The sequence below is a fragment of the Vipera berus genome (assembly GCF_964194415.1).
Source record: "Vipera berus genome assembly, chromosome: 2".
In the NCBI taxonomy this organism is placed as follows: Eukaryota; Metazoa; Chordata; class Lepidosauria; order Squamata; family Viperidae; genus Vipera; species Vipera berus.
In genome coordinates, this window is record NC_138203.1 from 9265570 (window position 1) to 9336732 (window position 71163).

A 71163-nucleotide genomic window follows, 5' to 3' on the forward strand; every position below is an offset into this window, starting at 1 on the left:
GTAGCACCTGCTCTTTCTGACTTCCTCAGGTCAGGCTGGATGGAGGCCATCAAGGTCAGGGGTCTTTAAACTTGGCCCTTTTATGACTTGTTGACTTCAACTCCCAGAATTCCTGAGCCAGCCTGGCTGAGGAATTCTGGGAGTTGAAGTCCACAAGTCATAAAAAGGCTAAGTTTGAAGACCCCTGATCTGGGTGGTGGGGAAGCTTCTGAAACTAAACCTACTGGCCTTCTCCAACCTATTTGGTGAGTCTGGGGGGAGATGGCCGCCACGTCCCCTTGGTGTTTCACAAGACTTCACAAGCAGCCATGCTTTTTCCCGATTTTGCAGACATGATACAGACACCTGAACACGTGTGCTGCATCAGCCAGACAACCGCAACAGGGCACATGCATCCTTCCTCATCCTACCTCTGGGCTGCTTCCTCTTAAGCTGCACCATTTTTGTCTTTAGTGGAAATCACACCCAATAGCAATATTCCTACAATGAGTTTGCCAAAATCCAACCAGGTGGCACTTCCAGCGACGATGGAGAAATCTCTAAAGCGCGCCAAGTGAGTGTCACGGTCCTCTTCCCCCGTGCAGAATAGCAGCTCCAGATCTTGGGGAGGAACGCAACGTTTTCAAGCGACTTCGCAATCGACCATGTGGCATTAATTAGTCACGAGACCCATGTGCAGGACACATAAATAGCTCAGAGGCATCCATGGCTGCTGCGTTGCTCCTGACCAATTTGCCAATCAGAGCTTTGGGTTCCTGAAAGGATTCCTCAGAGGAATATTTCCTCTGAGGTCCAGGAAATAGAAGCCAAGCGTCCCTAATTTATTTCAGCCTGCTATACGGATAAATCAGCCAGCCAGCCCAGTCAATTAATTGCACCCATTTTACTCAATAATTGAGTCAATCTGTTTTCGTTTGCCTGCCCGTCACGCAAAACGACAAGACGACGTGCTCAGATGATGCCCTAGTGGGTTGCAGATAGTCCTGAGTAGACAATAATTAATTGGCGGCTTTTTCGTTTTGCCACGTTCCTCCTGGGAGGTTATTGGACCTCGGCAGTTTTTTTGATAAATGGCTGAACACAAAACACTTTCCTAAAATTGCAGGCTAATTAAAACGGGAGCATCTCAGCCAAGCAGAATGTTCTGGAATCCACTTAACAAATTATTCCGCAGCTGGATGCAGTTTGATGGCAGTCAGTCTCCATGGTTCTCCTTCGGAGGGTTTTTTTGGGGTGGGGGGGATGTCTATCCCCCAAATCTCACTGATATGTTTTTTCTTCTGGGTCCAGTTTGGAAAATCCCAAGTTACGGTTGCAGAGTCAGATCTGCCGGCTGAGATGCGTTTTGCAAACAGGAACTCCCAAAGCCTCAGAAACGGATAAAAGTTTAGCCATAATTTATCTCTTTCCTAACATTCTTCCTACAGATGCTTTTAACCTCTTAACAATTCACATGGCCGTAACTGAGTCCGTCCTTCTTGATGCTGGTTGTCTTCTTTCTTCTTTTTTCCAGTCCAAAAACCTTTTCCAAAAAATGGATCTTCGCCACCTGTGTCTGAAGTAAAGGTGGTCCTCAACTTAGGACCACAACCGAGCCCCAAATTTCTGTTGCTAAGCCAGACAGATGTTAAGTGAATTTTGAACCCATTTTGCGAGCTTTCTTGCCACCGTCGTTAAGTGAATCGCTGCAGTTGTTAAGTGAGCTACACCATTATTAGGTGAATCTGGCTTTCCCCACCCCCCACCCCCCAACCCCGGACTTTGCTTGTCAGGTCACAAAAGGAGGATCACGGAACCCGCCATAAATATGAACCAGTTGCCAAAAGCATCTGAATTTTGATCTCATGACCATGGAGATGCTGTAACGTTCGTGTGAAAAACACTTTTCCAATTTTTCCCAATTCAAACGGTCATTAAACGAACAGTTTTAAATCAAGGGTTTACCTGTAGGCTCATTTCAGCTCTGACGTTCGTGCTTCGAGGGAGAACGCTGGTTTGATTTGTTCAATAGTCCATCGGTTTGTTTTCGTGGCTGTCTGAAGTCTCGGGTGTTTTTTCCCAACGTCAAAGTTCAAGGACATCAATACTCTTTCCTATCCTATCCCAAAGGTGCTTTTTCTCCCCAAAAGACAACTGGACTTTGCTTTTTTTTATTCCCCCCCCCCCCTCCTCTAAAACACTCTGCTCATCCAAGAAGCTTCTTCGGTCGGTTCAGCTTCTCGGATGAGTGAAGTGAAACATTTTCAAGGGGAAAAAAAGCCAAGGTGCCTTTTTTTGGGGGGGGAGGAGCGGAAACACACCTTTGGGACAACCGGGACCTGGACCAATTGAGAATCTCCATAGACTCTCTCTCTTTTTCTTTTTTTTTTAAATCCCATTTATATCCCGCCCTTCTCCGAAGACTCAGGGCGGCTTACAATCCAAGAAGCACAAATCAAATGTGCTTAGCAATAGCCTTCATTCTATGTATATGCCTGCTTATTAGGGCTTCCCCCCCCCCCAAGCGGCATTTTTACAAAGTCAGCTTATTGCCCCCAACAATCTGGGTCCTCATTTTACCTACCTGGGAAGGATGGAAGGCTGAGTCAACCTTGAGCCTGGTGGGACTCGAACCTGCACTAATTGCAGGCAGCTGGTGTTACTTAGGGAGGCATTAGCCCCCTGCTCCACCAAGGCTCTCTTCCTCTCCTACATCTTCAGAATCTGACTTCGGCTTCCGTAGAGGGTCACAGGGAATGTCACGGCTTTCGAGGTCCCCTGGTTGACCCAGACTCCATCACTGTTGGGTGAGCTTCCCTGGCGGCCGATCTGCTTCCGGGTTCATCTCCAAAGTGTTGGTCCCTACCTTTAAAGCCTACGGCGATTCTCCGTCATCCAGGTCATGGTTGTCCCAAAGGTGCTTTTTTTTCAGGAGGCAGCTGGACTGTCTCGTTTTTCTCCGAAGACGTTTCGCTTCTCATCCGAGAAGCTTCTTCAGCTCTTGAGTGGATGGTGGGGAACGGAAGGATTGATACTCCTGGCAGACAGCTGGTCATTTGCAATCGTTTAGAGCAGTGGTGGCGAACCTTTTAGAGACCGAGTGCCCAAACTGCAACCCCAAACCCACTTATTTATCACGGGGTGCCAGGTGGGCGTGGCCCACTGGGTGGGTGCGGCTGTGGTGGTCATGGAAGATTGGGTGGGTGTGGCCAAGGTGTGTGTGGCCACCTCAATGTTGCTCGTGGGGAGGGACACCTGTGGGGGGTGGGCAGGGTTGGGGGAGCTCCAGGAGGTTTCTGGCAGGTGGGGCGGTAGGCAGGAGACTCATCCTGTGGGATGAGGCGAGGCAGGGTGGGGATGCCATTGCCACGGGGCAAGGCAAGGGCTGGGGCAGCTGCTGCCTGACACCATCGGCCCCCGCACGCAGGCCAGCGAGCGCATGGGGGCCAACGGTGTCCGTCAGTAGCCACAGCCTGCCGACCCCTCGACAGGCGCACTGTTGCTCCGCAGCCCGTCGTCAGCAGTTCAAAGAAGCCGCCTCCGAGATGGATGGTCAGCCGACAGCTGAGGAAGTGATGCAGTGGGTCGTGCCTGGGAAAAGGAAGGACGGGATGGGGGGCAGGAGGGAAACCAGCCGTGCCGGGATGCATCCAGCCACGTGGGACCTCGACGAATTAGCAGGCGGCTGGTTGAAGAGGGACAGTTGCCACTTCCGGGGCTTGGCGCGGGTGCCCCCAGAGAGGGCTCCGAGTGCCCCCTCTAGCGCCCGTGCCATAGGTTCGCCACCACTGGTTTAGAGAATCCAAATGGCCTCAATGACTCTCTAGATCAGGGGTATCAAACTCAATTTCATTGAGGGCCGTATCAGCATTGCGGTTGCCCTCAGGGGGCTGGGTGGGTGTGGCCAGGGTGGGTGTGGCCTACTGGGTGGGCGTGGCTAGAGTGCGTATGGCCTACTGGGTGGGCATGGCCAGCTCTACATCGTTGGCATCAAGGGTGCCTATGGGGGCCTGGGCAGGAGTGGGACAGATCTGAGGGTCTCTGGCAGGAGGAGGGTCTCTGGGCCAGGGCCAAGGCAGTGGGGGCCGTTCCCTCACTCTTTCCAGGATGGCTTCGTGGGCCGCATGAAACCACTTTACGGGCCGCATCCGGCCCCCGGGCCTTGTGTTTGACATGTCTGCTCTAAAAGAAGGCAAAGGATCAGCTGTCTGCCAGGAGTATAAATCCTGCCATTCTCCCATTATCCAGTCAAGAGCTGAAGAAGCTTCCTGGATGAGAAGCGAAACGTCTTCGGAGAAAAACGAGAAAGTCCAGCTGCTTTGTGAAAAAGCATTTTGGGATTATCTTCCAAGCCCTTCATGCCATGGGGCCCAGCTACCCAAGGAACCGTCTTGGCCAGTGGGATCGGCCTGCCCCACTTGCAAAGGGAACATGTTCCAAATCCTGCCAGGGGAGGAATTGCTGCTGGTGGGGTCCAAAAAGAGCCTTTTCCGCCATGGCCCCCGCCCTTGGGAATATCTTTCCCCCCTCCCCCCAAGGTGGGATCCACACCCACCCGTCTGGCCTTCAGGAAATGTCTGAAAACATGGGCTAAATTTCTTCCATGCAAGACACCCAAAGTGCCTCTGTTTGCTTTGCCTGAATCTGGGCTGAGAACCCGGGCACATCAGTCTATTTATGAAGACCTCTGTTTCATTCATTCAGGTCGTCCCAAGTTTCCTCTAACCTTCAAAATCTGCCTTTGGGGGACAGGGTGAAAGTGCAATTCTCAGCTCTGCTGACTGCTGGGCAACTCAAGGGGGGAGCCGAACGGTCCCAGACCGAGCAATGCTTGCGTCAACATGCGCGTGCGGGAAAATGTAGGCCAGTGTCACATCGAATTATTGACAGGGGGACTTGCTGGCATTTTATCCCATGGTTTTTCCCCTCTAGTCAGAGATGTCTTCCAGACGCCTTGGCCATCAAAGTTTTTCCTGTGGCCTGGAAAGCCAAGGACATTTTTTTCAGGAAAACCCTCTATTTTGCAATTTCTTAATGGAATGCCTCGTTTTTATACAGCTCCTGGAGGGTGAGCGAAGAAGGCAGACAGTTAAGTTAGGGTAATCCTTGCCCAATCTTGTTATCCAAAGCTTTTATAGGAAGTGGGAGGGAGGGAGATGGCCAGTTTAAAAATGGGATAAATAAAATAAGCAAAGAAGACCAAAGCCTCCTTCTCATGGTTTTCCTTTGTTTTTCTAACATTTCCTGGTTAGAGTCTTCCATTTGAGGACGATGTTTGGGAAAGAGAAGGGACGCGGTGGCTCAGTGGGCTAGGACGCTGAGCTTGTCGATCAGAAGGTCGGCAGTTTGGGGGATCGAATCCCGAGTGCTGCGTAACAGAGTGATCACCTGTTACTTGTCCCAGCTTCTGCCAACCTAGCAGTTCGAAAGCACGTAAAAATGGAAGTAGAAAAATAGGGACCACTACGGTGGGAAGGTAACAGCGCTCCGTGCGCCTTTGGCATCTAGTCATGCCAGCCACAGGACCACGGAGACGTCCTCGGACAAGCGCTGGCTCTTCGGCTTTGAAACGGAGATGAGCACCGGCCCCTAGAGTTGGAAACGACTAGCATGCATGTGCGGGGGAACCTTTACCTTTACCTTGGGAAAGAGGACAAATGCCATTTTATTTAATGATGTATTCACATCAGGAAAACAGAATAACAGTTGGAAGGGACCTTGGAGGTCCTCTAGTCCAGCCCCCTGCTTGAGGAGGAGACTCTGTGCCATTTCAGACAAAGGGTTATCTAATTTCTTCTTTAAAACCTCCAGCGGTGGAGCACCCACGAAATCTGAAGGCAAGTCGTTTCACTGATAATTTGTTCTCACTGCCAGGAAATTTCTCCTTAGTTCCAGGTTGGTTCCTCCTTGACCATCTTGACTTTCTGACTCCCTTCCTGCAGACAGACGACACCACCTGTCCCGAAGGCTGCTTGTCTGACACCAACACCCTTCTGAGAGACTGAGAATCAGACACTTCCAACATTTTCAGAATCTTGCTATAAAGAATAGTGGGAGTCAGAGAGAGTCGCTCTCCTTGCTGGCTCTGTGGTCTGGGACCCTCATCTGCTAGGAAGGAAGGAAGGAAGGAAGGAAGGAAGGAAGGAAGGAAGGAAGGAAGGAAGGAAGGAAGGAAGGAAGGGAGGGAGGGAGGGAGGAAAAGAAAGAAAGAAGGGAGGAAGGAAAAGAAAGAGAAAGAAAGAAAGGGAGGGAGGGAGGGAAAAGAGAAAGAAAGAAAGAAAGAAACGAAGGAAGGAAGGAAGGAAGGGAGGAAAAGAAAGAAAGAAAGGAGGAAGGGAGGGAGGAAGGAAGGAAAAGAAAGGAAGGGAGGGAGGGAGGGAAAAGAGAAAGAAAGAAAGAAAGAAAGAAAGAAAGAAAGAGAAAGGAAAGAGGGAGGGAGGAAAGAAAGAAAGAAAGAAAGAAAGAAAGAAAGAAAGAAAGAAAGAAAAAGAAAGAAAGAAAGAAAAAGAAAGAAGGGAAAGGAGATAGGAAGGAAGGAAGGAAATGGAATGGAATCTGGAAGGGACCTTGGAGGTCTTCTAGTCCAGCCCCCTGCTCAAGTAGGAGAACGTATATCATTTCAGCCAACTGGCTGTCCACTCTCTTCTTAAAATCCTCCAGTGATGGAGCACCCACAATTTCTGAAGGGCGGCTGTTCCACTGGGAAAGGGAAGATCCTTAGCACCGAGCTTGGCTGTTTCCTTGCAGACATTTCATATCCCATTGAGATAACACCAGTGCTAGGAAGGAGGGAGGGGGGGCAGTATCTTTTCTGGCACCCACTTTTATCAGGCACTACCTGGCACCTCCCAGCAGAGGTCCTTCCATGCTGCTCCTCCTGGGATGACCCCAGCCCTGGCACTCAACCGGGCAAACAGCTCCTGGCTGCCATCTTCAGCTGGACCCCGCAGGGAACACCTGGCATCGCTCCGCCCCCCCCCCCCCCCCCGGCTTCTTCACCCAGCAGCCCTCCTACCCACGTCAGGGCTTAGCCTGAGTGCCGGGTGAAGGCTACAGCCATCCGCAGTCCGGGGTTCAAGGTCCGGCCCAGACCCAGACAAGGGGTCAGTTCTGTAACCGGATGAGCCTCTTTCAGAACTGGCTTGCTCGACCCAACCGGGCCTTCCTGCTCCAGCCAACTTTGTCCCTTGTCCCAAGGCACGCCCTTCCCCTCCCTCCTGTGGTCAAAGAAGTCAAGATGGCCGCTCGGCCTTACAGGGGATCCCCAGAGGGCTGAGCGGGTTCCGCGGGCGGGGCTTCGCTCAAGGGGGACCTCTAGGGCCAAGTGGCCTCTTTGCAGGGCTAGGCAAAGGCAACCCATGTTCCACAGCTGGGCCCCTTCGCAGGCAAATGGGCCAAGAGTCCTGGATGCTCCATCTCTCCTCCTCCTCTTCTTCTTCTCCTCCTCCTCCTCTTCTCCTTCTTCTCCTCCTCCTCCCCCTCTCTTCCTCTTCCTCCTCCTCCTCAGCAAACCCCACTCCCTTCTGACCTTGATGATGTTACCTAGTTGGGCCATGAAACGTCTGCAACCCAGCTCAGAGAGCACCCATAGTTCTCCTCCTCCACCACCCCCCTCCCTCCTCCTCCGGGCCCGCCAGAGCTCTGCACATGCTCAAAAACACCCTGCCCTGCAAAGCCAGCTCCCGGGGGACACGAGCAGCGAAGCGGACACCGCTACGCTACGCATCCTCCGGCTCGGGCCGGCCTGGGTCGGAAGGCTCGCCTGCGATCGCATCCCCGGCGCGGGGCGGCTTCCCAGGCGCGTTCACACGACCAGCGGCGGCTCACGTGCAGAGAGGGGGAGCCGGCGCGGGCGGCCAATCAGCGCTCCCCGGGCCCGCCCGCAGCCAATGGCACGCAGGGGCGGGGATCAGCGGCGGCGCCCCCGACCCGGCCCAGCCTGGCCAGGCGAGCCGAGGCGGCGGCGGCGGCGGCGGCTTCCCGAGGCGGCGGCCGGTGGCTCCCGTAAGTAGGCGGGGCGGGGACGCGGAGAGTGGCGAGCGTGCCTCTGAGCCAGTGCAGAGGGCGCGGGGCGGAGGATCGAGCCCTTTCTCGGCCGGAACCCGCACCTGCCGAGCACCGGAGCGGCGGTCTTTCCCGGGGGGGGAGCCTCGCAGATAGACTATCCCTGCTGCTGGAGGCTCGCTCGGCCCCTTCCCGGGGGCGGGGGAGGGGGGAAAGGTGCTGGCTGGGAAGCCTCGGCGTGGAGTGGGGCTCGCATTGCAGTCGCGACTGCGGGAGGGTCCCGGTGCCCTGGCGGGGCACGACTTCTGGACCTCGGGGTGGCCCTCCTGCAAGGTCGAGCCGGGCCGGGACGCTTCGCTTCGGGCCGGAAAGCGAATCGGGGCTCAAAGTTGTGCCAAGTTTCTCAGCTGTTAAAAAAAAGGAAGGAAGGAAGGAAGGAAGGAAGAAAAGGGGGGTTGGTTCCTCTTTGCGCCTAGATCCACTCTGGGATTTCGGGACACCCCCCCCCCAACCCGGGTTGTTTCCTCGGGACCCTTTGGAGAGGGGAGGGGGTCAGCGGCTTCTTCCACAATGCTTCCAGCTGGGATTTCCTCGTGGTCTCCCATCCCTCGCTGGCCTGAGGCTGGGAGAAGGAAGCGAGGTAGGGGTGGCACAGCCCTTCTGATCCCGGCGCCAAGGGGCTCCGCCTGCCCCGGGAACATTTCGGAAATTCTGCCCCAAATCGCATCCTAGAAGGAGTCCCCTGGCAGTACTTCACACATGTGGAAGACTTGCAGGTATCACAGAGATGGCAAAGGGGCCTTTTGAGGCTTTAGGCTTTTCTAGAACTCCTCTTGAAGTTACTAGTCCACAAGCAATCCTCCTACATCTCTCTCTCTCTCTCTCTCTCTCTCTCTCTCTGACACACACACACACACACACACACACAAACACACAAACACACACACACCTCTCTTTTGTTTCCTTAAAGTTACAGGTTGCATTCTGGGTGAGGCGGGCAAAGCAAGAGTCCCGGCTCCCGTCATTTCCTACCCTGATAGCTCTCAAATGTACCCCATATGGTTGTCGTGCGATGGGGGAGGGGATGAACTATCCTTGGTGGATGCCACAAGTGCCACTCTGTGTGTGTGTGTGTCTTTCTGTATGTGTCTTTTGTGAGATCTGCTGGAGCAGCTTAGTAGAAAGTCTGTGCAGTTGTACTGGAAATATAGCTAGTCCCTGACGTAACAATCATTCGTTTAGTGACCATTCAGTCACAACAGCACTGAAGAAAGTGACTTATGACCAGTTTCACGCTTATGACCGTTGCAGCATCCCCGCGCTCACGGGATCAAAATACAGACGCTTGGCGACTGACTCGTACTTATGACGGTTGCAGTGTCCCGGGGGTCATGTGATCCCCATCTGACCAGCAAAGAATGGGGAAGCCAGATTCACTTAAGAATTGTGTTACTAGCTTAACAGCTGCAGTGATTCGCTTAACAACCGTGGCAATAGAGGTCGTAAAAAGGGGCAAAACTCACTTAACGACTGTTATCAGAAATGTTGGGCTCAATTGTGGTCGTAGGTTGAAGACTAGAATTTATTTGCGGGGTTTTCTGGGTTGAGGTGGACCAGAAAACTGGAAGCTCAAGATTAGGACAGCCTTTCCCCTGGAAATAAGCTTCAGAGTTGTTTTCCCAGGTCGTGGGAGGTAGTGAGTTCGAGTTGATCCCGCTTGCAGTGGTACATGCAATTGAAAAATAGCAAATCCTAACTCCAAGAGCCAACCACGTAAAAAAGCATTTTTAAAATTGGTTTCCCATCCTATGCAATCTGGGATCTCTCGATGCCTTACACCTGCAATAAAGTCGAGCATCAAAAGGCCACCACGGTAAGCTAACAAATTTAAAAAATAGATTTATTTCTGAGCCAGCATGGGCCAATGTTTCTCAAACTTGGCAACCTGAAGATGTTTGAACTTCAACTCCCAGAATTCCCTAGCCAACACTGCTTCCCCATTAACTTCGCAAAAGGGGATCACATGACCCCGGGACACCATCATAACCCTGGGGCTGCTACAGTGGTCATGTGAAAAATGGTCATGAACCACTTTTTTCAGTGCCGTTGTAAATTCGAACAGTCGCTAAACAAATGGTCGTAAGTTGATTACTAGCTGTGTTTTTCCGAGATTGGACTTACAAGTCTCTTTTAAACAAACCAACTACCCAGATTATCTGACCTGGTTTTCCCTTTGCCCACCCCCTGTCGAAACAATTTGGACCTTAGCTTAGAAAGTACAGGTAGTCCTCGACTTACAGCCAACTGAGTCCAACACCTCTGTTGTTAAGTGAGACATTTGTCAAGTGAGTTTTGCCCCATTTTACAACCCTCCTTGCCACAGTTGTTAAAATGAATTATTTTGGTTGTTAAGTTAGTGACGCAGTTGTCAGAAAGTCACAAAAGGGGATCACCTGACCCTGGGACAGTACTTATGAATCAGCTGCCAAGCATCTGAATTTTGATCACATGACCATGGGGATGCTGCAATGGTTGTGAAAGTGTGGGAAATGGTCATAAGTCACGGTTCCCAGTGCCGTTATAATTTCAATGGTCACTAAATGAACTGTTGTAAAATTTATTTATTTATTTTTTATTTTAATTCCATTTATATCCCGCCCTTCTCCGAAGACTCAGGGCGGCTTACAAGCTTAGCAGTAGCCTTCATTCTATGTATATGCCTGCTTATTAGGGCTTTCACACACCCCACAAGCGGCATTATTACAAAGTCAGCTTATTGCCCCCAACAATCTGGGTCCTCAGGGGAACCTCTTTTATTTCTGCCACTGAACTACAAATGCTTTCTTTTGATGTGTTTCTTTAGATCGCAAGAAGAAATATAAGAGGCACATCCAACAGGTTTTTCAAAATCTTCCTCAACTGGGCCCACACCCCAATCCAAGAGTGACCCTGCAAGAGACCTATGTAGATCTTCTTCTGAAGAGGAGACCAGATCTGCCCAAAACAGGTCGTGAGATTATGGCTGTGCAGAGAAAGTACTGGGAGATGAAGACCCATCTAGAAGGTGGCCCGAACGTTGATCTGGAGAATTTATTTCATCCAGATCCTGAAGGAGAAAACTCCAAAACTCTTTTGTTGCTTGGACCTTCTGGGGTAGGAAAAACCACAGCCACGTGGAAGTTCATGTTGGACTGGGCATCAGATAAACTATGGCAGACCAAGTTTGATTACGCCTTTTATATCTCTTGCGATGCTCTCCGCTGTGGCACCAAGTTTATGAGTGCAACGGAGATGATCCTCAACAATTGTCCTTCAGGAATGGTATCCATGGAGGATGTTTTGGCCAACCAAGACAACCTCCTCCTCATTGTTGATGGTTTGGAGGACCTGAAGCTCTCTCATGTCCCAATTGATGGGCTGGACAAGGATCCCCATCAAAAGCAAGAGGTGGTGAAGCTGTTGATGGGTCTGCTCAAGAAAAAGATCTTTCCGAAGTGTCACCTCCTGGTGACCACAAGGCCCATGGGTGTACGCTCAATGTTGAAGTATCTGAGATCACCACTCTTGGTGGAGGTTTTTTCAACAAAACCCACAGACCTGTGCTGTCTAGCAAAAGATGGGATGATCCGCGGAACAATGGTCTTCCGTGAAGAAGAGCTAAAGGAACGTGGCTTGGATTACTTGACTTCAGACTCTCCTTCTGCAAATAAGAAAGTTTTCCTCCAAGATGTTCAGGTGGGAACCTTGTACAGGTTCACCCACTTGAGTTTTCAGGAGTTCCTTGCTGCCTTGTTCTACTTGCTGGACACTGAAGAGACCACCAGAACACCTTACCAAGACTTGAGTGAGATATTTGGTGATAAGAAGGAGAACAGCAACAGATACCTCATGTTGATCCATTTTCTCTACGGCTTGTCCAATGTGGAAAGGATGAGTGTCCTTCAAGAATCGTGGTCCTTCAAGATATCCACCACTAAGGTTTGTCCAGAATTGCTAAGGTGGGTGGATCAAGAAGCCAAGGCTCACTCCTTTAGAAGACAGGAGGATCTGCTGGAATTGTGTCATTGTATTTATGAAATGAAGGACACCGTCTTTGCCCAGAGAACAATGAAACATATCCACAATATGGATCTCAGAACATAACTTTTGACCAAGCTGGACTTTGAAGCTTTATAATTTGCCTGTCAGCTGCTGAAACTTTGAATTCAGTTCAGCTCTCTGGCTATGAGTTTAGACCTCAAAGATTCCAACAACTTTTACCAGGATTCTTGAAATCTTCAGAGATCCAGTAAGTAGAAAGAGACCCAAGGAATAGTTGAGTTGGCAATGGGTTCAAAACTTAACATTTGATTGTCCAGGATCCCAATCAATACAGATAGTTCTTCACTTACAACTCGGTTGTTAAGTGAATCTGGTTTCCCCACTGCTTGTCAGAAGGTCGCAAAAGGGATCACACAACATAGCACTGGTCATAGGTATGAACCAACTGCCAAGCATCTGAATTTTGATCACGTGATCATCGAGGATGCAACAAAGGTTGCAACTATGAAGAATGGTCATAAGTCACGTTTTTCAGCGCTGTTGTAACTTTGAATGGTCACTAAATGAACTGTTGTATGTTGAGAACTCTCTGTATTATACCACAAAAACCCTGTAAAAATATGTGGTGTAGTGTTGTTCAACTTTGTGCACTTGAAGATGGGTGGACTTCCAACTCCCAGAATTCTCCAGCCAGCATTCCTCAGCCAGCCAACTCCCAGAATTTCTTATGGCTGGCTGGGGAATTCTGGGAATCGAAGTTTACCCATCTTCAAATTAAGAAATATTGATCCGGTGGGTGATAGAGTATGATGTATGAGAGAATAAAAGAATGACTGAGTTGGAAGGGACCTTGAAGGTCTTCTAGTCCAACCCCCTGCTCAAACAGGAGACCCCGTACCATTTCAGACAAATGGCTGTCCACTCTCTCCTTAAAATCCTCCAGTGTTGGAGCACCCACAACTTCTGAAGGCAAGCTGCTCCACTGGTTGATTGTTCTCTCAGGAAATTTCTTCTTAATTCTGGGTTGCTTCTCTCCTTGATTAGTTTCCATCTGTTGCTTCTTGTCTTTTGGTGCTTTGGAGAATAGGGTGACCCCTCCTCTTCTTTGAAGGCAAGGCTACACTCAGAATCACAGGGCTGGAAGGGAACTTGGAGATCTTCTAGTCCAACCCCCTGCTCAGGCAGGAGACCCTACCATTTCAGATAAATGGTTGACCAATTTCTTTTTTAAAACCTCCATTGATTGAGCATGCACAACTTCTAGTGCTGTGGTGGCGAACCTATGGCACGCGTGCCACAGCTGGCACGCAGAGCCCTCTCTGTGGGCACGCATGCCATCGCCCTAGTCCTAGGCCTTCAGCTGGGTTTTATAAAACCTTTTCGCTTTAGACCTCTGCTGCCGTGTGCAAAAAAAAAAGGTTCAGTCAATCAATCAATCAATTTCAACTTCTTGCGGGGAAAAAAAGATCTCGCAAAGTTGGAATTGATTGAACTTTTTAGTCCCACCCAGTCTGCCATTACCACCACAGCCATGCCCATCCAATTGGCCACGCCTATCCAATGGGCCATGCCCATCCAATGGGCCACGCCCATCCAATGGGCCACGCCCATCCAATGGGCCACGCCCACCCGGCACCCGACAATAACATAAATGGGCTTTGGGTTGCAGTTTGGGCACTCAGTCTCTAAAAGGTTCGCCATCACTGTTCTAGTGGTAAGTCATTCCGCTGGTTAACTGTTCTCACTGTTAGGAAGTTCATCCTTAGTTCTAACTATCTTCTCTCCTTGATTAGTTTCCATCTGTTGCTTCTAGTTCTGCCTGCAGATTGTGTGTCTACCAATTTCCTCCATAATTATGTTTATGTGCCTCCTGATTTCCACAGGTTGAACCACTGTGGCCTCTCCCCCACTGCCTGCAAAGACTTGACACCCATCGCAATGACCAACACAAGGCTGACCAGTCTGGACTTGGGTGAGAATCCCCTGGAGGAGGCAGGGGTCTCCTACTTGTGTGAATGGCTTCTTCAGCCCACCTGCCAACTTCAAAGTCTCAGGTGAGCAGCCTGGGATGGTATAAAGCGGGGGTCTTCAAACTTGGCCCTTTTGTGACTTGTGGACTTCAACTCCCAGAATTCCTCAGCCAGGCATGCTGGCTCAGGAATTCTGGGAGTTGAAGTCCACAAGTCATAAAAGGGCCAAGTTTGAAGACCCCTGGTACAAGGACTTGGGCAAAGGGTGGAGTAGACCTCCAGGATCCCTTCAAGCACTAGGATTATATGATTCTATAACCCCGGTACAAATCCCCCCCCCATTCTCTGTCTCCTACAGGCTGTACTCCTGCAACCTCACGGCCGCCATCTGCCAGCTCCTTTCACAGGTCCTGGAATCCAGACATTCTCTTCTGGAGCTCAATCTGGGGGCGAACCCCCTGGGTGATGGGGGAGCAAAGCTGCTGTGCCAAGGGCTGAAGCACCCCTCTTCTGGGCTGCAGAGACTCATCTAAGTGGGGTGAGGGATTTCCTGATCTGAGCCCCTGGTTTTCCCCACAGCGTTTGGAGCCGGTTGGCAGCTGGGCACGGGGAGGCCAGTTTACACCCCACCTCCAAATTTCTCCTTCAGCCACCACCAAGAGCAGCAGAGGGAGTAGGGAAGTGACCAGGACATTCTTCTCCCAGGAAATTTCTCAAGCTTGTTTCAGAAGGAAAAGGTTCATTCCAGAGCAGAAACGGAAATGAAAAGAAAAAAAAAGCATCCTGAATTTTAATTCTGAAAATGAAAAGAAATTTATTAGAAGATTAAAAGGTTGGGGGAAGATTTGCCTCCTGGTTGGATCCCCTGAGCAAATGGCAAAGTCACTGGGTGACTTTGGGCCAATCGCCAGGAGACAGTGAGTTCTAGTCCCACCTTACCCATGTTGAAGGAAAAGTCTTCAATGTGGTTCAGTCCAAGCCGGGAATAAACAACATGGCGACTGCTTTAGAAAGAAGGTTGCAGTTTATTGAAGAGGAGAGCCAGACAGGAAGATGGCTCTGGCAGAAAAGAGAAAAAAGGGGTGAGCACATGTAGGGAGTGGGTTTTTATACCCTGTGGAGCCTTTTGTTTGGAGTTGTTTCCTGTTCCTGTTTTGAGGCTTTGCATTTCCTGTGTCATGTATTTTGACCTGTGTCCCTTTGGCCTCTGTGAGTTAATCCTATTATGTCCTGTCTTAGAGTTTGGGTGGGGTATGTAGATTTTAGGTGTCTTTGTCTTCCTAATCTTCTAGCTCCAACCTTCCTGAATGGCTTACACCTGCATTTCTACAGAGCTGGTTTCTGCTTGGGGGAGGGAGACTTGAGGCTATTAAGAAAAAAACTGGGCATTCTTTTCTGCCTCTTTAAGATCCTTTGAGGAAATATATTTTTTCTGCCCTTTTAATATTTCCTTCTCTGGGGGGCTTACTTCCCACACCCATGAAAGCCGGTTGGGTGATTTTGGGCCAATCAGCAGGAGATTGAGACTTCTAGCCCACCTTAAGCATGACAGGCAGCTGGGTAACTTTAGACCAGTCACCAGGAGATGGCGAGTTCTAGTCCTGCCTTGGGCACAAGAGCCAGCTGGATGACTTTGGGAAAATAGGAGGAGGAAGGTATGTTGCATATGCTCACTGCCTTATTTGTAAAATTAATAAAGGTGAGAAGCAAAACTAAATAACTATTTTTAATCAAATTTATATGCTGCCCATCGCACTGTCCAAGATGACTCTGGGCAGCTTACAATATTTGCATCCTGCACACGCCCTCTGGCAATGCCTTCATCCTTGGTCCTTCGCTGCTGTCTCAACTAGACTTATAATAACCATCCTACAGAGCATGTAGCTGGTTGTGTGAATGTCACAGTTGTGCTTCTTGGAGACCTTTGCATGAGTCGGAAGTAGGAAAACACCCAAACAGGCACCCTTGCCCTCAGATATCACCAGCAATTCCCTTCTTTCTGTTTGCAGTGGGGAAAGTGGCAAAAAAAAAAACGATCATGCGATCACGGTGTGTTTGGTAACCAGCCATAAATACAAGCTGATTGCCAGAGCACTCAGCAGAATAACAGAGTTGGAAGGGACCTTAGAGGTCTTCTACTCCAACCCACTGCTCAAGCAGGAGATCTTATACCATTCCAGACAAATGACTGTCCAGTCTTTTCTTGAAAGCTTCGAGTGATGGAGCACCCACAACTTCTGAAGGCAAGCCCTTCCACTGATTAATTCATAACAGACTTGGAAGGGACCTTGGAGGTCTTCTAGTCCAACCCCTGTTGAGGCAGGAAACTCTATACCAGGGGTGTCTAACTGCCAGCCCGCGGGCTGGTTTCATCATACAGAAACCGCGCCCACCCCACTGTCAGCAATGGAAAAAAGATCACGATACGTCGCGACACATTGTGTGATGTGGCGAGTCTGACACCCCTGCTCTATACCATTTCAGACAAGTGGCTTGTCAAGGGAATTATAATTTAGCAGCTGACCAGCAGAAGTGTTATATAGAGTGAGGCAGCAGAGTATTTGGGGGTAGTATCCCTTTAAGAGACTGTGTCTGAGGAGAATTGCAGTTGGAATCTTGAGTGGTTTGTATATAACAGGAGTTAGGCCACCTTGGCTCTTTTATGACTCGTGAACTTCAACTCCCAGAATTCCTGAGCCAGCATGGCTCAGCTTGGAAACCTTTCCCTTTCCCCTCAGCATAGCTGGCTCAGGAATTCTGGGAGTTGAAGTCCATGAGTCATAAAAAAGCCAAGGTTGTCCACCCCTGGATAACTATCTTGTATTCTGTTTGCTCCCTGAATGTTGTTGTTTCATGTTATATATCACACCACAATTCTTTGAACAAACCACTGTCAGATATTTGTGCTCCCGTGTTATCACAAGAAGAAAATGAGAAAAAGGCTGTGATAATTTACATTTTAAACAACATGGTTATCCAATCTCTTCTTGAAAACCTCCAGTGATGGAGCACCCACAACTTCTGGTGGCAAGCCATTCCACTGGTTAATTGTTCTGTCAGGATATTTCTCTTTAGTTCCAGGCTGCTTCTCTCCTTGATAAGTTTCCATCCGTTGCTCCTTGTCCTGCCTTCAGGTGCTTTGGAAAATAGCTTGACTAAGATCACAATCTGGGTTTCTGGAATGGCTGGAACTCTGAGGGCCACTCCTAACCACCATCCATTCAGCACCATCCTAACTTGGGACCGTCGCTGAACAAATGTTTGTAGGTTGAGAACCAGAACAGGCAGTCCACAACTTATGACAACAAAATTTCTGTTGCTAAGTGAGACATTTGTCAAGTGAATTTTGCCTGATTTTACGACTTCTCGTGCATTATTTGTTAAGCAGTTGTTAAGTTAGGAACATGGTGGTTAAGCGAATCTGGGGTCACAGGTGTCCTTGTCTTTCTTCTCTTGCAGTTTACACTCCTGTGGCATGACAGCCCTTGCCTGTGAAAACCTGGCCTCTATTTTGGAGACTAGCCAGACCCTCTTGGAGCTGAACCTGGGCGATAACAGCCTGGGAGATAAAGGAATCAGGCAGCTGTGCCAGAAGTTGATACAAAGGCGCTGCAAGCTTCAAAAGTTGACGTAAGTGTACAGTTTGTCCAGGGACCTGGGAAAATAGTTTGACACACACACACACCCCTCGTCTTTGTAGCGGCCCCTCAAATATTGGAATATTGCTATCCATATGATAAATAATAAACAATTATAAAAAATAATAGAGCTGGAAGGGGCTCCCAAGGTCCCTTCCAACTCTGTTATCATTGGGAATGGTACATTTAGCTTGTCTTTCTTTTATTTTCTTTTTTTGAGTGGATCTTGGTCAACGACCAAAATAAAGTCCTTTGAGCTTTGAGTGGGAACAGAGGCGACATCCTTGCCATCTTAAGTTGACTCTCATCTTCCAGCCCAGATTCGTTGAATTTTCCAGTCTGCCAAAAGATGCTATGAAAAATAAAGATGATTTAATCTCTGCATAATGTTTTGTCAGGAGGTCTCCCAACCACCTGGCCGGTGGGCAACACCCATATCAGCTTCCAAAACAAGGCCCTGTGGCTCATGAATTTACGCCAGAATTTGCTCAAAAGGCTGACCTCTTTCGACATATCTCTCAGCAGAATAGATAAGATAACCTTTATTGTCATTTTTGTTACTGTGGGCATAATGGCACACATCAAAAATGAAAATTAGTTGCCCGCTCTCAAAGTCAAACACATACATGACACACACCTAAACCATACTATACACAACATATGTATAGACCCACACCCCTACATATACAGAACAATAAAATATTAAATACTGCCCATCTTGAATATATAACGGAAGGAGGAAGCTTGAGAGTTCACAAGGTTAATGCTGTACGGAATGAAACTATGGCTGAATCTGGATGTTCTACTGCGGATACCACAAAGTCTCCTCCTAGAAGGTAACAAGGAAAACAGGTCGCGAAGAGGATGAGTACTATCCCAGATAATCTTACGGGCCGTGCTCAAACAACGCTTCTGTGCTATGTCCTGGATGGGAGGGAGGGAACTGCCAATGATCTTTTCGGCCATCCTCACCACTCTCTGCACCGCCTTCCTGTCTGAAGCAGGGATGCTTCCAAACCAGACTGTGATGCTGCATGAAAGGATGCTCTCGATCGTTCCCCCTGTAGAAAGTGGTCAGAACAGGGGAAGGAAGATGAGCAACAGAGTGACAGAATAACAGAACAGAAACAGACTAACAGAGTTGGAAGGGACCTTGGAGCTCTTCTAGTCTAACCCTCTCCTCAGAAATAAACCCTATGCCATTTCCAGACAAATGGCTGTCCAATCTCTTTTTGAAAACCTCGAGTGATGGAGCACTCATAACTTTTGGAGGCAAGTTGTTCCACTGATTAATTGTTCTAACTGTCAAGAAATTCCTCCTTAGTTCTATGTTGCTTCTCTCCTTGATTAGTTTCCTTCCATTGCTTCTGCCTTCAGGTGCTTTGGAGAATAGCTTGACCCCCAACTCCCTGAAGAGCTGCTGATGAGCAGAGATTTGCAAGCCAATTGGTGTTCTTGAGAGTGTCCCAATTCTGATGCTTTGCTTTGTTTCTCCTCCTTCCAGACTTACCATGAAATCGTTAAACCAAAACACGAAGTGGAAATTGCAGGCAGTTTGTGCGAAGAATCCTGGCTTAGTTCTGACTTCCTACTATCCTCCGGATTTCCCCCGCTTCCCAGGTGATGAAGAGTAAAGGTGGAGTTCACACCTGCTTTCCTTGGGCCCCTCAAGGATTGGAAGGTTGGTGCGATGGATAATAGATCTGGAAACCTTCAAAGGCCAGCTCAGCTCAGCTCAGCTTTTGCATTACCTGTTGCATCGCAGTCATACATCTGATTCACATGCCTGGCTATGAGGCTTATGGTAGCCCTCTGGACTTAGAGCAAGTGGGACTTGGCCATGTGGAAGATCTTTTCAACTGGGATCCCCATAATCCCCAACTAGCATGTCAGAAGAATATCCTGCTCCGGTTTGAGCCAGTATTTGCATAAGAATGACACCGGAGTCACTGCTTGAAGAAGAAGTAGTATATTCAACAAAGATGACTGGAGGCCTGAAGTTAAAACATATGAAGAAAAAGTTGTGGGAATTGGGTATGCCTAGATTAATGAAAAGAAGGACCTGGAGCAACATGATAGTAGTATTCCAGTGTTTGAGAGGTTGCCACAAAGATGAGGGGTTCAACCTATTCCCCAACGCACCAGAAGGCAACACAAAACCAATGGATGGAAACCAATCAAGGAGAGATTCAACCTAGAACTAAAGAGGAATTTCTTGACAGTGAGAACAATTAATCAGTGGAACGACTTGCCTCCAGAAGTTCTGGTTACTCCACCACTGGAGGTTTTCAAGAAAAGATTGGGCAGCCATTTGTCCTGAATAGTATAGGGCAGTGATGGCGAACCTTTTAGAGACCAAGTGCCCAAACTGCAACCCAAAACCCACTTATTTATCGCAAAGTGCCAACACGGCAATTTAATCGGAATACTGAGGTTTTCGTTTATAAAAAAAACAACTCATACATTAATATCTTTCGTCTTAAAAGAAAAAACACAATAACAAAGCTTTCAATTCAAACAACTTCTTACTGGAAGGTAAAGGTTTGCCTTTGGCATGCTTTTGTACAATTAATGTGATTTTTGCTGTTGTATGCATGCTGATAATTTGTCTAACCTTGGCTTATACTTTGTAAGTTTGAGAGCAACACGTGCAGCACTCAGGTCATTTGTTAATCTGTTTCTAGTGTCAGATTTGATATAATTCAAAGCTAAAAACAGTGTGCTTTCTCCAGAGGCTTGTTTTGGCTAGGAAGGGGCTTGAGAAATGGCTTTTTCCTGCAAAAACTTAGCCAAAGAGTGAGGTGCGCATGCTCACAGAGAGGGCTCCGAGTGCCGCCTCTGGCAACCGTGCCATAGGTTCGCCACCACTGGTATAGGGTTTCCTGCTTGAGTAGGGGATTGGACTAGAAGACCCCCAAGGTCCTTTCCAATTCTATTGTTCTGTTTTTCAAGAGCATAGAAACAGCCCTTGGAGTAGCTACAATTTTGGATATACAGGCTGGTAATACTTATAAGAAAGATGGTCCATTGTGAGGTGTGCGCGAATATGCCCTTTGTAATGTTTAATTTGGTGGACATGCAGTTCCAGTAGGGATGGCCTTATCTTATTTTGCTGAGTGTGTAGATCTTTTCTTTGGCAGGTGTCTATGTGCTGATTCTGGAATGCCACATCTATATGCTCAGGGAAGTTTGTATTATAAGGGATTTTCCCTGTTTGCTATTATTTGCTTGATTTAATCAATTTCAGCCTGGCTGTCAATTATCGCCTAAACTAGTTGAAGAGTATTTGCAACCTTATATTGTTTTTGCAATATAGTTTCTGAGGAGACAGTATTCTCTGAGCTTGATTGTTTTCTTGCAGATGTTTCACAACCCAGACTAGGACTACTAGGACTGATGATGTTAACTAGTTGGGTCATGAAACATCTGCAAGAAAACAACCCACTTCAGAGAGCATCAAAGACTCCTCCTCCTCCTCCTCCTCCTCCTCCCTCTCCCTTCTAGCACTGATAATGTTACCTAGTTGGGTCCTGAAATGTCTGCAAGAAAACAACCCATTTCAGAGAGTACCAAAGACCCCACATTCCTCCTCCTCTTCCTCCTCCTCCCTTCTAGCACTGATTATGTTACCTAGTTGGGTCCTGAAATGTCTGCAAGAAAACAACCAAGCTTGGAGAGCACCAAGGACCCTACACTTCAACTCTGAGCTACAATATTCTCCTTTATTAATATTTATTAACATACTGTCTTCTGGCTACAGGCACGTATATGATTAACGAAGTTCACAGGGAGTGCATGAATAAAATTACTTAAATTGTAAAATTATTTCAACAAGCATAAAGAGCTTCAGGGGGGGATGACCAGAATTTTGAACTGGACTGGGATGCTGACCAGCAACCAAATTGGTCCTACTCATGACTTGCAGGATTGTTGTATAGGTAGTCCTCGACTTACAACCACAACTGAGCATCCCAGGGTCAGGTGAGCCCCATTTGCAACCTTCCCAGCTGGCTTCGAACAAGCAAAGTCAAGGGGGAGAAGCCGATTCGTTTAACGATCACATGATTCCCTTAACAACCGCAATGGTTTACTTGACCATTGGGTGCAGCTTCCTTAACCACTAACTTGCTTAGCAACTAAATTCTGGACCCAGTTGTGGTCATAAATCGAGGACTTAGCCAGCAGTAAAAAAATGACCCCTCCTCTTTGAGGAGCACATGAGTGACCAGTCTGTGGTGCTTCATCCCTCCAGGCTTTCAAGAAGAGAGTGGACAGCCAGTTGCCCAGAATGGTATAAGGTCTTCTGCTTGAGCAGGGGATTGGACTACAGCAGTAGTGTCAAGACTGATTCGCCCTTTTACCCTCCCTTATAGCTTTACAGTGGGATGGGATGCAGAACTGGGAGGAGTGGTTTCTAGGCAACCGAGGCTTCTGAGAACCAAGGTCACTAATGCAGGTGCTCAGCAGGGAAGTGGACTGTTTCCATAATAAGAACAAATGAAGGTTTATTGGTGAAAAGGTACTGCAGAATAGAGCCAATTTACTTAACAGTCCCCAATTTTTGTCCCTGCACCCCACCATATTTCCCAGTTCTCCCGGTTTTGGAAAGTTCCTGGCTTTTCTTCCAGAAGCAGAGCTTTCCTTTTAGGATGTTCCTGCAGAGATGGAGCTTCCCCTGCAGGATGCTGGTGAGGGTGGAGCTCTGCTTGTCCACAGAAGTGGATGATGCTGATCTCCCTCCCTGTCCTCCTGTGCCTTCCCTTTTGTCTCTCTTTGGGCCTCTTCCTTCCTCTTCCTTCTGTCTGGGGCTCTGCCTCGAAATGAACAGCCCCTGTTGCAAGTTCAATTTCTTCTCCAGGATGTTACCCAACATGGTCATCTTTTCGCTATCCGAAGACTTCTGTTCTTGAGGTCTCTTGTTGGCTCCTTGCCTAGGAACCTCCAAAGTCTGGCTGAGCTTCGGGTCAAAGGCCAGCCTTCTGATGACAAGATGTTCTTGGTGTGTTTCCTTGGAAGACCAGCTTACCTTCACCTGTTTCTTCTTCCCAGCTTTTGGGGGCCTTCCAGGTGAACAGCTGATAGGCCTCATCCCTCTAGGGAGAGGACGTTGGACCCCACTCGCCTGCCCCACAGCTCCTGCTTGCATGAAGTCTACTGGAATCTGCCTTTTCTGCCAGATGACCACATCCTTACCCTCTGAGATTTCACCTGGTTTTAGGACACCATGATCTTTAGGTGATCCCACAACTACTTCTGCTACTCCGCTGCAAAGCTGATGACTCTTGCTTCTTCTGAGAGGGCCACCAAGGAAGGGGCAGAGTCCTCAGCTAAAGGGGGTTGTCTCACTACTGAGGAATTAGCCCATGTCCAGCTGCCCATCTCTTCTCTGAAGGACTCTTCTGCTCCCTTGTTCTGATCTTCCCACTTCACTTCCAGCCTTCTTCCTTGATCCCAGTCATCTATCCTCATGTCTTTACATTCTGTGCTGCCTTGGGACAGGGTCTTTAGGGACAAAAGGCTCTGCTCCTTAGCGATGGAAAAGGTGACTCTCTCCATCCTCCCCTCTTCCTCACTATCTGCCTTCAGGGTCAAGCTACAACTTTCATGATGGACCTGAAGTTCAACATCTGTCCTTACAAAGTCTTGATTTTGATGGGGGCCCTTTCTACTCTCCTTGGGAGGTTGAACATCTTGGTCTTCTGTGGTCTTCTTCTTTCCTCTAGAGGATGAAGGATGTTGCAGGTAGAGGAATCTCTCGCAGTCGGAGAACCAATGGTCCAGCAGTTGGGTTCTAAAAAATGTTTGGCACCTGGCTGCTTCTTCCAGAGAATGGTCAAGGAACTCTCTCCATGTAAGCCTACTTCCTCTCCTTTGTAGCCTACTGCTCTGTGTTGCATGATGCCCCCTCCTGATTTGCCTGTAACATCTGGCTACAACATCCTCGTAGCAGGAATTGGGAACATGAATATGGTGTGGGGAAAAATATGAGACTTGTTGAGAAATAGGAGCATGATATGGTTGAACATGTGCCTCCCACGGCCTGTAATACATTTTGACAGCTTCTGGCTCTTGGAGAGAAGAATGACTCATGTTGTCTCCTGAGGACCCTTCCAACTCTTCCATGTTATCTCCTAAGGACTCTTCCAACTCTTCCATGTTGTCTCCTGAGGACCAAGGAGAATCCTGGGCTTCGTTGTCTTCTGCTAGTAGAGAGGAATCACCTACTACAGCTTCCCCTCCCTTCCATAAGACTTCCTTCTTTTTCTTCTTTTTCTCTGGCCATTTTGGTTGTCTATCAGACTTTGATGAGGAGATTGAGGCTGATGAATGACAGGAAAGACACCTCTTACGAGACTTTTTCAGTTCCCTTCTAGGAACTGAAGGTTTCAGAGGAGGAGTCAGCCCTTCTAGAGTGCCTCTCTCTTTGGCTGTCCTCTGAAAACCAACTTTGTTTTGCCGGGCAACCATCTTTGCCTTAAAGCCTGGAAGAGGCATCTTGTTCTTCACCCTTGGTGTGGTCCTTCCACTCCCAAACTTCACTTTTCGGAAGCTGGCTATATTTTCAACACTGGGCATGTAATCCCTGGTGGTGTATGCAGAAGGAGAGGAAGGTGGCAGGATTTGAGGTTCTTCTGTCCCCTTAGAAATCCTTGAAGGCTGCACAGAGGTGGATATGGGTGGATATGGCAAGAGAGGCTGGGATCCAGTCATCTCAAAGCAAGAAGGAGATCTGGGTGGCAAGAACAACCTCAGAGATCGCCGAACCCTTTCTGGAAGTCCCCATCGGTGCTCTGATGTAAGATGTCTCAGATGGGCCTCCAAGAGTTCTTTTTCCTCAACGCTGAGAAAATCGAGGTCTTGCCTGAGGATTTGCACTTCTCCTCTATCCCGTGGGGGAATCTTGGTCACAGTGTCTCTGGTGATCTTCTCTGCTTTAAAGAGAGGTGGGGCAAAAGCTTGCAACGATTTTAGCACTGTTGATGGCAAGCCCCATGCATGCTGGATTCTCTTCCACTGGATGTGGAATTCCAGAAGGTTCCGGCTGCTCTCTGGGAGGAAAGAGAGCCCTGTCTTGGTACCGGAGCAAATCTGGACTTTAGTTTGCCTAGACTTGCCTGTTGCTCTCTGTCTCTTATTGCCAACTTTGCTCTTGGGCTTTTCTAAAGTCTTCTGCTCTGGCTTAAACAATACCGGTTCATAGATGTCTGTGGTTTGCAAATCAGGTCCACTTTTCTGTAAGGATTTGGGTGGTAAAGGCAAGAGAGGCTGGAATCCAGTCATCCCAGGATGAGAAGGAGATCTGGGTGGTAGGAAGGCCCTCAGAGATTGCCGAACTCTTTCTGGAAGACCCCATCTGTGCTCTGATGTACGATGTCTCAGATGGGCCTCCAAGCGTTCTTTCACCTCAATGCTGAGGAAAACAAGGTCTTGACTAAGGATCTGCACATCTATTTTTTCCCTTCTTGGTTTCCTAGATGTGATTTTCCCAGTAGTCCTCTCTGATTGAAGAAGATATGGGGCAAAGACATGGAGAGATCTAACCACCATCGATGGTAAGCCCCATGCATGCTGGATTTTCTTTCGTTGGATATGGAATTCCAGGAGGTCCCTCTCCTCAATGGGGAGGAAAGAGAGCACTATTTTGGGACATAAGAACCTTGTTGCTTCAGTAGTCCCCCCTGTCTTAACCTGTAATGCTTTGGGAGGTATCTTCATCGCCCCCAAATGGTGCTTTGCCTTTTGCAATGGCACTGAAATTCGGGGAGCAGATGATGTGTCTTGAAATGGTCTATACCTGCAAGGCCAGTGAGGCTGTGCTGGAACCTGGGAAGAGGGGAGAGAAGGCAGGAATGGATGAAATGAATGTTGAATCCGTTTTGGAATCTCCCACTTATGCTTTATGACCATGGTCCTCACACTGGTCTCCAGATGTTCCTGTGTATTTGTGTTGAGGAACCAAAGCTGCTGGGCCTTCGTTTCCAAATCTGCCTTGTCTCTTGGACTCCTCTGAGTTCTCTTTCTGGTGTGTTTCTGTAGGCCAAGTGGAAAAGGAGCAAAGATGCGCAGAGATTTCAAGATAGCAGATGGCAGTCCCCAAGCGTGCTGGATCTTCTTGTGGGTGACATGAAACTCCAAAAGATCCCAGGACGTATGGATGTAGAAAAGCACCGTCACCTCCGGGAATCTGATGGCAGCCACTGGAAAGCTGGAACTAGTTCTTGCATCTGGTTTCCTCTGGTGGATGTTCTTCATAGGCTTCATGGTGGCTTCTTTCCAGGATGAAGTCCACCATGGTGATCCTTTTCTTCTGGAATGGGAAGCATGAGCTCCCTCTTGCAGTGGGAATCTCAAATGACGTTCACAGTGGGGTTTTTCATCAGTGACCTGTGGAGGAGGAACCATTGCTCTCAACGAATCTTGGATCAGTTGAGGAAGGCCCCATTTATGTTCCCTGATCCAACTCCTCACATGGGACTCCAGGTGATCTTTTGCATCTTGACTAAAAAAATGCAAACAATGGGGAGGGACCAGTACTTTACTCAGAGACGATGGCACTTGTAGCCCCCTGTGTGTTTTTCTTCCATCTCCCAATCTCTGTAGACCTGGACCTCTGAAGGACCTCTTCTGAGGCTCAGGTGGGACTGGTGCAAAAGCCTGTAGAGATTTGTGTACAAGAGCAGGTAATCCCCACTCGTGCTGGATCCTCTTGTATTGTACATGTAATCCCATAAATTCCAGGTCTTCCTGTTTAAGGGACATCGGGGTGGTCTCTTCATCAAGTGCCATCTTTTCTCTCCCAGACCTTGAGATTTTTCCTGGGGATCTTTCTCCTAGAAGATCACCTTTGGGGAGAGCCCTCTTGAGTGTGGTTACATGATGTATGTCTTCTGCTTTGTGCCATGGCTTTGAGGCAGTCTGGAAGAGTCGGTTGTAGGCATGTCGTGGGGTTTCGGCTTGACCCTGGTTGCCCTCAACCTGGGAACGAGAAGCAGGGGGCAAAAACATTTTCAGTGACTCCTGGACACGCTTGGGAAGACCCCATCGATGGACTGCAGTTCGGTTCTTCATGTGAGCCTCCAGTAGTTTCTGCATCACAAGACCCAAGAAGAACAAGCTGTTGGTTATTTTAATTGTCACTTTTAATACACCCCACGAAGCGGTGATGGCAATGCCAAGTCCCTCCAGGAGCCGTTCTGGTTCTAAAGGGAGTGCAGCAAAGGCCTGAAGAGATTTTTGAACCATGGATGGTAATCCCCATTCATGCTGTAACTTCTTGCGCCGAACGTGCATCTCCAGAAGGTCCAAAATCTCTGTTTGGACAAAACATGGACCTGTCCTTGAGAATCTCAGTTCTTTTGTTCTGGAATCCATTGCATTGGCTGTTTGACTCTCCTGGCCAACATTCTTCTCCAGAGTCCACCTCCTGAGCTTGGACATCTCTAGTGGTGGGCTTCCTACAATAACATTGCCAAACATCTTGTTAAAGGATTTAGTGTAGATACTGGGAAGACCCCAAAGATGCATTAATTGTTTGCATTTAATGTTCAAGTTCATCTTTTCCACAATGTCCTGTCCCAGAAAATACAAGCAAGATGGCCTGGGTTTGATTTCTGAGGACACAAGGGAACATTTAGGAAGAAAAGCATGTTCGATGGGGCCAGAAAACTTCTTATATCTTATTAACTGGAACTTAATCTCCAGAGATTTTTTCTTGAGGTGAGTCTCCAGAGTATATCTAAGCAGATCTTCTAGACATCCCGTGTTATTTGGGAGGAGAATGTGGGTTTCTTCCCACCTTCCACTCTCCACCTGAGTTTCTCCAAATGTGGCTTGAGGTTTCTCCTCTGGAAGTAGTGAGTGAAAAAACTTTACAAACTGATGGACTTTCTGAGGGATGCCCCACTTTTGCTGTAACTTTAGCCGTTGAATGTGGAGCTCCAGGTTTTGTTTGACTTTCTCAGAAAGGAAATGCAACTCTAGATGAAGCAAGGAAATCTGAGTCACCGCCTTTGGAAGATCGCGATGCCACTTGGGTGGTTCTCCAATTAAGCTTCTAAGGGATCTCTGGACCAGGGTAGAATATCCCCACTCATGTTGTAGTCTCTTCTTCTTAACATGCATTTCTAAGTTTTCTCTGACCGCATTTTTGAAAAACAGAGACTTTACTTCTGAAAACTCAACGGGAATCTCTTTGAACCTGACTGAAGACAAAGGTCCTCCAGGACACATAGCTGCCGATGTCTCCACGTACTTTAGCCCCAGGCCCCAGAGGGACACCAAGCGACCCCGTTGCAAAGTTACTTCGATCTGACCCATGGCTGACAAGTCAAAGGAGAGGCAGGGGCTACGAGTTTGGGGGGTCCTGAGACCAGGAAGGATAAGCTTGGGGAGAGGTTGTCTTTGAGACCACCAACAAGATTTCCAGGAGATTTGTGGGGCAGCAGGAAAGCTTTCCAAGCGCACCTCCAAATGTTTCTTCGTCAGGTGGACCTGCAGTTTCTTCAAGACTTTCATTTTTAACACGAGGAGTGGCTGAGCTGGACATAACGGAAGACCCTGATTTTTCCTAATTTTCTCCTCTTTCTTCTTGGGCCTTACAAGGTGCCCTGGTGGTGTTCCTATCCCCAATCTGGGCTGCTGAGAAAAGGGCTTTACTGCCACTCTCTTCTCTTTATAAAGAACATCCGGCAACAGCCGTCGACAGATTTCGAGGACTCTTCTAGGCAAGCCCCACCTCAGCTGGAGCTTCATCCTCTGAAGATGGAACTCCAGGACGATGCAAGTGTCCTCGGGAAGAAAGGTAAGTTTCCGTGGCAGAGTTTTGACGCGGCTCCTGGTCTTGTAGAGGACGGAAGAACGTGGGGCCGTGCTCGGCAGGAAAGCCTTCAGAGATCTCCTGATCACACTCGGGAGACCCCACTCATGCTGCAGTCTCTTTTTTCTCACGTGGGCTTCCAAGGTTTCTCGCCCCCGCTGCGGGAAAAAGGGGGTCTGCGCCCCCGAGAATTCAGAAGCTTCCCTTCTGCATGGGAAGGGCTTGGAGGAAAATGGAGGAGGGGCCATGGCAACCAGGGACTCTACGTAGCACTTTCCCAGATCCCAACAGGAACTCAGGCGCCATCTCTGCACAACCATCTCCATCTTCTTAGCCTCCTGGGGGAGCTCAAAGGGGAGGAAGACCAGGCGAGTTTGCAAGGGTTTGTCCGCATGAGATACCAGCTTGGGCAGAGGTTGGGCGGTCAAACGCGCCAAGAGTCTCCAGGAGCGAAGGGCCACATCTGGAAACACCTCTGCTTGTATTTCGACACACTTCTTAGCCAGGTGGAGTTTCATCTTCATCTGAACTACAGCCAATGATCTCTGAGGCAATGGTGGACCTGTGACCACTGATCTTTTGGCCTTCTTGCCCTGTTTTTGTACTAGAGACGTTTCCCTCTTGGGCAGAGGAAGTGGCCTCATTTGCCTGAGACCCTCTTGGACTCTCCTGGGCAGCTGCCAAAGCTTCAGCTGGACTCTCTTCTTAAGGGACCTGCAGCTCCTCAGTCTGCTGAAGATGATGGTAGAGGGGCCAGAAGAATCTGTCCAGCTACTGATGGAGGAGGTCTCATAAGTGCTGGAGGACAAGCTCGAGAGGTCCTCCGTGTAAACGTCCAGCTCCCCAAGGAAACTGCCCTGGGTCTTTCGATCCTGGAGGCTACATTTCGAGGCCTTCTTCCCTGCTGCAACACTGTCTTCTGTGGTCCCTGCAGAGAAGAATTGTCCCAACATTGGACCTCTTTGGGGAACATCTTTGCCTGTCCCATCTAAAGGTAAAACGGCTAAGGGGCCCAGGTGGTGCTACATGACACAACCTAGGTCAGGGGTAGGCAACCTCGGCTCTTTTATGACTCATGGACTTCAACTTCAACTATGCTGACTCAGGAATTCTGGGAGTTGAAGTCCATGAGTCATAAAAGAGCCGAGGTTGCCTACCCCTGACCTAGAACTAAGGAGGGATTTCCTGACAGTTAGAACAATTAATCAGTGGAACAGCTGGCCTTCAGAAGTTGTGGATGCTCCATCACTGGAGGCTTTTAAGGACACAGCCAATTGTTCAGAATGGGATATGGTCTCCTGCGTGAGCAGGAGGTTGGACTAGAAGACCTCCAAGTTTCCTTCCAGCTCTATTAATTAATCAGTAGAATGGCTTGCCTCCAGAACCTGTGGGTGCTCCATTACTGGAAGTTTTTAAGAAGAGATTGGACAACTATTTGTCCAGGATGAAGTAGGGTCTACTACTCGAGCAGGAGGTTGGACTAGAAGACCTCCAGGATGTCTTCCAACTCTGTTATTCTGTTCCATGCTCGGTTGAAGAGGGCGGCTTGCAAGCTATTTCTCTAAGAGGACAGGGGGTGAATGTTTCAGCTGAATCAAGGAATCTTAGGACTCGGAGGGACCTTTGAGGTCATCTAGTCCAACCCCCTGCTCAAGGCAGGAGACCTTATGCCATCCTGAACAAATGGTTGTCCCATCTTTTCTCGAAAACCTCCGGCATCCATGACTCTGGGAGCCAAACTCTTATGCTGATTACAGGTAGTCCTCAAGTTACGACTACGGTTGTGTCCAAAATTTCTGTTGCTAAGAAAGACATTGGTTGGGTGATTTTTGCCCCATTTTGACAAGCTTTCTTGCTACAGTTGTTAAATGAAGCACTGCAATTGTAAAGTTGGTCACACGGTTGTCAAGTGAATCTGACTTCCACATTGAGGAAAACTAATTCACTTAAAATTGCGGACGCTGCTTAACAAACACAGCAGTCCCTTAACAACCGCCGCATAAAATGTTAAAAAAGCGTATCCAGTTGTGATGCCTTGACTTACAAGCACAATGACTTACGGCCATAATCGCAGTTTTGATTATGGTTATAACTTGAGGAGTCGTTGTATGCCCAGTTCTACTGCCTTTGTTTTAAGTTAAATAGTGCCATTCGTTCATTTTAAATGGTTAGTCCTGGAGTAAGGTGCTGTTGATTACTTTTGATGGATATGCCTTGATTAATACAAGGTAAGCTGTCCTGGGTAGCATTTTTAGAGAAGCAGGGAATAGCAAACCACTTATGAAAAACCTTGGCAAGAAAACTACAGGGCCTTGCCCAGAAGGGGACACAAGGGAACAGAAGAAAGAGACAGAGAAAGGGAGAAGATGATAGCTAGCTAGGGAGATAGAGAGATAAAGAAATAGGGAGATGATAAAGATAGATAGATAGATAGATAGATAGATAGATAGATAGATAGATAGATAGATAGATAGATAGATAGATAGATAGATGATAGATAGACAGACAGAGATGGAGAGATAGAGGGATGGACAGAAAGATGATGGATAGATAGATAGATAGATAGATAGATAGATAGATAGATAGATAGATAGATAGATAGATGATAGATAGATAGATAGACAGACAGAGATGGAGAGAGAGGGATAGATAGATAGATAGATAGATAGATAGAGATGGAGAGATAGAGGGATGGAGAGAAAGATGATGGATAGATAGACAGAGATGGAGAGATAGAGGGAGAGAAAGATGATGGAGATAGATAGATAGATAGATAGATAGATAGATAGATAGATAGATACATACATACATAGAGATGGAGAGATAGAGGGATGGAGAGAAAGATGATGGATAGATAGACAGAGAGAGATGGAGAGATAAAGGGATGGAAAGATGATAGATAGATAGATAGATAGATAGATAGATAGATAGATAGATAGATAGATAGATAGATAGATAGACAGACAGACAGAGATAGAGGGATGGAGAGAAAGATGATGAATAGACAGACAGACAGACAGACAGACAGACAGACAGACAGAAAAAGTACTGCAACAAACTGGTGGGTTAAATGCTTGGAAAAACTTAAAACCTTTTCCGATGGTTTTAGTTTCCTGCAGGCTGGCCTCACTTTTCTGCTGAACCTGCAAAGAGACAGAAAAAAGAAAAAAGAAAATCTTTTCTCCAAGTGATGACCAGGACTTAGGGGACAGTGAATGTGTCCAGATGCCCACTCTCTCTCTGGTCACTTGCAGGCCTCTGAATGCTGGGTCATGAAAGGACAGCAAAGGAAACACCCAATGTTCTAACTCAGGGCTTTTCGACCTTTTCACCCATTGTACCACTTTTAGGATATGGTAACATCCGAGTACCACCAATCGCCTAGCAAGGTGTCAAAAACTTGATGACAAAAAAGGAAAAAAGTGATGAAGTACAGGTAGGCCTTGACTTACAACAGTTCACTTAGTGACTGTTTGAAGTTACAACGGCACTGAAAAAGTGCCCCCCAAGCCACAACCAAGCAAGACACCTGCCTGCCCACCCGGTGGCGCTCTTCCTCCTGTCCGAGGTTTTCATTGTTGTGAGCATTTCTGTTGAGGATTGGCAGTGGGGGTGGGGGGCTGTTTGGTTTTTATTTCTCCCCCTCTGCTGGGTGGTTGCAGCAGGTTTTGGTCACTTCACATGACCCTGGGATACTGTGACCGTCATAAATATGAATCAGTTGCCAAGCCTCTGAATGTAAATCACAAGACCCTGGAGATGCTGCAACATTCCAGCTGATCGGCGCTTCTTCTGGGCTCAGAAGCACCGGGATCAGCGCCGAGCTCCAGCTGGAGCCTGGCGCTGATCTTGGCGCTTCCGCTGAGCCCTGACAGCCCTGCAGCTCCAGCCATGTTTCGCTCAGGCTTGTGCGGTGCTGCCACTGGTTCAGCTCATTCCCATCCCCCACTACTTTTCTAGGATGGTCGCGTACCACCTGCCAGGTGCCAGTGTACCACAGGTGGTACCCGTACCACTGGTTGAAAAGCCCTGTTCCAATATTTGAGGGGCTGCCACAAAGAATAGGGGTGTGTGTCAACCTCTTCTCCAAAGCACCCAGAGGCAGAAGAAGAGGCAACGGATAGGAAACTCATCAAGGAGAGAAGCAACCTGGAACTAAGAAGAAATTTCCTGACTGTTAGAACAATTAACCAGTGGAACAGCTTGCCTCCAGAAGTTGTGAATGCTCTCCAACACTGGAGGTTTTTAAGAAGAGACTGGACAGCCATTTGTCTGCAATGTATAGGGTCTCCTGCCTGAGCAGGGGGTTGGACTAGATGACCTCCAAGGTCCCTTCCAAGTCTGTTAGTCACCAGGTTTCTTCAGCATATTCAACTACAGACCTAAGACTCAGGCCTTGAATTCATCTTATTAAGAAAAGTCACATTTTTCTCCCTATGACTTCTTCCCTATGGCACAGATGTCTCAAAAACTTACAGATTCTGCCTTGGGAAACCATTTACGAGGGTCCAAGAGGAATTTCAAGCTGCTTTGGATCAGCTCAAAAGCCACACGCCACACTGTGAAAGTTTTCAAGATTTTCCAGATAATAAAGAAAACTAAGATCAAAGGGGCATTTTTGCCGAGAAGTATAATCAATTTCTGAAGAGCTAAAATGCCAAAACATGGAGCTGCCAGCTCCATACTGGAAAAAAAATATCCAGATAGCTAAAGTCCTGGGCTGGGTTTAAATATAAACAGGGTCTTTGTATGTGTTCTGAGCGCATCATAAAGGTCACCACACAGCACTATGCCAGCCCCATCTCAAAAGTCCCTCATCATCCTCTTCCTGGAAATTGTCACATAGAAAAGCCCTCACCTACTTGCTAGATTTCATGATGCTCCACCCTCATGTCTATACATTTATCATCTGTAGTTTATCATCTTAGAAAATCAGAATAGAGCTGGAAGGGACCTTGGAGGTCATCTAGTCCAACCCCCTGCTCAGGCAGGAGACACTATTCCATTTCAGACAAATGGTTGTCCGGTGTCTTCTTAAAAACTTCCAGTGTTGGAGCATTCACCGCTTCTGGAGGCAGGTTGTTCCACTGGTTAGTTGTTCTAACTCTGTTAGGAAGTTTCTCCTTAATTCCAGGTTGCTTCTCTGCTTCATTAGTTTCCATCTGTTGCTTCTTGCCCTGCCTTGGAGAGTAGGTTGACCCCCCCTCTTCTTTTTTTAACATATTTTATTGATTTTTAACAATAACAATCTTTTATTGCTTAGCAAACAGCATGTTGTCTGGGTTCGTATATTTAAAAACAATCAATAATAATTAATTTCTAAAATTCCATAATATATTAATGATATTTTTCCTTGATCTTCTCTTCTTCCAGTAGTATTCTCCCTTTTGTCAACATCAAACAAATCCAATACTTTCAATGCATACAAGGTTAAATATAAACATTTTTCTTGGGTTTGTACAAATAACAATAACATCAACGTATAACATCTTTTCTAATTGGCTTATGTTTCAATTGCATTTATAAAGGCCATCTTATTGAGTCACTATGTGTCCTGTTTTCAAGATTCTTATTTAAGCTTAGTTTTCCCTCAGTGTTCAAACCATTTTTATCAGTCATGATTTTCTCAAAGTTAATTGCCTTTACGCAGCTAAACTTTTCATTCACACACCCCATCCCAATATTTTTACATTTCATATGTTATAAAAGATACTATACTACTTGCATGTCTTATCCCTCTTACTGTAGGGCCCCTCAATATCCAAAATTTATCTATTCTTTTAACCATATTCAAACAAGTGTTTAATCATATAGTACTCCATCTGGTAAATCGAGTCAAACAACAACAACAACAATAATAATAATAATACTAAAGTTGGAAGGGACCTTGGAGGTAATCTAGTCCAAGCGCCTGCTCAGGCAGGAAACCTTATACCATTTCAAGCAAATGGCTGTCCAGTCTCTTCTTAAAAACCTCCAGTGTTGGAGCATTCACCACCTCTGGAGGCAGGTTGTTCCACTGGTTAATTGTTCTAACTGTCAGGAAGTTTCTCCTTAGTTCCAGGTTGCTTCTCTCCTTGACTAGTTTCCATCCGTGGCTTCTTGTCCTGCTTTCAGGTCCTTTGGAGAATAGCTTGACTGCCTCTTCTTTGTGGCAACCCCTGAGATATTGGAACACTAGTTATCATGTTACACACACACAGTCCTGGGGCACCCCACTACACACTTCCCTCCATGTAGATGCGGTTCTATTGAGGACCACACGCGGACTTTGCCTGCCGGTCAGCCAGCTACAAATCCATCTGGTGCGGCTAGCCCACATTTTCCTATCTTATCAAGTGGTAGATTGTGGTCTACTTTATCAAATGTCTTACTAAAGTCCAAGTTGCACCCTTTTATGTTTACAAAAAATAGAATAAGAACTTTATTGTACTATAAATAAATCGGCATACATTAAAATGAGATTTTCGTTGCATATAGCTCTCAATATACACAAATAACAATTGCAAGAGCCTTGACTGCAAAAGAAAAATAAAAATATTGATGAAAGCAATCACCGCACCATAAGCAATCCCCAAGCAGATTTATACAAAAGCTGAACGATGGGAAAAACCTGAGTCACGATAAACCACGTTTCTTGGTCAAAGAAGAACCAAACCTTGCAGAGTTTTTACAAGCTTCTAAAGCCACGCGACGGGGGCGTTCCGGAAGAGAGAGTTCCGCCCACAGCAGCTCTGGCCAATAGGAAGAAAAGGGCGGCCCTCCCTCTTTGCGCAGGCGCGAGTCTTTCCCGCGCTCTGCGTTGTAGCGCATGCGTGGTCCATCATTCGCGCTGAGGAAGCCGGGTGGGCGCCATTTTGGTTGCGGCCCGGCGGCGCCGTTGGCAGCGGCAATTGGTGAGCGGAGGAAGGTGTGGGCTGGGGATGATGGGAGTGAGTGCCCGAAGCCTAGGGAGACCAGTGGTGAGGCGAAAAAAGTCCGGGCCCGCGTTCACATGTTTCTGGGTCAGCCCGGGTTGGTCCCTCAGCAGTTCTGAGGGGAATCCGCGGCTCGGCGCTTTGCCGTGTGAGGTGCGTTTTTATTTTATTTATTAATTTTTGTTTCGCTTTGATGGAATTTTTATCCTGCTTTTTATGTATTTGGGATAACTCAAGGTAGCAAATTTGCCTGATCCTATTTTCCCCACAACAACCCTGCGAGGTGGGCCTGCCTGGCCTGAGAGAAAAACCGAGCCAACATTCCTCCCACCCCCATAAAGACCATTTATACACTACACTGCAAAAGAGGGGGATCCAGTTCAAACAAACCAAAATATCTGCAATTTTTTTTCATTATCAGCAATTGATTAATGTTGGTGAGTTGCTTCACCACAATAATTCGCTAATATATTCAGGAATATTACTGAATGGTCTCTGTAATCCAGATAATAAGCACAGAGTGATAGTCTTAAATAATATTACTTCACTACAGTAATTCAGGAATATTAGTGAATTGTTTCGCTGCAGCCCAAATAATATACGTAAAAGGTAGCCATCTAATTAATATTTCACAAGCATAATTTACTAATATAACCCTCGACTTACGACCGCAATTGAGCCCAAAATTTACGTTGCTAAGCAAGACAGCTGTTGTGAGCTTTGCCCCATTTTACAACCTACCTTGCCACCGTTGCTAAGCAAATCAAACGGGTTGTTAAATTAGTCGCCCGGTCATTAAGTGAATTTAGCTTCCCTGTTGACTTTGCTTGTCAAAAGGTTACAAAAGGACCCTGCAACTGTCATAAATGTGAGACAGTTGCCAAGCATCTGGATTTTGGGGAGGCTGCAGTGTGAAAAATGATCTTGTCATTTTTTTCCCCACTGCCCTTGTAACTTCAAATGATCACTGAATAAATGGTTATAAGTCAAAGATTACCTGTGGTACAAGGCTTTCTCTAATATTCCATTTAAAAATACATCAGCAACTCGTCCTCTCTTTCAAAGGAAATGAGAGGATGGAGTTGTGTGATTAATTGAATACTGATTGCATCAACATTAAAATTGATGGCTTAAATGACAGAACATTTTCTTCTAGATTTGCATAGCACTGATTGTTGAACATGAGATATTAATGAAGAACGCTTAAAGGTAAACCAGCACACGCTTGTTTGCCTGCTCTGCTTAATAAAACATTTATTTTTTATGACATTTATATTCTGCCCATCTCAATCTGCAAAGTGTCTTTGGGTGGCTTAAAATTCACTTGCTGCACATAAGCATAGAGTAACAGAGTTTGAAGGGATTTTGGAGGTCTTGTAGTCCAAACTCCTGCTCAAGCACTTATACCAGAGGTCCCCACCTTTTGGGCACCAGGGACCGGTTCCGTGGAGAGAGGTTTTTCCACGGACCGGAAGGTGCATGGTTTTGTGTGCTGCCTGCATCCCACAGATGGGGCTTTGCTTGTTTGTGCGGACCGGTTGCTGGAATGCCACAGCCTGGTACTGGTCCACGGACTAGGGTCTGGGGACCCCTGACATACCATTTCAGACAATTGACTGTTCAATCTCTTCTTAAAAGCCTCCAGTGTTGGAACACCCACAACTTCTGGAGGCAAGTTGTTCCACTGATTAACTGTTCTCATTGTTAGGAAGTTTCTCCTTAATTCCAGGTTGCTTTGCTCCTGATAGGTTGACCCCCTCTTTTTTGTGGCAGCCCCTCAAATCCTGGAATACTGCTCTCATGTCACCCCTGGACCTCCTTTTCTCTAAACTGGCCATACCCAATTCCTGCAACCTTTCTTCATATGTTTTTGTCTCCAGGCCCTTAATCATCTAGTTGCTCTTCTTTGTACTTTTTCCAAAGTCACAACATCTTTTTTGTAAAGTGGTGACCAAAACTGGATACTGTGTGGCCTTACTAAGACTTTATAAAGCAGTACTAATATTTCATATGATTTTGATTCTATACCTCTGTTTATACAACCCAGGATTGTATTAGCTTTTTTTGGCGGCTGCTGCACATGGCTGGCTCATGTTTAAGTGATCGTCCACTGGGACTCCCAAGGTCCCATTTCTCTTTCTTGTTCTTCTTGAAATCCTCCAGTGATGCGGCACCCACAACTTTTGAAAGCAAGCCAAAAGCATTAGTTATATATGGGTGACTGAAGCTTCCCCTTATGCATTATTAACGAGGGTGTGAATAAGAGCAGGAATAAGGATGCTTTAATGTGACGAAGGCACCTTGGAGTGAGTTGAAACATTGATCTGGCTTGTCTTTGCTAAACAGTGTTTTCGGTAATTATTGTTTCATTGTACAGTTATCTCCTTCCCTTTTTTCCTTTTATTCTTATTATTTATTGGGCTTACATGCCACCCATCTAGCCTAGAGCCGACCCTAAGCAGCTTACAATAAAAAAAAGCTCAAGATGAAACATTTAAGCGTAATAACCATAAATATTAACACTAGGATTAAGTTGAAATTGCAAGCTGGGAAGAAAGGGAAGAAGATGCAGAAAAGGAGGTGGTGGCGTCTTAGCACATTAACCACCTCCAGAGTGAGATGCCCCAGTTGGGGGCCCAGGCCAGCTGGCAGAGCCAGATCTTCAGGCCCTTTCAGGACGTGTGCAAATCTCACCTGCGGGGTGGTGGATGATATTTCAAAGGGCAGAAGCCACAGCAGAAAATGCTCTTCTCCTGGCCCCCACCAGCTGGAATGTCTTGAGTGCCATGGTCTGCAGTAGACCTCTTCTGCTAGCACAATAAGGATAACCTGGGCCCATACCTGAAGGGTTTTTATCACCCTTGAAGATGGAACAAGGGACTGGGGATAAACCTCGTAGTGTTCAGCGGGGTAAATTCCCAGATTTCTAAGACTTTGCATCCGTAATCCTATAGCATAATTGGATCCTGAAATGCCATGTCTGTCCTTGTTTCTTACAGCACTGCAAACCATGGAGAATTACCAGAAGTCCAAGGTAGTGGTGGATGATATTTCTATTAAATACTGTATTTAATAGATATTTCTATCTATCTATCTATCTTTATCATCTCCCTATTTCTTTATCTCTCTATCTCCCTAGCTAGTTATCATCTTCTCCCTCTCTCTGTCTCTTTCTTCTGTTCCCTTGTGTCCGCTTCTGGGCAAGGCCCTGTAGTTTTCTTGCCAAGGTTTTTAATAAGTGGTTTGCTATTCCCTGCTTCCAAGGCCTGAGAGGAAGTGGCTAGCCCAAGGCCACTCATCTGGCTTTGTGCCCCAGGCAGCATTAGAACTCAGGATCCCAGATTCCGGATTCTAGCCTGATGCTATCATCATGACACCTAACTGTCTCCCAAAAATATGGATCACTTCACCAATGAGCTTGTCATCCTTGCCAAGGGCGATCCTCTCTGTTTCGTTCCAATTTTGCTTTTCTCTAAAAATGCTACCCAGGACAGCTTACCTTGTATTAATCAAGGCATATCCATCAAAAGTAATCAACAGCACCTTACTCCAGGACTAACCATTTAAAATGAACGAAAGGCACTATTTAACTTAAAACAAAGGCAGTAGAACTGGGCATACAGCGACTCCTCAAGTTATAACCATAATCAAAACTGCGATTATGGCCATAAGTCATTGTGCTTGTAAGTCAAGGCATCACAAGACTGGATACGCTTTTTTAACATTTTATGCGGCGGTTGTTAAGTGACTGCTATGTTTGTTAAGCAGAGTCCGCAATTTTAAGTGAATTAGTTTTCCTCAATGTGGAAGTCAGATTCACTTGACAACCGTGTGACCAACTTTACAATTGCAGTGCTTCATTTAACAACTGTAGCAAGAAAGCTTGTCAAAATGGGGCAAAAATCACCCAACCAATGTCTTTCTTAGCAACAGAAATTTTGGACACAACCGTAGTCGTAACGTGAGGACTACCTGTAATCAGCGTAAGAGTTTGTCTCCCAGAGTCATGGATGCCGGAGGTTTTCGAGAAAAGATGGGACAACCATTTGTTCAGGATGGTATAAGGTCTCCTGCCTTGAGCAGGGGGTTGGACTAGATGACCTCAAAGGTCCCTCCGAGTCCTAAGATTCCTTGATTCAGCTGAAACATTCACCCCCTGCCCTCTTAGAGAAATAGCTTGCAAGCCGCCCTCTTCAACCGAGCATGGAACAGAATAACAGAGTTGGAAGACATCCTGGAGGTCTTCTAGTCCAACCTCCTGCTCAAGTAGTAGACCCTACTTCATCCTGGACAAATAGTTGTCCAATCTCTTCTTAAAAACTTCCAGTAATGGAGCACCCACAGGTTCTGGAGGCAAGCCATTCTACTGATTAATTAATAGAGCTGGAAGGAAACTTGGAGGTCTTCTAGTCCAACCTCCTGCTCACGCAGGAGACCATATCCCATTCTGAACAATTGGCTGTGTCCTTAAAAGCCTCCAGTGATGGAGCATCCACAACTTCTGAAGGCCAGCTGTTCCACTGATTAATTGTTCTAACTGTCAGGAAATCCCTCCTTAGTTCTAGGTCAGGGGTAGGCAACCTCGATTCTTTTATGAATCATGGACTTCAACTCCAAGAATTCCTGAGTCAGCATAGTTGAAGTTGAAGTCCATGAGTCATAAAAGAGCCGAGGTTGCCTACCCCTGACCTAGGTTGTGTCATGTAGCACCACCTGGGCCCCTTAGCCGTTTTACCTTTAGGGACTGCAGCACTTAACCAACTATAGGCAGCACGAGGAGCATGGCAAACACCGATGCCTCGTTGGCTGAGGAGCTGAATATCTTCTTCGCCTGCTACGAGGTTAAAAGACCAGACCCCGTAGCCTTTGCTGGCTGGCCTTTTGACTCTCAGCCACTCACCCTGTGTGAACATCAAGTGAGAGCTGTATTAAAGGCTGTGAATCCCAGCAAAGCCGCAGGCCCAGATGGGGTGCTGGGGATAGTGGTCAGGAATTGTGCCGATCAATTAGCAGGGGTCCTGACAAGGATTTTTAACATCTCCTTGCAAACGGCATGTGTACCATCATGCTTGAAGGCAGCTACCATTGTCCCAGTCCCCAAGAAAACTGCAGTTGAGTGCCTGAATGACTACAGACCTATTGCATTAACGTCTGTAGTCATGAAATGCTTTGAAAGATTGGTTCTCCAACATCTTAGGACATGCCTCCCACTGGACTTTGATAAACATCAATTTGCCTACATGGGAAATAGGTCGACAGACGATGCCATAGCTACTGCTTTAGACTCTGTAGCAAGTCATCTCGAGAAACCTGGAAGTTACATCAGGATGCTTTTTGTTGACTACAGCTCGGCTTTCAACACCATTTTGCCGAGCATTCTCATCGAGAAGCTGACTGACTTGAAATTCTCCCCCGCTATCTGCGATTGGATTCAAGACTTTCTTAGGGATCGGGTACAAACAGTGAGGGTCGGGTCTGCTTTGTCCACCCCCCTGAAGCTTTGCACCGGCACGCCACAGGGCTGTGTGCTTAGCCCCTATCTGTACTCTTTATACACTTATGATTGTGTATCATCTGACCCATCCACTGCGATAATCAAGTTCGCAGATGATACAACTGTGGTGGGTCTTATTACAGGTGGGGATGAGACAGCATATAGGGCGGAGGTACAAAAACTATCCATATGGTGTAGTAACAACAACTTGCACCTAAACATCGGCAAGACGAAAGAGATGGTGTTAGACTTCCGGAGAAAAAAGGAGGAACCTGCCCCACTTTACATCGGGGAGGACTGTGTAGAGAGAGTTTCCTCCTTTAAATTTCTGGGAGTCTACCTCTGTGAAGATCTGACCTGGAAAGTTAACACAAGCCAGGTGGCTAAAAGGCCCAACAGAGGCTTCACTTTCTTAGGATCTTGCGGAAGAACAGGGTAGAACAACAGCTAATGACCCTCTTTTACCGGTCTACCATAGAGAGCGTCCTTTCGTATGGTATTGTGGTTTGGTATGCTGGTCTGACAGCCGCGGATAGGAAAGTATTACAGAGGGTAGTGAGCACAGCACAAGACATTGTGGGATGTTCCCTGACACCACTGGATGACATCGCCAGGGCTCGTTGCCTTGGAAGCGTGAGGAAGATTCTCAGGGATGACTCACACCCTGGACGGTATCTCTCTACTCTCCTACCATCCGGTAGGAGATATAGGAATATAGCCAGCCGTACCAACAGGCTGAAAAATAGCTTTTATCCGTGGGCTGTTAGGCTTTTAAATGGGACATAATCTTATACAGAATTGACTTGGGAGGCCGGTGTGTTGTGTAGTTGGTTCACATAGTGTGGTGGGATGGAGGGTTTGTTGTCACTGTGTGTTGGGGGGAGAGAGCACAGGGGGAGGCTCAGCTAATCTCAATGTACACATGTACTTTGACAATAAAGGTTGATTTTATTTATTATTATTTATAGATGGGACAGGCAAAGATGTTCCCCAAAGAGGTCCAATGTTGGGACAATTCTTCTCTGCAGGGACCACAGAAGACAGTGTCAGTCTGACGTCCTACCAGCGTCTCTTGTCAATTGCTCTGCAAAGACCTGCACTGCCAGGTGTGCCTGTGAGTAGCTCAGGACGCCTGGCAGCTAATTTATTGGCAATGCACAGAGCACTGTGTCCACACTGGTTTTTTTTATTGAAAAGTTTTAAAATACATTTTATCTATAACAATCCCCCCTCCCCCCACCCCTACCTATCCCTCCCTACCCCTCCCCCCCTTCCCCCCCTCCCCCCCCCCGACTTCCCAGAGCTAAATACAGGGTATAAAAACAAAGAACAATCATAAACATCCATACGCTACCAACAATAAATTCTTAAATCTATCGCTCTCTAGCTCATATAAGATAACTACAAGCAATACTAATATTTCATATTAAAAAAAAAAGAAAATAGAAAGGAAAACATATTCAAATGCTAAATGAAACTTTTTAGTCCCATATTTGTTCTGGATATATTCAATCCACTTTTTCCACTCCATAATATAACGTTCTTGCGATGATCTTTCAAATAAGCCGAGATCTTTGCCATTTCTGCCAGGTCAGAAACCTTTAAAGTCCATTCTTCTATAGTCGGCAGTTCCTCCTTCTTCCAATATTGACCTATTAAAAGTCTTGCTGCTGTAATTAAATTCAACATCAACTTAGTGTCCACAACAGTAACATCTGTAATTATACCCAACAAAAAGAATTGCGGACAAAACTTTATCCTTTGCTTGAAGATCTTCTGCATATTCCACCAAATTTTTATCCAAAAAGCCTTGACCTTTTTACAGGTCCACCATATGTGAAAATATGTTGCATCTTCGCCACCACACCTCCAGCATTTTGGCTGATAATTCGGATACATACTTGCAAGCTTTTTAGGATCTAAATGCCATCTATAAAACATTTTATAAAAGTTCTCTCTTAGGTTTTGAGCTTGTGTAAATTTTACGTTCCTCACCCAGATCTTTTCCCACGTGTCCATTGTAATAACTTCTTGGATGTTCTGGGCCCATTTTATCATACAATCTTTAACAAGTTCTGTTTCTGAGTCAATTTGTATCAATGCAAGATATATCCGTTTGATATGTGCTGGACCCTGATTTCTAATTTGCTTTATCAAATTTTCATCAGTCATTGCAAAACCAGTTTTCTGATCTTCTTTCCACCTGGCCCGTAACTGAGTATATTGAAACCAAGTTTGAACAATCTTCTCATCTCGCAAGAGGTTGTACGATTTTAAACACCATACACTTCTTTCCAAGCTTAAAATCTCCTTATACGTAGTCACATCATGTTTAAAACCAACATTTATGTTTTCTATTGCGTGTTTTGGAATTGCCCACAATGGCATCTTACAGTCTAACTTATGTCTATACTTCTTCCAAACTCTCAACAATGCCTGTCTTAAAATATGCACTTTAAACACATTATCTACCTTCTTATACAACAAATATGCATGCCAGGTGTCCACAGTGTTATGTATTTACATGTTTATTAACGTTAACAATAATAATATACAGGGCTGAGGTAAAGCCGCGGCAGCTTTTGACAGCTGTCAAAAGCTGCCGGACAGAACTACGCAGGCGCCCACCGTCTGACAGCTCTCGGCTGTCAGAATCACCTGGCAACAGCACGCGCTACCGATGACAGCTCCGAGCTGTCAAAACCAGCCGGCTCTGATTGGCGAAGCAGACGGCGCAGGAAACCGGCTCAGCCCTGATTGGACAAACGCTGACAGCTGCTTGTATAAATAAGAGCGTTGCCCTTCTCTTGTTTGCCTGGTTCCTAATAAAGTTAAGTTGCTTAACTTTGCTGTCCTGCCTGCTCTTTAAAGCACTGGCGACGAAGGTGGGATGCCTGCTTGCGTAGCTGAAGTCACCGCCTAAGGGGAGAAGAGATTTTTTCCCTTAAGCAGAGCTAGTCACTCGCTGAAGTCACTAAGGGAAGTCTAGCTTCCACACAACGCAAGCAGCAGCACCCACGACCGGACAGCATGACGAACCATGGCCATATTCGCGAGTTCAACACTCGCCACCCAGAATGCTGGGAATCACATCTAGGCCAGGTAGAAGGGTACCTGGTGGTAAAGAAGATCACCGACGATCGGGCTAAAGCAGCCGCCCTCCTATGGCTCAGCGGGCCCGCCGTCTACGATGCTGCTGTGGGACTCTTCAGAACCCATCGCAACAATTTCCTACGCAGAACTCACCGAGGGGCTGAGTAAACACTTCATGCCCACGAAGTCAGAGCTTTTCTGGAGGGTGAATTTCGCCCGACGAGTGCAACTTCCTGATGAGCCCGCTAATGACTTTATAACCCGGGTCAGACACGCTGCACGGCGGTGTCGGCTCCCCGACTTGGAGGACCGAATCCGGGACCAAATCGTCATCGGGCTTAAAGATGAGCGCCTGAGGAGGAAGCTGATCGCCAAACCCGCTCTGACGCTGGCTGAAGTGGCCATGGAAGTCATCGCCTACGAAGACAGCCACGGTGACAACCAACGTCCCCCTGATAGCGGGCCCAGTGGGTCCGTGCACCAGGAGGACGGCACCTTCAGTGGGCCAGAGGACGACGACATCTCCATGGACATCGATGCCGTGCAGCGACGGTTCGAGAGGCTCAGGCTTCAGCGCAACAACCGAGGGGGCCCTTCCAACAACAACAAGAGCACTAGCTACCAGCCTAACAGAGCTAAATGTGCCAGCTACGGCGGAAGCCACCCGAGAGCATCGTGCCGGTTCCGCAGTGCCAAGTGCCATGGATGCGGAAAAACAGGTCACCTCAAAGCCGTGTGCCGTAGCCGTAGCCGAGAAAACCTACATGAATTGGAGGTGACGTCTGCAGGTACGAACCGACCCACACCTAGGGACAGGCAGAAAACCAAGCCCCTAGTGCAAAATGTAAAGGGAAAAGCGAGGGAGCATACGGTCCACAGCACCCTTAAGCCCAAAGTCAAGGTGGACGTTCTAATCCACGGAATCCCCTGCGAGATGGAAGTGGACTCTGGGTCCTCCGTCTCTCATTTCTTGGCAAACTTACAGGGACATTTGTAATCGCAGCCGGCAACAGCCTGCCTTACGCCCCACTAAACTCCGCCTAGCGGATTTTCAAAAAACGCCCATTAAACTCCGGGGAAAGGCCTCAGTCCCAACGGAGTTTAGACAATTTAAGGGACCCCTTACTATACTAGTTACCCAGGAAAACAGGACCAGCCTGCTAGGGCTGGACTGGTTCGAGGCACTAGGGATAGCGTTGACAGGCGTCAACGCCACTCAGCTGTCAAACTTAGAATCCGTCTGCCTTTAATTCGCGGATGTTTTTGACAGCTCATTGGGAAAATACACAGGACCCCCAGTATCACTAAAACTGAACCCTAAGGTAATGCCCATCAGAATCAAGGCTAGGAGAGTTCCCTTCGCCTTGAGAGAAAAAATAGAAAACAAACTAGATCGGCTAGTTACTTTGGGAGTTTTAGAACCAGTTGAAGGGGCCGAATGGGAAACACCCATAGTGACCCCAATCAAGCCCAATGGTCAAATCAGATTATGTGCTGATTATAAAGCGACCCTGAACCGCGCATTAAACGCCCATGCCTACCCGGTCCCAGCTGTCAAAGACATCCTCGCGGCCATTAAGTCAGGCGCCATTTTCGCTAAGTTAGACTTGGCGCAGGCGTATTTACAGCTGCCTGTCACCCCTGACACCGCCTTAGCACAGACAATTGTCACGCACAAGGGAGCGTTCAAAATTAACCGCCTTCAATTCGGCATCTCCGCAGCCCCAGGGATCTTCCAAGAAATAATGGAAAAAACACTAAAAGGGATCCCTGGGGTCTGCCCATATTTTGATGACATCCTAATTGCAGGGGAATCAGAAAACGACTTAGCGGACAAACTAACAAATGTGCTCCATAGGTTCAGGAAGGCTGGCCTCAAATTAAGAAGGGACAAATGCTCCATAGGGGTGCCCTCAACGGAGTTCCTAGGGTTTAAAATTGACAAAAAGGGGATTCACCCCACTGAATCTAAAATAAATGCCATCAAAACAGCACCCATCTTAAAGAATAAACAGGAACTGCAAGCCTTTCTAGGGTTAGTTAATTTCTACCATACCTTCCTGCCTCACAAAGCCTCAATCGCTGAACCCCTCCACAGGCTATTAGACAAAGGCAAACCCTGGGTTTGGTCCCCTCAGCACGACAAAAGTTTTAAACTTTTAAAAAACTTATTGACTAGCAACGCTACGGTGGCACTGTTCAACGAACAGCTACCCTTATGTCTGGCATGTGATGCCTCTCCCTACGGCATTGGAGCAGTCCTGAGCCACTTAACAAAGGAGGGAACACAAACCCCTGTAGCGTTCTATTCCAGAACGCTGTCAAAACCTGAGCGCAATTACGCTCAAATAGATAAAGAGGCTTTAGCCATAGTTGCTAGCGTAAAAAAGTTTCACGACTACCTCTATGGTCGCCAATTTACCATCTTTACGGATCATAAGCCCCTATTAGGAATCTTTCCAGTAAACAAACAGACGCCCCAAATATTATCCCCCCGCATCCTCAGATGGTCTACCTTTTTGTCAGCCTATTCATTCACTTTGGAATACAAACCGGGGAAAAGCATGGGTCATGCAGATGGACTTAGCAGACTTCCCCTACCAGTAATTAACCCAGACCCTGCACCAGCTGGAAAGATCTTAGCTATTTCCGAACTGCCAGAATGCCCATTGTCAGTCAAGGACATTTCTGCAGCCACAGCTGCAGACAAAATCCTGGGCAGAGTCTTAGGCTACGTCACTTCAGGCTGGCAATCCACACCCCCAGACCCAGAATTCCAACCTTACATTTTGAAACAAAAAGAATTATCCTCCCATCAGGGATGTTTATTATGGGGCAGCAGGGTAATAATACCCGAAAAACACAGATTAAAAGTCCTGGAAAGCCTCCACGAAGGTCACCCGGGCACGGTCAAGATGAAAGCTTTGGCCAGAAGCTACGTCTGGTGGCCCGGCCTAGACAGGCAAATAGAATCACATGTGGCTGGGTGTTATCCCTGCCAACTTGTCAGAGCAGCTCAGCCCCAAGCTCCCATACACAGATGGGAAACAACCAAGACACCCTGGTCACGCGTCCACATAGACTTTGCGGGTCCATTCCAGGGACAAATGTTCCTAATAGTCGTAGATAGTTATTCTAGGTGGCTAGAGGTGGCCCCAGTTACAAGCACAACCTCTGCAGCCACAATACAAGTTTTAAGGGGGTTGTTTGCCACACATGGGTTTCCGGATGTATTAGTCTCCGATAACGGCCCCCAATTTACTTCCCACAAATTCCAGAGTTTCACAACGGCGAACTCTATTAGGCACACCACCACGGCTCCGTTTCACCCCTCGACGAACGGCTTGGCTGAGGTGATGGTGAAATCAACCAAAGAGGCACTGCGGAAAATCATCACCGGCAACTGGCACCGCAGACTTGCTCAATTCCTTTTATCACAACACACCACCCCCTGCACAACTACTGGGAAGTCTCCAGCAGAACTACGCTGGGGCAAACGACTGACTACCAGGCTGGACCGTTTACATCCTGACAGATCCCCACCAGACCCAGAGCTTCCCCTCCGGTACAGAACTCTCAGCACCGGGCAAGCTGTCTGGGCTAGGAACTACGGAGGCGGCAATAAGTGCACACAGGGGGTCGTCATAGAACAAACAGGTCCCCTATCATACGTCATTGACACAGGGAACAATTCCCACATCCGCAGACACATTGATCAACTACGGCGATGCAGCCCGCAAAATATGGGGGAAAGGGGGAACCTTGAAATGCAGTCAGAACCGCCGCCGCAGACACCCGCACACCAAGACCCCCCCGAACAAATGGCACCACAACAAAACCCCGCACTAAATGACTTCCTTCCCCAAAGGAACTCTGAAACAAGGGAGCCAAACCCCCCGCCCCCTGAGCCAGATCCCAATACATTTGAAGAAAAGGAACAAACCGAAGAAACAATCCCCCGGCGGTCCGAAAGAATAAAAAGACCCCCCACCTATTTGGAAGACTTCGAATGGGGTAACCCAAAAAAGAAACAATTGGGAAAACGGCAACTCAATCAGAGGGAGGGGTAAGGGGTGTTATGTATTTACATGTTTATTAACGTTAACAATAATATACAGGGCTGAGGTAAAGCCGCGGCAGCTTTTGACAGCTGTCAAAAGCTGCCGGACAGAACTACGCAGGCGCCCACCGTCTGACAGCTCTCGGCTGTCAGAATCACCTGGCAACAGCACGCGCTACTGATGACAGCTCCGAGCTGTCAAAACCAGCCGGCTCTGATTGGCGAAGCAGACGGCGCAGGAAACCGGCTCAGCCCTGATTGGACAAACGCTGACAGCTGCTTGTATAAATAAAAGCGTTGCCCTTCTCTTGTTTGCCTGGTTCCTAATAAAGTTACTGTATATACTTGAGTATAAGCCGAATTTTTCAGCCCACTTTTTGGGCTGAAAAACTCCACTTCGGCTTATACTCCAGTGAACAAAAAAAAAAAGAACTGTCCCTTCGTTCGGAACAGGCTGCTGAGAGAAGGGAGCGGCAGAGCCTTGCAGAGCTGGCGGCAGTCCAGCGTTGTTTCTCCCCCTCGTGCGTGCGTGTGTGTGTCAGACCCACGGGAATGGCTGGTAGGGAAGCGGCATTCCGGCATTCCCCCCCTTCCTGTGTGTCGAGCCCACGGGGCTTGACACACAGAGAAACACAAATGCCGGACTGCCGCCACCTTTACTAGCCATTCCTGAGGGTCTAACACACACACACAAACACACACACACATGCCGCCGGGCTCGGCTCCTCGGCAGGAGGGGCAGCCACCGCCGCGCCCCCTTCCCCTCCCGGCCCGCCGCGCCGCCGCCGCTTCCTCCGGGCAAGTCGGGGGGGCTTGCGGGGCGAAGGCACCGGCCAGGGGGCAGGCAAGGCGGGAGGGCGGCCGCGCAGCTCAGCGCCGCCCCGAAGCCACAGCCAGCCCCCGCTCGCTCCCTCGCCCGCTTCCTCGCCTGCGCCGCCCCGAACTCACCGCCAGCCGCCGCTTCCCCCCCGATCGCTCGCTCGCCCGCTGCCTCGCCCGCGCCGCCCCGAACTCGCCCCGAACTCACCGCCAGCCGCCGCTTCCCCCCCGATCGCTCGCTCGCTCGCCCGCCCCGAACTCGCCCCGAACTCACCGCCAGCCGCCGCTCCCCCGATCGCTCGCTCGCTCGCGCCGCCCCGAACTCGCCCCGAACTCACCGCCAGCCACCGCTCCCCCCCGATCGCTCGCTCGCCCGCGCCGCCCCGAACTCGCCCTGAACTCACCGCCATCCGCCGCTCCCCCCCGATCGCTCGCTCGCGCCGCCCCGAACTCGCCCTGAACTCACCGCCAGCTGCCGCTTCCCCCCCTGATCGCTCGCTCGCTCGCCCGCGCCGCCCCGAACTCACCGCCATCCGCCGCTCCCCCCCGATCGCTCGCTCGCGCCGCCCCGAACTCGCCCTGAACTCACCGCCAGCCACCGCTCCCCCCCGATTGCTCGCTCGCCCGCTGCCTCGCCCGCGCCGTCCCGAACTCGCCCCGAACTCACCGCCAGCCACCGCTTCCCCCCGGATCGCTCGCTCGCCCGCTGCCTCGCCCGCACCGCCCCGAACTCACCGCCAGCCGCCGCTTCTCCCCCCCGATCGCTCGCTCGCCCGCTGCCTCGCCCGCGCTGCCCCGAACTCACCGCCAGCCGCCGCTCCCCCCCCGATCGCTCGCTCGCCCGCACCGCCCCGAACTCACCGCCAGCCGCCGCTCCCCCCCGATCGCTCGCTCGCCCGCTGCCTCGCCCGGGCCGCCCCGAACTCGCCCCGAACTCACCGCCAGCCGCCGCTCCCCCCTGATCGCTCGCTCGCCCGCTGCCTCGCCCACGCCGCCCCGAACTCGCCCCGAACTCACCGCCAGCCGCCGCTTACCCCCCCGATCGCTCGCTCATCCGCGCCGCCCTGAACTCGCCCCGAACTCACCGCCAACCGCCGCTTACCCCCCCCCGATCGCTCGCTCGCCCGCTGCCTCGCCCGGGACCAGCGGCGCCGCCCCAAAGCCAGCCAGCCCGCCGGCAGGCGGACGGGCGGAGTGAAGCCCGGCCCGGACGGGAGGGGAGGAAGCGGAGTCGCCGGGGGTGCAGCCAGGCCCCCCCCCACACACACACACAAGCGGCAAAAGCGGGGGGGGAGAGAGAAACGCCTTGTTCTCTCGTCTCAGCGGAGACTTGTTTCGGGGGATCCAGCCTCTGTCACCCCCTTCTCTCAGCTGGGCAGCTGACAGAAAGGGGCGGCAGAAGCTGCATCCCCCGAAAGAAGTCTTCGCCGAGAAAATGGGCGCTGAGATTTTCTCGGCGAAGACTCACCTTCTCCCGTTCACCTTCAGCAGCTCCGCCAGGCCCGTCCAGTGCCCTGCTAGCAGAGCTTGACAAATGCAAAAGCTGCTTTGGTTAAACACTGGAAGGTTTAGTGATTAACCCACCCCACCCCACCCGGTCTTCTTGCTGTTTCTCCCCATCCTCACTCCTACCCACAGGGGCTCTCTGCCTCTTCTACTACTTCTTTTTCTTTCTTTCTTTTTTGCTGAGGTGTGCGTCTCTCTCTCTCTCTCTCTCTCTCTCTTTCTCTCTCTCTCTCTCTCTCTCCCTCCCTCCCTCCCTCCCTCCCTCCCTCCCTCCCTTCCTCCACACACACACATTCTTCGGTAAAGAGATTCACTCGATCCATGGTTTCAAGGTTGGGGTAGAGAAATCCCGGTTTGTTTCAAGAAACCGGGGTGGTTTATGAGCCTATAGATTTTAGACTTTGCATCTTGTTTTGCTTCCTCGGTTCCCACGAAGCCCGAAACTCTTTTTTTTCCCCCTCTGGTTTCTGCCCAACTGTCAACTCGTGGTAAAACAAACAAACAAACAGAAAGCCCTTGCCTCTGGTTCCTGAGGAAAGAAAAAGTTGAGGCGAGAAGTGGAGAACATTCCCTTCTTCGTTGAAAGCTGAAAGCAAACGCGCTGCAAAATTCGTTCATCCTCATCCTCTTCCTCTTCCTCTTCCTCTCTCTCTCTCTCTCTCTCTCTCTCAAACGAATTGAACAGGCACCCAAGCTATCATTTGACGGCGTTCACGCTTGGGTGTTTGCGCGGATCAGAAACGGAAGGAGAAATTCATTTCTGCTTGCAATTCACTATCTCGGGCATCCCTGAGAGAAGAGAGCTTTTAAAGAAGCAGCCACTTCCTATCTTTTTCATTCTTAGTTCAACTGCAGGGACCGCCGCCTTTCGTTCGGATCCCCAGGCTCTTTTGCTGGCCGGGCTTCCTTTTTTAGGGTTCCTGGGATTGCGCGGTAAATGCGCCTTTCCGAAGGGGAGTAAGTTTGGCTTACGCGCTTCTTTTCACCATGTGGGATCGCCTGTCGTTTCAAGGGTTCTAACACAGCCTTTCTTTGCCGTTACCTTTATTTATAACCCAGTTCTTTGTGTGTAACTGCTCTCCTCCTGTCTGGCTTTACTCAGCAGGGAAACGGAGGCAAATGCAAAAGCTGCTTTGGTTAAACACTGGAAGGTTTAGTGATTAACCCACCCCACCCCACCCGGTCTTCTTGCTGTTTCTCCCCATCCTCACTCCTACCCACAGGGGCTCTCTGCCTCTTCTACTACTTCTTTTTCTTTCTTTCTTTTTTGCTGAGGTGTGCGTCTCTCTCTCTCTCTCTCTCTCTCTCTCTCTCCCTCCCTCCCTCCCTCCCTCCCTTCCTCCACACGCACACATTCTTCGGTAAAGAGATTCACTCGATCCATGGTTTCAAGGTTGGGGTAGAGAAATCCCGGTTTGTTTCAAGAAACCGGGGTGGTTTATGAGCCTATAGATTTTAGACTTTGCATCTTGTTTTGCTTCCTCGGTTCCCACGAAGCCCGAAACTCTTTTTTTCCCCTCTGGTTTCTGCCCAACTGTCAACTCGTGGTAAAACAAACAAACAAACAGAAAGCCCTTGCCTCTGGTTCCTGAGGAAAGAAAAAGTTGAGGCGAGAAGTGGAGAACATTCCCTTCTTCGTTGAAAGCTGAAAGCAAACGCGCTGCAAAATTCGTTCATCCTCATCCTCTCTCTCTCTCTCTCTCTCTCTCTCTCTCTCTCTGTGGTGTGTTATCTCGAACCAGATGGGATGGCAAAGTCAAATGCAAATGGGGATCTTGCAGATCTTCCCCTGCCTTTCCCCCCACGGTTACCTTCTGTTCTTGATGAGCTCACGAGTGCTCAAGGACAAAATAGGGCAGGGCAGAGCCGGCAGTTAAAAATAGGATGCAGATAAAAGGAAAGGTAAGGTGGGGTTCAGGTTGAGAGGAGAGGCTGCGTAGCCTTAGTGTAACTCCTGTGTGGGCTGACTGGGTTGCCTCCGATGGGCTCTGACAGTGGAACAGAATGGAATAGAAAATATGGAATGGATTGGAACAGAACGTAGAACAGAACAGAACAGAATAGAATAGAATAGAATAGAATAGAATAGAATAGAATAGAATAGAAATATAGAAAGTGAATAGAATAGAATAGAATAGAATAGAATAGAAATATAGAAAGTGAATGGAATAGAATAGAATAGAATAGAAATATAGAAAGTGAATAGAATAGAATAGAATAGAATAGAATAGAGAATGGTAATAAGAATAGAACAGAATAGAATAGAATAGAATAGAATAGAATAATAGAATAGAATAGAATAGAAATATAGAAAGTGAATAGAATAGAATAGAATAGAAATATAGAAAGTGAATAGAATAGAATAGAATAGAAATATAGAAAGTGAATAGAATAGAATAGAATAGAGAATGGTAATAAGAATAGAATAGAATAGAATAATAATAGAATAGAATAGAAATATAGAAAGTGAATAGAATAGAATAGAATAGAATAGAATAGAATAGAAATATAGAAAGTGAATGGAATAGAATAGAATAGAAATATAGAAAGTGAATAGAATAGAATAGAATAGAAATATAGAAAGTGAATAGAATAGAATAGAAATATAGAAAGTGAATGGAATAGAATAGAATAGAAATATAGAAAGTGAATAGAATAGAATAGAATAGAATAGAATAGAATAGAATAGAGCTGGAAGGGACCTTGGAGGTCTTCTAGTCCAGCCCCTTGCTCAAGCAGGAGGACCTATACCACTGGTGGTGAACCTATGGCACGCCTGCCAGAGGTGGCACTCAGAGCCCTCTCTGTTGGCACATGCGCCACCACCGCTGCCAGCAGCAGGTCCTTGTCGGTTGGTGGACTGGAAGAAAAGGGAGGGGGAAGCATTTTACATGCGTGCATGCGTGCATGGGGCCACGAGCAGGCACATGCTGCAAAGGGGGCGGGGCTAGTGCCTGCGTGATACTCACTAGCCCAGCCCCGTTCTCACGTGGTGCGGTGCCTTGTATCTGCACCCTGCGGCGCGGCGGTTGGCGTTTTTGTGCCTTGCGGTACGGTGGCCCATTTTTTGCTCCCCCTTTTTTTTCGTGCCAGAAGCGGCACTCAGAGGCGCCTCCCTGTCCCCTCCCCCGAGGGCACCAGAATGCCGATGCTGCCTTGGCACTTTGTGATAAACAAGTGGGTTTTGGCTTGCGGTTTGGGCACTCGGTCTCTAAAAGTTTCGCCACCACTGACCGATACCATCTCAGACAGGTGAATGTCCAGTCTCTTCTTAAAAACCTCCAGTGATGGAACACTCTTGATTTCTGGTGGCAAGCTGTTCCATTGGGCAGCTGAGAGAAAGGGGCGGCAGAAGCTGCATCCCCCGAAAGAAGTCTTCGCCGAGAAAATGGGCGCTGAGACGCCTCATTCTCTCGCTCAGCGGAGACTTCTTTCGCGAGATCCAGCCTCTGCCGTGCTGCACCGAGAGAACAGCAAGCCGCCCCATTCTCTCGGCGGAGCACTCCACCGCCCCATTCTCTCGGCGGCTTGCCACCCCGTTCTCTCATCTCAGCAGAGACGTCTTTCGGGGGATCCAGCCTCCAGCTGCTGCATTTCCCAGCCTCGGCTTATACTCGAGTCAATAACTTTTTCCAGTTTTTGGGGGTAAAATTGGGGGTCTCGGCTTATACTCGAGTCGGCTTATACTCAAGTATATACGGTAAGTTGCTTAACTTTGCTGTCCTGCCTGCTCTTTACAGCACACACCAAATCCAGATTGGATGCAGAGAGGCCACGTCTGTCTGATGGGACCAGGGAGTTTGGCTTTCGTTTTGCAGAAGGGAAGACCCCATTCTTCCAGCCATCAGCTAGGGAGGTCTTGGAGATGCACCTTAGGAAGAAAAGGATACAGCACCAGTGGGGTCTTCCTTTCCTGGTCCAGAGTTCCCTGAGGAACTTCAGTGGCCGCATGTCCCCACTGCGTCCTTCAAAGGCTGTCACTCAAGCCTCCGTCTTCCCTCGAGAGCTACTTTTCCTTCCTCCAAAAGTCACCAACTTCCTAGAGTTCCACCTTCAGAGGATGAAGCTCCAGAAGAGATGGGGCTTGCCCAGAAGAGTCCTTGAATCGTGCAGACACCTGTTCCCAGGACTTTTTGACAAAGAGAAGACCAAGCTGTTGGTGAAACACTATCCACGGAAGCCCGGTCTGGGGATAAAAACATGGGCAGGAGACCTTGTAAAACCTCGACCGGACATTCAAAAGATGCGAGGAGTTGGATTATGTCGAGCTCAGTCACTTCGGAATTTAAGCCTTCTGGCCTTGAAGAAGCTGGAGGTCCACCTGACTAAGAAACATTTGGAGATGCGCTTGGAAACCTTCCCTGCTCTCCCACGAATCTCATGGCGTTAACCAACAATTATTTATTTATTTATTTATTTATTTATTTATTTATTTATTTATTTATTTATTTAATTTGTATACCGCCCTTCTCCCGAAGGACTCAGGGCGGTGAACAGGGCAATACATATTAAAAACAAGATGCAAAAATTAAAAGCGATTAAACAACAATGCCCATGAATAAATTGTTGTTAGTTGCGAAGTTGTGTCCGACCCATCGTGACCCTATGGACAATGTTCCTCCAGACCTTCCTGTCCTCTACCATCTTCTGGAGTCCATCTAGGCTCACGCCTACTGCTTCAGTGACTCCATCCAGCCACCTCATTCTCTGTCGTCCCCTTCTTCTATTGCCCTCAATCTTTCCCAGCATTAGGCTCTTCTCCAGTGAGTCCTTCCTTCTCATTAGGTGGCCAAAGTATTTGAGTTTTAGCTTCAGGATGTGGCCTTCTAAAGAGAATAAACTAGTACACATTAGAAAAGTTAAAACAGATTTATAAAACCCAACCCCATCCCATCAGGCCAGGCCAGCTTGTTCAAAAAGGTAGGTTTTGAGATCGCGCCGGAAGGAGTGGAGGTCAGGCGCCATCCGGAGCTCAACCGGAAGATGGTTCCATAAATCCGGCGCGCCCACAGAGAACGCCCTCCCCCTGGGGGCCACCAGTCGACATTCTTTGACCGGTGGCATCCTGAGGAGGCCCTCTCTGTGGGAGCGTACTGGGCGGAGGGAAGTTGACGCCGGCCGCAGGTGCTCCGCAAGGTATTCCGGACCCATGCCATGTAGGGCTTTGTAGGTCATTACCAACACCTTGAATCTCACCCGGAAGACAACTGGAAGCCAATGCAGCTCGCAGAGCAGAGGTGTAACATGGGAGTGTCGGGAAACTCCCAACACAACTCTCGCGGCTGCATTCTGTACCAGTTGGAGCCTCCGAGTGGCCTTCAAGGGTAGCCCCATGTAGAGAGCGTTGCAATAGTCCAGACGAGAGGTCACGAGCGCGTGAGTGACCGTACGTAAGGCATCCCGGTCTAGATAGGGCCGCAACTGGCGCACCAGGCGGACCTGGGCGAAGGCCCCCCTATTCACAGCTACTATATGGTCTTCTAAAGAAAGCTGTGAATCTAGGAGGACTCCCAAGTTATGAGCCCTATCTACGGGGGGTAATAACTCACCCCCCATAGAGAGGGATGGGATATCTTGAATATCCCGAGATGCCGGTACGCACAGCCACTCAGTCTTGTCAGGGTTGAGTCGAAGCCTGTTCCTCCCCATCCAGACCCGAACCACCTCCAGGCAACGGGACATCACATCGAGGGCATCACTGGGGTGGTTTGGGGTCGAAATGAAAAGCTGGGTATCATCAGCATACTGATGATACCCAACTTCAAAACCATGAATGATCTCACCCAGCGGTTTCATGTAGATGTTGAACAGGAGAGGGGAGAGGACCGACCCCTGAGGGACTCCACAAACGAGAGGCCTCGCGGTCGACCTCTGCCCCCCTGCCAACACCGACTGCGAGCGTACCAGGAGATAGGAGAAGAACCACTGAAGGACCGTGCCTCCCACTCACAATCCCCTGAGACGCCGCAGCAGGATACCATGGTCGATGGTATCGAAAGCTGCTGAGAGGTCTAATAGGACTAGGACAGAGGAATATCCTCTGTCCCGAGCCCTCCAGAGATCATTCACCAGAGCGACCAATGCCGTCTCCGTGCTGTACCTGGGCCTGAAGCCCGATTGGTACGGGTCTAGATAATCCGCTTTATCCAGAACCAGAGGGAGCTGATGCGCCACCACACTCTCAACAACCTTCGCAAGAAAGCGAAGGTTGGAGACCGGACGAAAGTTATTTAACACAGGTGGGTCCAAGGCAGGCTTCTTGAGGAGAGGTCTCACCACCGCCTCTTTCAAGGAGGCGGGGAAACTACCCTCACTCAAAGAGGCAGATCTTCTCTGTGGGAGCGCCAGCCCTATGGAATTGTTCTGAACCAGCCCTCTTCTAGCAAACCCCTATTCAAAAAGAAGAGACTGGAGAGCGTCCAAGGCTAAAAGGCTTCTGCCAAGATTTAATTACGCAGTTAACAAAAACACTAGAGCTTGTCTTCTCAAGCGGAAAAGTTGCTTTCAGCAACCAGCCCCTCCCCAAACACTCCTTTTATAGAGAGCTCAGGGCGTGGTCTCCCTGTGCCTTTTCCTGAGGAGTCCCATAGCCTTTCTTTGTTTGTTCCTGCTCGACTGCCTCCTGCGTCGGGCGTCCTTGAACAGGGCCAGCTGTGGGTCATCATCCTCCGCACTCTCGGGCTCACACAGCTGAGAAGAGGTCCCCGGCTGAGGACTCTGCAAAGCCTCCAAACCATCATCAGCCGGTTCGTCTCCCTCCTCCCCCTCATCTGAGTCCTCCGATACATCGGACCCGGCTGTCGGACCCACCGGCTGGCCCTGAGTCACAACAGGAATCAGCTGCCCCCTGAGCTACGGATGGCCCAAAATCTCCAATCCTTTCGCCGTTGCCTCAAAACACTCCTATTCCACCAGGCTGACCTGGACTGACAGGCATTTTAATTAATTATATTTACAATTTTTAATTTATTTTTAGTTTTTAATTTTAATTTATTGCACAGATGATTTTAATTTTATTTTTATCTTAATTTCTGTACTTATTATATGTTTTGTTGTTAGCCGCCCTGAGTCCTTCGGGAGATAGGGCGGGATATAAATCCCATCAATAAATAAATAAATAAATAAATAACTGCCTGGAACCAGCCTCGTGTCCCCTCCCGGGCTGCATAAACCAGCCAGGAAGGGCACGGGTCCAATAAATATGTGGTGGAGCTCAGCCTCCCCATAATCCTGTCCACTTCCTTCGGAGTTACAGGATCGAACTCCTCCCAGATAACATTGACAAGACCACCCGACTCTGCCCAGTTGGAGTCCAAACCGGTCCGAATCCGAGCGATTTTGTCCGACAGATGTTGACTAAACTCCTCGGCACGCCCCTGCAAGGGTTCCTCACTCACCTCCTGATTAAGGAGGGAGCGGGTCACCCTAAACAGGGCGGCCGGGCGATTATCTGCGGACGTGATAAGGGTAGCGAAGTAGTTAGACCTCGTCACCCTTATCGCAGCGAGATAAGACCTAATATGGGTTCTTAGTCGCAATTGGTCGGATTCAGATCGGCTGGACCTCCAACCGCTCTCTAGGCCCCGTCTCCGACGCTTCATCTCCCGGAGCTCTGCAGAGAACCATGGAGCCCACTGGGATCTGCGCCGGGTCAGGGGCCGCAAGGGTACAACTCGGTTAAGTGCCTCCGTGGCCGTCCTTTCCCAGGCTTCCACTAAGGCATCTGCCGAGCTGTGAGCAGAGGAGGCAGGTGGGGACCCCAGTGCTGCCTGGAACCTCTCAGGGTCCATTAAGCGCCTGGGGCAGAACCATCTAGTTGGCTCAACACACCCACGGTGGGGAGTGGCAAAACGGAAGACCAGCCGCAGGAGATGATGATCGGTCCATGACAGGGGCATAACAATTGGAGAGCCCACCAAGATCATCTAACCACCGTCTAGATAGAAAAACCAAATCCAGGGTGTGACCTCCCACATGAGTCGGTCCATGAATTACTTGCGTCAGGTCCATGGCCGTCATGGAAGCCATGAACTCCCGAGCTAACTCAGATGCTCCTCTCAGGGATGGTAGATTGGTTCACATAGTGTGGTGGGATGGAGGGTTTGTTGTCACTGTGTGTTGGGGGGAGAGAGCACAGGGGGAGGCTCAGCTAATCTCAATGTACACATGTACTTTGACAATAAAGGTTTATTTTATTTATTATTATTTATAGATGGGACAGGCAAAGATGTTCCCCAAAGAGGTCCAATGTTGGGACAATTCTTCTCTGCAGGGACCACAGAAGACAGTGTCCGTCTGACGTCCTACCAGCGTCTCTTGTCAATTGCTCTGCAAAGACCTGCACTGCCAGGTGTGCCTGTGAGTAGCTCAGGACGCCTGGCAGCTAATTTATTGGCAACGCACAGAGCACTGTGTCCACACTGTTATGTATTTACATGTTTATTGACGTTAACAATAATAATATACAGGGCTGAGGTAAAGCCGCGGCAGCTTTTGACCGCTGTCAAAAGCTGCCGGACAGAACTACGCAGGCGCCCACCGTCTGACAGCTCTCGGCTGTCAGAATCACCTGGCAACAGCACGCGCTACCGATGACAGCTCCGAGCTGTCAAAACCAGCCGGCTCTGATTGGCGAAGCAGACGGCACAGGAAACCGGCTCAGCCCTGATTGGACAAATGCTGACAGCTGCTTGTATAAATAAGAGCGTTGCCCTTCTCTTGTTTGCCTGGTTCCTAATAAAGTTAAGTTGCTTAACTTTGCTGTCCTGCCTGCTCTTTAAAGCACTGGCGACGAAGGTGGGATGCCTGCTTGCGTAGCTGAAGTCACCGCCTAAGGGGAGAAGAGAGTTTTTCCCTTAAGCAGAGCTAGTCACTCGCTGAAGTCACTAAGGGAAGCCTAGCTTCCACACAACGCAAGCAGCAGCACCCACGACCGGACAGCATGACGAACCATGGCCATATTCGCGAGTTCAACACTCGCCACCCAGAATGCTGGGAATCACATCTAGGCCAGGTAGAAGGGTACCTGGTGGTAAAGAAGATCACCGACGATCGGGCTAAAGCAGCCGCCCTCCTATGGCTCAGCGGGCCCGCCGTCTACGATGCTGCTGTGGGACTCTTCAGTCCAGAACCCATCGCAACAATTTCCTACGCAGAACTCACCGAGGGGCTGAGTAAACACTTCATGCCCACGAAGTCAGAGCTTTTCTGGAGGGTGAATTTCGCCCGACGAGTGCAACTTCCTGACGAGCCCGCTAATGACTTTATAACCCGGGTCAGACACGCTGCACGGCGGTGTCGGCTCCCCGACTTGGAGGACCGAATCCGGGACCAAATCGTCATCGGGCTTAAAGATGAGCGCCTGAGGAGGAAGCTGATCGCCAAACCCGCTCTGACGCTGGCTGAAGTGGCCATGGAAGTCATCGCCTACGAAGACAGCCACGGTGACAACCAACGTCCCCCTGATAGCGGGCCCAGTGGGTCCGTGCACCAGGAGGACGGCACCTTCAGTGGGCCAGAGGACGACGACATCTCCATGGACATCGATGCCGTGCAGCGACGGTTCGAGAGGCTCAGGCTTCAGCGCAACAACCGAGGGGGCCCTTCCAACAACAACAAGAGCACTAGCTACCAGCCTAACAGAGCTAAATGTGCCAGCTACGGCGGAAGCCACCCGAGAGCATCGTGCCGGTTCCGCAGTGCCAAGTGCCATGGATGCGGAAAAACAGGTCACCTCAAAGCCGTGTGCCGTAGCCGTAGCCGAGAAAACCTACATGAATTGGAGGTGACGTCTGCAGGTACGAACCGACCCACACCCAGGGACAGGCAGAAAACCAAGCCCCTAGTGCAAAATGTAAAGGGAAAAGTGAGGGAGCATACGGTCCACAGCACCCTTAAGCCCAAAGTCAAGGTGGACGTTCTAATCCACGGAATCCCCTGCGAGATGGAAGTGGACTCTGGGTCCTCCATCTCTCTCATTTCTTGGCAAACTTACAGGGACATTTGTAATCGCAGCCGGCAACAGCCTGCCTTACGCCCCACTAAACTCCGCCTAGCGGATTTTCAAAAAACGCCCATTAAACTCCGGGGAAAGGCCTCAGTCCCAACGGAGTTTAGACAATTTAAGGGACCCCTTACTATACTAGTTACCCAGGAAAACAGGACCAGCCTGCTAGGGCTGGACTGGTTCGAGGCACTAGGGATAGCGTTGACAGGCGTCAACGCCACTCAGCTGTCAAACTTAGAATCCGTCTGCCTTTAATTCGCGGATGTTTTTGACAGCTCATTGAGAAAATACACAGGACCCCCAGTATCACTAAAACTGAACCCTAAGGTAATGCCCATCAGAATCAAGGCTAGGAGAGTTCCCTTCGCCTTGAGAGAAAAAATAGAAAACAAACTAGATCGGCTAGTTACTTTGGGAGTTTTAGAACCAGTTGAAGGGGCCGAATGGGAAACACCCATAGTGACCCCAATCAAGCCCAATGGTCAAATCAGATTATGTGCTGATTATAAAGCGACCCTGAACCGCGCATTAAACGCCCATGCCTACCCGGTCCCGGCTGTCAAAGACATCCTCGCGGCCATTAAGTCAGGCGCCATTTTCGCTAAGTTAGACTTGGCGCAGGCGTATTTACAGCTGCCTGTCACCCCTGACACCGCCTTAGCACAGACAATTGTCACGCACAAGGGAGCGTTCAAAATTAACCGCCTTCAATTCGGCATCTCCGCAGCCCCAGGGATCTTCCAAGAAATAATGGAAAAAACACTAAAAGGGATCCCTGGGGTCTGCCCATATTTTGATGACATCCTAATTGCAGGGGAATCAGAAAACGACTTAGCGGACAAACTAACAAATGTGCTCCATAGGTTCAGGAAGGCTGGCCTCAAATTAAGAAGGGACAAATGCTCCATAGGGGTGCCCTCAACGGAGTTCCTAGGGTTTAAAATTGACAAGAAGGGGATTCACCCCACTGAATCTAAAATAAATGCCATCAAAACAGCACCCATCCCAAAGAATAAACAGGAACTGCAAGCCTTTCTAGGGTTAGTTAATTTCTACCATACCTTCCTGCCTCACAAAGCCTCAATCGCTGAACCCCTCCACAGGCTATTAGACAAAGGCAAACCCTGGGTTTGGTCCCCTCAGCACGACAAAAGTTTTAAACTTTTAAAAAACTTATTGACTAGCAACGCTACGGTGGCACTGTTCAACGAACAGCTACCCTTATGTCTGGCATGTGATGCCTCTCCCTACGGCATTGGAGCAGTCCTGAGCCACTTAACAAAGGAGGGAACACAAACCCCTGTAGCGTTCTATTCCAGAACGCTGTCAAAACCTGAGCGCAATTACGCTCAAATAGATAAAGAGGCTTTAGCCATAGTTGCTAGCGTAAAAAAGTTTCACGACTACCTCTATGGTCGCCAATTTACCATCTTTACGGATCATAAGCCCCTATTAGGAATCTTTCCAGTAAACAAACAGACGCCCCAAATATTATCCCCCCGCATCCTCAGATGGTCTACCTTTTTGTCAGCCTATTCATTCACTTTGGAATACAAACCGGGGAAAAGCATGGGTCATGCAGATGGACTTAGCAGACTTCCCCTACCAGTAATTGACCCAGACCCTGCACCAGCTGGAAAGATCTTAGCTATTTCCGAACTGCCAGAATGCCCATTGTCAGTCAAGGACATTTCTGCAGCCACAGCTGCAGACAAAATCCTGGGCAGAGTCTTAGGCTACGTCACTTCAGGCTGGCAATCCACACCCCCAGACCCAGAATTCCAACCTTACATTTTGAAATAAAAAGAATTATCCTCCCATCAGGGATGTTTATTATGGGGCAGCAGGGTAATAATACCCGTAAAACACAGATTAAAAGTCCTGGAAAGCCTCCACGAAGGTCACCCGGGCACGGTCAAGATGAAAGCTTTGGCCAGAAGCTACGTCTGGTGGCCCGGCCTAGACAGGCAAATAGAATCACATGTGGCTGGGTGTTATCCCTGCCAACTTGTCAGAGCAGCTCAGCCCCAAGCTCCCATACACAGATGGGAAACAACCAAGACACCCTGGTCACGCGTCCACATAGACTTTGCGGGTCCATTCCAGGGACAAATGTTCCTAATAGTCGTAGATAGTTATTCTAGGTGGCTAGAGGTGGCCCCAGTTACAAGCACAACCTCTGCAGCCACAATACAAGTTTTAAGGGGGTTGTTTGCCACACATGGGTTTCCGGATGTATTAGTCTCCGATAACGGCCCCCAATTTACTTCCCACAAATTCCAGAGTTTCACAACGGCGAACTCTATTAGGCACACCACCACGGCTCCGTTTCACCCCTCGACGAACGGCTTGGCTGAGGTGATGGTGAAATCAACCAAAGAGGCACTGCGGAAAATCATCACCGGCAACTGGCACCGCAGACTTGCTCAATTCCTTTTATCACAACACACCACCCCCTGCACAACTACTGGGAAGTCTCCAGCAGAACTACGCTGGGGCAAACGACTGACTACCAGGCTGGACCGTTTACATCCTGACAGATCCCCACCAGACCCAGAGCTTCCCCTCCGGTACAGAACTCTCAGCACCGGGCAAGCTGTCTGGGCTAGGAACTATGGAGGCGGCAATAAGTGGACACAGGGGGTCGTCATAGAACAAACAGGTCCCCTATCATACGTCATTGACACAGGGAACAATTCCCACATCCGCAGACACATTGATCAACTACGGCGACGCAGCCCGCAAAATATGGGGGAAAGGGGGAACCTTGAAATGCAGTCAGAAACGCCGCCGCAGACACCCACACACCAAGACCCCCCCAAACAAATGGCACCACAACAATACCCCGCACTAAATGACTTCCTTCCCCAAAGGAACTCTGAAACAAGGGAGCCAAGCCCCCCGCCCCCCGAGCCAGATCCCAATACATTTGAAGAAAAGGAACAAACCGAAGAAACAATCCCCCGGCGGTCCGAAAGAATAAAAAGGCCCCCCACCTATTTGGAAGACTTCGAATGGGGTAACCCAAAAAAGAAACAATTGGGAAAACGGCAACTCAATCAGAGGGAGGGGTAAGGGGTGTTATGTATTTACATGTTTATTAACGTTAGCAATAATAATATACAGGGCTGAGGTAAAGCCGCGGCAGCTTTTGACAGCTGTCAAAAGCTGCCGGACAGAACTATGCAGGCGCCCACCGTCTGACAGCTCTCGGCTGTCAGAATCACCTGGCAACAGCACGCGCTACCGATGACAGCTCCGAGCTGTCAAAACCAGCCGGCTCTGATTGGCGAAGCAGACGGCGCAGGAAACCGGCTCAGCCCTGATTGGACAAACGCTGACAGCTGCTTGTATAAATAAGAGCGTTGCCCTTCTCTTGTTTGCCTGGTTCCTAATAAAGTTAAGTTGCTTAACTTTGCTGTCCTGCCTGCTCTTTAAAGCACACACCAAATCCAGATTGGATGCAGAGAGGCCACGTCTGTCTGATGGGACCAGGGAGTTTGGCTTTCGTTTTGCAGAAGGGAAGACCCCGTTCTTCCTGCCATCAGCTAGGGAGGTCTTGGAGATGCACCTTAGGAAGAAAAGGATACAGCACCAGTGGGGTCTTCCTTTCCTGGTCCAGAGTTCCCTGAGGAACTTCAGTGGCCGCATGTCCCCACTGCGTCCTTCAAAGGCTGTCACTCAAGCCTCCGTCTTCCCTCGAGAGCTACTTTTCCTTCCTCCAAAAGTCACCAACTTCCTAGAGTTCCACCTTCAGAGGATGAAGCTCCAGAAGAGATGGGGCTTGCCCAGAAGAGTCCTTGAATCGTGCAGACACCTGTTCCCAGGACTTTTTGACAAAGAGAAGACCAAGCTGTTGGTGAAACACTATCCACGGAAGCCCGGTCTGGGGATAAAAACATGGGCAGGAGACCTTGTAAAACCTCGACCGGACATTCAAAAGATGCGAGGAGTTGGATTATGTCGAGCTCAGTCACTTCGGAATTTAAGCCTTCAGGCCTTGAAGAAGCTGGAGGTCCACCTGACTAAGAAACATTTGGAGGTGCGCTTGGAAACCTTCCCTGCTCTCCCACGAATCTCATGGCGTTAACCAACAATTATTTATTTATTTATTTATTTATTTATTTATTTATTTATTTATTTATTTAATTTGTATACCGCCCTTCTCCCAAAGGACTCAGGGCGGTGAACAGGGCAATACATATTAAAAACAAGATGCAAAAATTAAAAGCGATTAAACAACAATGCCCATGAATAAATTGTTGTTAGTTGCGAAGTTGTGTCCGACCCATCGTGACCCTATGGACAATGTTCCTCCAGACCTTCCTGTCCTCTACCATCTTCTGGAGTCCATCTAGGCTCACGCCTACTGCTTCAGTGACTCCATCCAGCCACCTCATTCTCTGTCGTCCCCTTCTTCTGTTGCCCTCAATCTTTCCCAGCATTAGGCTCTTCTCCAGTGAGTCCTTCCTTCTCATTAGGTGGCCAAAGTATTTGAGTTTTAGCTTCAGGATGTGGCCTTCTAAAGAGAATAAACTAGTACACATTAGAAAAGTTAAAACAGATTTATAAAACCCAACCCCATCCCATCAGGCCAGGCCAGCTTGTTCAAAAAGGTAGGTTTTGAGATCGCGCCGGAAGGAGCGGAGGTCAGGCGCCATCCGGAGCTCAACCGGAAGATGGTTCCATAAATCCGGCGCGCCCACAGAGAACGCCCTCCCCCTGGGGGCCACCAGTCAACATTCTTTGACCGGTGGCACCCTGAGGAGACCCTCTCTGTGGGAGCGTACTGGGCGGAGGGAGGTTGACGCCGGCCGCAGGTGCTCCCCAAGGTATTCCGGACCCATGCCATGTAGGGCTTTGTAGGTCATTACCAACACTTTGAATCTCACCCGGAAGACAACTGGAAGCCAATGCAGCTCGCAGAGCAGAGGTGTAACATGGGAGTGTCGGGAAACTCCCAACACAACTCTCGCGGCTGCATTCTGTACCAGTTGGAGCCTCCGAGTGGCCTTCAAGGGTAGCCCCATGTAGAGAGCGTTGCAGTAGTCCAGACGAGAGGTCGTGTGAGTGACCATACATAAGGCATCCCGGTCTAGATAGGGCCGCAACTGGCGCACCAGGCGGACCTGGGCGAAGGCCCCCCTATTCACAGCTACTATATGGTCTTCTAAAGAAAGCTGTGAATCTAGGAGGACTCCCAAGTTATGAGCCCTATCTACGGGGGGTAATAACTCACCCCCTATAGAGAGGGATGGGATATCTTGAATATCCCGAGATGCCGGTACGCACAGCCACTCAGTCTTGTCAGGGTTGAGTCGAAGCCTGTTCCTCCCCATCCAGACCCGAACCGCCTCCAGGCAACGGGACATCACGTCGAGGGCATCACTGGGGTGGTTTGGGGTCGAAATGAAAAACTTCAAAACCATGAATGATCTCACCCAGCGGTTTCATGTAGATGTTGAACAGGAGAGGGGAGAGGACCGACCCCTGAGGGACTCCACAAACGAGAGGCCTCGCGGTCGACCTCTGCCCCCCTGCCAACACCGACTGCGAGCGTCCCAGGAGATAGGAGAAGAACCACTGAAGGACCGTGCCTCCCACTCACAATCCCCTGAGACTGTTGTGACTCAGGGCCAGCCTGTGGGTCCGACAGCCGGCTCCGATGTATCGGATGACTCAGATGAGGGGGAGGAGGGAAACGAACCGGCTGATGATGGTTTGGAGGCTTTGCAGAGCCCTCAGCCGGGGACCTCTTCTCAGCTGCGTGAGCCCGAGAGTGCAGAGGAAGATGACCCACAGCTGGCCCTGTTCAAGGACGCCCGACGCAGGAGGCAGTCGAGCAGGAACAAACAAAGAAAGGCTGCGGGACTCCTCGGGAGGAGGCACAGGGAGACCACGCCCTGAGCTCTCTATAAAAGGAGTGTTTGGGGAGGGGCTGGTTGCTGAAAGCAACTTTTCCGTTTGAGAAGACAAGCTCTAGTGTTTTTGTTAACTGCGTAATAAATCTTGGCAGATGCCTTTTAGCCTTGGACGCTCTCCAGTCTCTTCTTTCTGAATAGGGGTTTGCCTTATTACAAGGCCAGAAGAGGGCTGGTTCAGAACAGTTTGCTTTCAGCCACCCACCCCTTATTACTACGATGGAGCAGCTTCTTGCCGAGAATGCTCAGCTCACCCAGCAACTCACTTTGCTGGCAGCTCAGGTGGCTCAACTGCAAGCTCAGGTACATGCTGCACCCCCACCCAGGAGGAAATGTCAGATAGCTATGCCGGATAAGTTTGCTGGCAACCCAGAACTGTTTTCCTGCCTTCCTGGGACAATGCCAGCTTTTTATCAGCGTGAGAGCAGCTGATTTCCCCACTGACCGAGATAAGGTGGGATTCGTGTTGAGCCTTCTGTCGGGGGATGCAGCTCGTTGGGGCACGCCTCTGCTGGCACAGCCTAGCCCTTTGTTGGATAACTTTGGGGGGTTTTGTGACCATATGCGCCTCATGTACGAGGACCCGATTAAGGCGCAGACCGCCACCCGACGCCTGAAAGCTTTGAGGCAGGGTCAGCGCCCCCTACAGGCCTACATCAGCGATTTCCAGCTGCTTAGCCAGGATTCCGCCTGGAATGAGGCTGCGCTCGTGGATGCCTTCCAGGATGGCTTGTTGGAGGAGATGTTGGATGAGCTGGCCCGCGTGGACATTCCCTCAGACCTGAATGGGCTGATCCATCTTTGTCTGCGGATCGATGCCCGGCTGCAGCAGCGAAAGAGTCGCCGTGCCACCCCACAGACCCCTGCCGCTCCAGTTGAGCGTGAGCCCCCAGTCCAGAGGGAGGAGCCAATGGAGCTGGGTGCCGCCAGGTCCCGTCTCTCGGTGACGGAAATGGACAGACGACGATCGGGGGGGTTGTGTTTTTACTGTGGGGACCCTGGACATTTGGCCGCTTCTTGCCCGAAGAAGCGTCAGCGGGCGTCAGTGACCAAGCCTGCCCCGAGAAAGTCCCCTACTTTGCTGTCGGGAAACGGCCCGAGCCCGATCTAGACGGTGTGATAGATCGGGCGACCCACCACGACCACGCCAAGCGACGCCGTTCCGATGGTGCCTGTGAACCTCCACGGCATTTGATTTTGGAGGCACGTCTGATCCTTCCTGGCAAGCCAGAGGGGATTCCGGTCCATGCCTTAATTGACTCTGGGGCTACCACTAACTTTATGGACTCGGCCTTCGTGGCCAAATGGGCTGTTCCCCAGTGTCCGGTGGATCCGCCCATGCTTGTGGAGACCATCGATGGTCGAGTGCTCCTGTCCGGGCCTATTTCGGCCGCCACGCAACCCGTGTGTATGGCCATCAGTTCCCATGTGGAGGCCATCCAGTTCTACATCACTTTGGATCTGCACTTTCCCGTGGTCTTGGGTCTGGCGTGGCTCCGGGCGCATGATCCACAGATCTATTGGTCTCAGAACTTGGTCACCTTCCCAAGTTTGCAGTGCGTGGACCACACCCGCCATATCTGTGCCGGCCAGGTGGAGGGCTCCTCAGGAGTTTCTTTGCCTCCCGAACTGTCCGACTTTGCTGATGTGTTCAGCGAGTCAGAGGCGGACCAATTACCCCCGCACAGGCCCTATGACTGTTCCATTGATCTAGTTCCTGATGCGCCTCTCCCAGTGGGGCGTTTGTATTCCATGTCGGAGCCCGAGTTGGCTGCATTGCGGGACTTCTTGACAAAGAATTTGGCTCGTGGTTTCATCCGGCCCTCGTCCTCGCCAGTGTCTGTGCCCGTGCTCTTCGTCAAAAAGAAGTCGGGCGAGTTACGGCTCTGCTGTGACTACCGGAAACTCAACGCCATCACGGTGCGTAACCGCTACCCGCTGCCCCTCATCCCCGAGCTCTTGGACCGACTCCGGGAGGCTAAGATCTTCACGAAACTGGACCTGCGTGGAGCTTACAACCTCGTCAGGGTTCGGCCGGGTGATGAGTGGAAGACGGCGTTTGGTACTCGCTATGGACATTTCGAGTACACGGTGATGCCGTTTGGCCTGACCAACGCCCCCGCTGTGTTTCAGCATTTTATGAACGACATCTTTCGAGATCTGTTGGACCAGTTTGTCGTGATTTACCTGGACGACATCCTGATTTACTCCCCGTCGCGTGAAGCGCATCATCAGCATCTCCGTCAGGTCCTGCAGCGCCTCCGGAAACATCGGCTGTTTGCCAAGTTGGAGAAGTGCCAGTTTTACCAGGTGACCATCGATTTCTTGGGTCACCGCATTTCTCCTGAGGGTATCGCCATGGAACCGAGTAAAGTTGAGTCGTTGCAGAGTTGGCAACCCCCACGTCGCGTGAAGGATGTTCAGCGACTTCTTGGATTTGCCAACTACTATCGAACATTCATTCCTGGCTTTGCTGCCTTGACAGCCCCCCTTACCCGGCTCCTGCAGAAGAAGACTCGGTTCCAGTGGAACGCCCCCGAACAACAGGCGTTCCAAGCTTTGAAGGACGCCTTCATGAAGGAGCCCATCTTGAAGCATCCTGACCCGCAACGGCCGTTTGTCGTGGAGGCGGACGCCTCCGACATTGCCATTGGGGCTGTGTTACTCCAGGCAACGACGCCCAGCGGTACCCTTTTCCCTTGCGCGTATCACTCTCGGAAATTGAACCCCTCGGAGCGCAACTATACCATCTGGGAGAAGGAGCTGCTGGCCATCAAGGCGGCGTTCGAGGCTTGGAGGCATCATCTGGAGGGGGCGCGGCATCAAATCGAGGTCCGGACGGACCACAAGAATCTGGAAAGCCTGCAGACCGCTCGGAATTTGAACCAACGCCAGATCCGGTGGTCCCTCTTCTTTGCGAGGTTTGACTTCCGGGTGCGGTACATACCAAGCGGGCACAACCAGAGAGCGGATGCTCTGTCCAGGAAGCCCGAGTACACCCAAGTGGAAGACAAGCTTCCGCCCAGGACAGTGATCCCCGTCGAGTCTTTTGCTGCGGTGCGGGAGCCGGTGGATATACGGGCTCGGATCCGGGAGGCGCAGCAGCAGGAGGCGTGGGTGGCTCAGCGGAAGGAAGAGGTGGGGCCAGATTCGCCTTGGTCGGTCACGGATGGACTCCTGTATTATCGTGACCGGCTCTATGTTCCAGGAGGGCCACTCAGGGGACTCGTCCTCAGCCAATGTCATGATAACCCGGCTGCGGGGCATTTTGGCCTGTTCAAGACTCTGAACCTGGTCTCCCGTACCTTCTGGTGGCCCCGAGTCCGACACGATGTCCAGTCTTATGTCACCTCCTGCGTCCCATGCAGGCAGGCCAAGTCAGCGACAGGGGCCCCGCCTGGTTTACTGCAGCCTTTGCCAACGCCCAAGAGACCCTGGGGGGCTGTGTCCATGGACTTTCTGACGGATCTACCCCCATCCTCCGGCTTCACGACAGTGTTTGTGGTGGTGGACATGTTGACCAAGATGGCGCACTTCATCCCCTGTCGCGGCTTACCGTCAGCTCGCGCCACTAGTCGCATGTTCATCCAACAGGTGTTCCGGCTGCACGGCCTTCCCGATAGGGTCGTCTCCGATAGGGGGGCCCAGTTTACAGCCCGCTTCAGGCAGGAGTTGATGCGGGCGTTGGACATTAAGGTTTGCCTCTCGTCCGCGCATCATCCTCAGACCGACGGGGGTACCGAGAAGGTCATTGGCATCTTAGAGCAGTATCTGCGCTGCTATGTTAACCTGCAGCAGGACAATTGGGTGGACTATTTGGCCATAGCCGAGTTTGCCTTTAACAACTCGCAGCACACCTCCACGCAGATGACACCGTTCTTGGCCAACGTGGGTTATCACCCCAGGTTTTTCCCCCTTTCTCCCGTGGACTCACCGGAGCCGGCAGCGAACGAATTCATGGCGGAATTACAGGCGATCCATCGGTTGGTGCGACGGCAGCTGGAGAAGGCCAAGGCTGACTACAAGAGGTTCGCCGATCGGTCGAGAAGGGATACGCCTCCATTATCGGTGGGGGATCGGGTCTGGCTGTCCACCAGGAACCTACCATCCACTCGGCCGGCGAGGAAGCTGGACCACCGTTACCTTGGACCGTTCCCAGTCAAGGCCGTCATCAACCCGGTCGCCTATCGTTTAACTCTGCCACGTTCCCTGCCCGTGCACCCCGTCTTCCATCGGTCCTTGTTGATCCCCGAACAACCGGCTTGTCCACTTCGCCAAGCGGAACCTCCCCCATCAGGACCTGGTGATGGCGACAGCACCCCCGAGTACGAGGTCGCCAGCATCAGGGATTCCCGCTGGCTGAAAGGTCGCTTCCAGTACCTGATCGAGTGGAAAGGGTACGGGCCGGAGGACTTCACATGGGAAGACGCGACCGCCGTTCATGCCCCTGCGTTGGTGACTGCTTTTCACGAACAGTTCCCATCCCGACCGCATCCGGATCGGCAGACCCGGGGGAAGGGCCCTGCGGTGCGGGATAGTGTTGTGACTCAGGGCCAGCCTGTGGGTCCGACAGCCGGCTCCGATGTATCGGATGACTCAGATGAGGGGGAGGAGGGAAACGAACCGGCTGATGATGGTTTGGAGGCTTTGCAGAGCCCTCAGCCGGGGACCTCTTCTCAGCTGCGTGAGCCCGAGAGTGCGGAGGAAGATGACCCACAGCTGGCCCTGTTCAAGGACGCCCGACGCAGGAGGCAGTCGAGCAGGAACAAACAAAGAAAGGCTGCGGGACTCCTCGGGAGGAGGCACAGGGAGACCACGCCCTGAGCTCTCTATAAAAGGAGTGTTTGGGGAGGGGCTGGTTGCTGAAAGCAACTTTTCCGTTTGAGAAGACAAGCTCTA

General features: G+C 49.4%; 1 protein-coding gene, 1 long non-coding RNA gene and 1 pseudogene across 3 annotated transcripts in view; all 3 read left to right on the plus strand.

Moving 5' to 3' along the window:
* The window catches only part of LOC308663134, a 20966-nt gene extending 14015 nt beyond the window's left edge, over positions 1–6951 (plus strand). Inside the window, exon 3 of the long non-coding RNA XR_014025296.1 lies at positions 5922–6951. This is a non-coding gene — a long non-coding RNA (uncharacterized lncRNA). The remainder of the gene's footprint in view (positions 1–5921) is intronic.
* A 917-nt stretch (positions 6952–7868) lies between these two features.
* LOC308661417 (NACHT, LRR and PYD domains-containing protein 3-like) lies at positions 7869–14773 on the plus strand (annotated as a pseudogene). The gene is made up of 4 exons (XR_014028822.1): positions 7869–7983; positions 10847–12271; positions 13908–14078; positions 14353–14773. The product of XR_014028822.1 is annotated as an NACHT, LRR and PYD domains-containing protein 3-like (transcript).
* Positions 14774–35286: 20513 nt separating this feature from the next.
* On the plus strand, positions 35287–55785 carry SPATA31F1 (SPATA31 subfamily F member 1). The gene is made up of 4 exons (XM_081319312.1): positions 35287–35344; positions 38365–38399; positions 41828–41965; positions 54078–55785. Exons 3-4 carry the CDS (start codon positions 41863–41865, stop codon positions 54725–54727), a joined length of 753 nt encoding a protein of 250 aa, XP_081175438.1. The 5' UTR covers positions 35287–35344; positions 38365–38399; positions 41828–41862; the 3' UTR covers positions 54728–55785.
* The last annotated feature ends 15378 nt before the right edge of the window (positions 55786–71163 follow it).

Bases quoted from the DNA above. Each gene is read 5' to 3' on its own strand.
- SPATA31F1 (XM_081319312.1), top strand. From the start codon at position 41,863: ATGTTGGGACAATTCTTCTCTGCAGGGACCACAGAAGACAGTGTCAGT. The intron at 41,966-54,077 runs GTGTGCCTGTGA...TGCTCTTTACAG, and splicing joins GCAAAGACCTGCACTGCCAG to CACACACCAAATCCAGATTG.